The sequence below is a fragment of the Gossypium hirsutum genome, chromosome A12 (assembly GCF_007990345.1).
Source record: "Gossypium hirsutum isolate 1008001.06 chromosome A12, Gossypium_hirsutum_v2.1, whole genome shotgun sequence".
Taxonomy (NCBI): domain Eukaryota; kingdom Viridiplantae; phylum Streptophyta; class Magnoliopsida; order Malvales; family Malvaceae; genus Gossypium; species Gossypium hirsutum.
Window position 1 is genome coordinate 93,175,110 of NC_053435.1, and position 72,089 is coordinate 93,247,198.

A 72,089-nucleotide genomic window follows, 5' to 3' on the forward strand; every position below is an offset into this window, starting at 1 on the left:
GCTAAACCAAAAATTCTGAAAATTTTATGGTAATAAGATAAGTAAGTATATTTTTAGGGAAAATTAGCGGATCTTAATTTCGAGTTCTGTAGCTTAAGATATAAATAATTTAGTGACTATGATGCAAATGGATAGTTTTGAATATACATAAGTAAATAGTAAAATTATTGATAATGTTACTTGTTGCATGTTATATAAATTAAGGATGTGGAATGGAGAGGAGGAAGAGGAAAATATGTATGAATATTCAGCTAGCATCGCTAATTTGTATGTTTTAGGCTCATGGACTAAATTGAATAAAAGTAAAATTTTATGGGCAAATTTGTAAAAAAAATGTTAGAAATGACCAATTTGCATGAAATGGATTATTTTATTATTTAAATTACAAAATTGAATGAAATTATTAATTTAGCTCAAGATCAGGGAAAAACATGTTTTAAGGATTAAATTGAAAATTGTTGAAATTATGGAAAATTCTGACATTTTATAGAATTCATAGGTTGTTATCAATTTGTGTGAGAATAACGGCTGGAAATAAGGATTAAATTGCAATAATTTTATTTTATTTTAACCTAAGGATGAAATCGTCATTAATTAAAAGTTTAGGGGTAAAATGATAATTTTGTTTAGAGCATTAGTTGAATGTATTATAACATGAAATAAATGAAAACGACGATCAAATTTCTTTATAAAGATCCGGATGACTTGAATACGAGACTTGAACGTGGAAAAGAAAAGATATCGGATTAATGAAATATCTGATAAATGAATCGGTAACTCCGGTAATGCTCCGTAACTCTATTCCGGTGACGGATTCAGGTTAGGGGCGTTACATTTTATATATATATATTTTTACCGTTGGAGTTCAAACAGTCAAGTGACCGTTGGAAACAGGATAAAACGCTCCCCTAGGGGCACGTTTTGCTGACACTTTCCCCTGACTTCGCGTTGACGTGGACGCGCTTTCGGGGGAAATAGCCCTTTCAGGTAAATAATAAAAAAATCGGCCCATTTCGGTAAATAATGATATAAAAGGGGATTTTTTTAGTAAATTGCCCCTTAATAATTAAGTGTTAACTTCTTTCCTTAGAGAACCTAGGTTCAAATCTCATTCCTACCATTTCTTTTTCTTTTAATTTTCAGCAACTTAAGATAAAATATAAATTGTTGGGGATAAAATTTAATAAGAAATGAGCAGTAGCCCAATGGTTAAGGCGTTGGTACCCTTCCAAACTTAAGTTCAAGCTACTTCCTTCCCTTTTTATTTCATAAATTCACCAAAAACGCCCCAAAACATATCAATATGATTAAGCGTTAAAATAAATAAGAAATGGGCGATAGCCCAATGGTTACTTGAGTTTGAGCCTCTACTTGCTTTCCTTGTTTCATTTTAATTTCAAATTTCAACAAAATCTTATGAAAATTGCAGGTGACGCCCCTACAAACCCAAAGAATTTAACCAATTCTTTCCTAATTAAAATTCATAACTTGCCCTTCCTCAAAATTCTAATAGAATTATAATTCACCATCTTTTTATCTTCTTTTCTTAATTAGAATTTCAATTTGTCGCTTTTCAAATCCTAGTAGAATTTACCTCCATCTTTCTATTTGTTCTCTTTCTCTTTTATTTACATTGTATTTTCATCCTAATTATTGATAATTATTTTGTTTTCCTAAATCATATCATCCTCTATTCAATTTTTCTTTCTATCGATTTTGTAATGATCGTCAATAACACCCCTAACTTTGCCAAGAATCGATAAGTACACCTAGTTTCCAATGTTTAGATCCCGAATTTTCTTAATATTTCTATCGACCCTAATATTACGTTTGATTAATTAATCTTTTTCAATTCTTCCCGAATCTTTCAATAATCTTGATAAATCTTGACATCAATCGTTAACTTGTGTATAAATGTAACATCCCATTTTCAGTGGTGTCGGAAATAGTGGTTTTGGGGCCACTAAATCCGACGAGTAAGTTCGAAAATATTATTATTTAATATTTACGAATCAAATATGATTTTTTTTAAAAATTTGATTTCATAATTTATGTTATATAAGTGATTTATTAAGTTCAAGTGGTTTTAGAAAATGAGGTATCAGGGCCTTGTTTTTATAAACCGAGCCGTAAATATTTTTATAAATATTTACGGAGTGTCATTAATTAAGGTAGTATTAAAGTTTCGTTAAGAAATTATAATGTTTCGATGGTTAATTAATTAAAAAGGATCAAATAAAAAAAGTGTATTGCTAGGACTTCGTTCCCGTAAATAGACTCAGTTAATTAGGTTTTGGTTAGGTGAATTTGTATAAATTAAGAGTAATTAGGTATAAGGACTAAATTACATATAGGGTGAAAGTTGAATTATAGATTAAAGAAAAACTAAAAGAGACTAAATAAGCAATTATGCCATTATTCTTTAGGTGAGGCCCATAAGTTAAATATATGTGAATTTAATATATATTATATTAAAATAAGTTTACTTTATATTATACTAAAATAAGTTTACTTAATATATAAGTATATATATTATATATTATAATAATAATAAAACAAACAAAATAAAGAAAGAAAGAAATACAAATAGAAAGTTTGAAACGAAACAGAGAAGCAAAACGAAAAAAAGAAAAAAGAAAAAGGAGAAAGAAACAGACGAAGGGTTTTAGGGTTTCAAAAGTTCTAAATTCAATTGGTTAGTCAATTTAATCCTTTTTTTTGTAATTTTTATGTTTTTGGAATTCCGGTGCTAAGTACTACCCGACCCATGTCAAAATTTTAGAAATTAGTGAGTTTTTAAATATTGTTTATGATGAATAATTTGAGTATTAGGAATTAAATTGATAGATTTTCAAGTTAGAAATGAAAAAGGATTGAATTGTAGAATAAATTGTAAATTTTAAATAATAGGGACTAATTTGTGAAAATTTCAAAATTTAGGGAGTTAAATTTAGTTTAAAGTGGAATTTGTATGAAAATATAGGATTAGTTGTAAAGAAATAAAGTTAGTCTCAGTTTAGGGACTAAATTGAAATTTAAGTAAATATTGAGTAAAAATTTAAAATATTAAATATGAGATCGAATTGTGTTGTATTGATGAATTTTAATTGTTTTAATTCCATAATTAACGTTGTACCGGAATCCTCAACTAAAAAGGGAAAAGATAAAGTCGACGAGGAATAGCTCGAAATTTTCAGTTTGTATTTCTATAATCCGAATTTAGTTGTTAATTGTTATAATTCAATTTAATGTATATGGTAAGTGTTGAGGTGAGAATTATTGTGTTTTACAATTGAAATGGATTGATTTAGTATGTGATGAATTTATTAAATTTATATCGATTGAATTGGTATATATATTGATTATTTGAATTGAAGTGAATATTGGTTGTATTTGAAAAGTCAATTGAACTAAATTGGTGTGTTTTGGTTGGATTCGTGTATCCGTCTGAGTCCGAGTCGTGTTAATAGGGGTAAATGAATAATAAAGTTTTATAATTGATATTGAAATGGTATGGTGTGACAAATGGAAGTGAAATAGTGAATTGAAAATAGAATGTGAACTATGTTGCAAATATATGGATTATATGAGTTATATACTCATAAAATGACTATGGAATGGATATTGCAATTGTATAATGAAATGTGAAATAAATTGTGAAAAGCTATTTATATAGCAAGTATGAGAATTGAGATATTTGTGAAACAAACGAAATATGATATGGTTGTTGTAATTGTCGAAACCCTTTTTTTATTTTGAAAGCAATAGGGATCGACTTGTGAAAACAAAAATGTGGAGTCGCCACCAATCTCTCGATTTAGGTGTGATTGGACCACCTACTAAAACGCTTTATTCGTGTAAAATAAAAAAAGTGGGTTCGGGAGTCAGTTACGTATGAGGAAGGGTTAGCACGCTCATTACGCCCAAAAATTGGTACCAAATTGATTTAATGCTATCCTTATATCAAAAGTTTTAAAAGAAAAGATTTTCTCAAAGTACGATTCTTTTTTTTAAATGTTCGAATAGTTTAAATTAGTGGTCAAAAATCCTTCGTTTCAAAGATATGCAGTTTCATACCCAGTACGATTGGATGCGATCCTTATACCTTTAAAACGCGATTGATTTTCGACTTCTTTAAAAAAACATACATTAAAATTATAAAAGGTTATCCAAATATTTGGTTCTCCGGAAAAGTCATACCCAATACGATTGAGCATGATTTTCCGAATTCCCCAAATATTAGATATCGCCTTATTTCAGAATAACGGAAATTTAGAAATTTACTTAAACATGTTTATTGAAAATAATTATGATAAAAAATACAAAGTTCAAATCAAATTATGCATGAAGTATTTAAAACACAAATTCATTCAAAAATTGATAATTCACATGATAACTTTAAATAATGTATTAAATATGTAGGAATGACAATGCATGATATAAAATAATATAATAAATTTATGAAACATGTATATACAAGTAAAATTAAGTATAATTGTTTGTAAAAAAAATGTAAGAAATAAACAAAGTAAATATATAAGGTATATGGGTAACAAAAGTTTCTAAAAAAAACAAGGTTATATACAAAACGTAAAATTATATTTACACGTAAATTTAGTAATATATATATTTTATTAAGATTATATTTATAAAGGGCATTTGGAAACAAATAATATATAATTTTACATGTAAGAAACTGAGTTAAAGTGATGGAACATATAGATAGTACATACATAAGGATAATAAAATAATGTATACAATATATAAATCGTATGATAAAACAAATGGTCTTTAGAAAGAATATATTATACATATAAATGACTTTAAAGGATAATATATACATTGAAAGAAAAAATATTTACATAGATTTATATGAAAGTAATAACATGTACTATGGTAAAAATAATTTAGCATGGGCAATGTACAAAAGAAGAAATTTTAATGATAATTGTATGTCCAAAATAATATTGAATAAAATATGAATTATAAGATTAACTTAATTTTATCATAACTTATATACATAATAATTTTAAAAACACAATTATACAAAAATACATATATATATGTATAAGACTATCTTGGTTTTAATAATGGATGCAAATTAAATATAAGTTCTAAATATATGTTTAATAATAACTTAAATAACACACAAAATATGAAGAAATAATAATACATGGCAAGGTATTACACGCATGATAGATTTTTTACATTTAAAAACTTATGTATAAAATAAACACATGTGAAATTAGAAAATTATGTGCATATCATTTTGCTCAAAAATACTTAAAAGAAATACTAAATAACATACTAGGATAACATAATAAGGAGACATATTTCAAAAATAAAATTTTTATAAATACCAAGATGAATTTTCAAAACAATATTATATGTACATAAAGACATGTAAATTAAACATAAGCTAAGAAATACTTTAAGTAATTTAGGTATATAAATATATTAACAACACTTATTAATAAGATATTAAAACAATGTAATATAAAAAGAATTTTACAACATGCAAAACAATAGTTATTATAAAAAACTAAAAAAAGAATGATTAATATACAAATATATGCGAAATATTTAAAGAAATAAGATACATGATGTAAACAATCTAAAATAATTGTACAAATGTACAAACAAAATTATTAACATGGATTAAAGCATACACATATTGAATGTATTCTAAATTAACCGATTATACAAATATAAGACTCAATTAAAAATGCATCAAGATAAGAAGGACAATTTGTAAATAAAATGACCATAAAATAGATCAATGCATAACATGCATAAATATATAGGGACTAATATTGTAAATCCTCCCAGGCCTGAATCACATCACTGTATCATGGATTAAAATGAAAATGCGCTCAAATTAGCGAGCTAAATTGAAAAAGAAAAAAAAACAAAGCAAAGCAAAAAGGAAGCAGTTGAAGCCCCATGCGAATGCAAAGGACTTAGCGCGCAAATTAACCATTTGAAGCACCAAAGTGTGGATCCAGCTAATGGCACCGTTTTCAATTCTATTCCCTCTTTTATTTGCCGTTTCAACTTCACATAATGCTCTCAATTTGGGAGGTTCCTTTCAACCTTGGAATCTCCTTTGATTTGATTTCAACAAAACAAAGAGAAGAAAGCCATGGCCTCTTCACACGGTAAGTTTTCCTTCTTTTATTTCTTTCTTTCGGTTTTTGAATGTGAAAAATAAACTAAAAAAATAAATCGAAAAGAAAATCAAGAATCTCAAGAACTTTCAATCACTTTTTAATTTCAGTAACTTTTTTTATTTTGGTATGCATGTGTATTTCTGAAAAAAAGAAGAAGATCCCCCATTTACATCGTTTACATTCGGTTTTATAGCCAAAAAATGAGTAAATAAAAATACAAAAAATCCTTGCTGTAATCTGTTATTGTTTGCTGTCATTTGCTGTTGTGGTTTTCGTTTGTTGCAGGTGTGCATGGCGTGGAGGAGTTATTTGCGGAACATGGCACGAGTGGAAGAATCAACTAAAGGCTGCGGTGGCTGAAGCTTCTAAGGTTTCTGCTGAAAATTCCCTTGGGGTATTTATTTTGGGTTATTTAGGCTAGTTGGATTAAGTTTAATAATTTGAACCCATTATTTTGGTTGCTGGACTATGTAAGAAATGGACATTGGACTATTATTTATATATTTTTTAGTTTTATTTTTTTGTTTTGGTTTTGGTGTAAGCCCGGGCACAAATTGGGTCTTAGGGTCTTACAGTAATAATTAAATATTAATATGTTTTTATATTTAAATTGTATATTTGTAATTTCTTATCTTTAAATATTCGGATTATAGAAATACCACTGAGTTTATACTTAACGTACGATTTTATTTTCCGTGCGCAGGTTAGGTACTTAACTTTTGATCGCCAATTCAACATCTAATAACAATCTTGAACTCAAATGTAGTGATGTTTATCCTTTGTGTTTAGCTAATGTGTCTAAATAATAGTTATTTTGTGGTTTGATTGTAAATGAGGTTATAAGTTTAATTTTAGTTGGTTTTATACATATAAATATGTGTTTGTTTTTGAAGCCATATTATGGCATGGTAAATTGAATTAAATCTAGATAGGTGCATGTGAATTTAATTCTATGTTTAAGTGCTCATGAACTAGGCAAATTGATTTAGATTTGGCATGTTTATAATTTGGATTAAAATGATGCTTTGATGACTTGTTTTGATGATATGAAATATTTGAAATTTCTGTCTGTTTGATATGTAAACTCTGGTAATGCTCCGTAACTCGGTTCCGGCGAAGGATACAGGTTGAGAGTGTTACAATAAATGTCATTTGAAGGACCTACTTTAAGTGAATCAAATCAGATTTGATCATGAGGAATGTCAATCGGAATCGTGCCTATGATTAAGGTCACACGATCTGTTACATAGACGTGTGGACAACACGGCCCACCACACAACCATATGCCCTAGAAACCCTAGTGTAGTTAGTGAACCACATGGCCTAGATCCTCTCACATGGCCTTCCACATGACCGTATCTCCCTTATAAGTTAATTTTTGCATTTGTCACACGTCCATAGCCTGGCCACACAGTTGTGTAACCCTTTCACACGGCCTATAGCCTTCCACACAGCCATGTGACCCCTATTTTAAAAATTTTACAATTTTACCAAAAAATTTATTATATGTTCAGTTTAGTCTCTATATATGTTCTGAATTATTTTTAGAGTTTTTATTTGCTCAATTAAGTCCCTGATATTATGATATTCTGGAATTTGTGATTTAATGGTTGAAGTGTTATGACTATATCGTATGTGAAAGGTATATTACATGCTAGTGTTAGTGTGAAATAGATAATCCGTTAGAATTAATTCTGACACCACCCTATTTAATTCCTGTTAATACATGATCACTGCTAGTGTTGATTTATCCTATTACAAAGCATGTCATACTGCATTGCATGGGGTGAGATGATATGTATGGAGGAAGAGTGACAGTTTAATTTGCATAAAATATGGTTTAATCACGAACCAAGTGTTAGTTTGTTTAATCTACAAATATGTTGTGCACCTACAACAAGTAGTAGTAACTGCAAATATGTGGTTTGATTACGAACCAAGTGGCAGTTTGTTTAATTTGAAAATATGTTGTGCACCCACAACAAGTGGTAGTAACTACAAATTTGTTGTAATTTACCATAACCCAAAGTGATAAGGTTGGATGAATTTTGGGGGACTCATAGTGTGGTGTGTAGCGGTAGGGTAGGATCTTTTCTGTTAAGCCGAAACTATATGGCATTCATAAAGCATGTGCATACTGTTGAAATCGGGTTTGGAAGACATTTAATCAAAAGTAACAAACATGTAATGCCGTGATAAATTTATTTCTATATCTATAAATATTTGACACAATTGTGTATCTGCTTCAGTGGCTAAGTGTTCGGGGTGTGTTGAGAGGTCTTGGGTTCAAGTCTCACCTTTAGTAATTTTGGTTATTTTAGATTCAAGCCTTACCCTTGTTGAGTGGGTTTATATAAAATTTTTTATTAATCCATATCAGAATGAGTTTACTGGTTTGAATGGTGGGTGTTATTTTTACTCAGTTTAGTGTTAGTGTTTCAGTGGTGTTGGGATTCTGAGGAATTGAGATTATATGGTTAGTGAGGAGAAATTTGAGGGATTTGAGGTATATTCATTCAATTTTTTCTCTCTATGGAAAACTTTAAAAAATTTTGACGTTCATTTTCTGTGTTCTGGAAAAATTCTTTTGTTTCCTTGCTTTTAAAATTCAATCCCAGTTCTGTCATTTAATTCTGGTTTTCAGTTCTTCGGTGTCTTTGAGCGATTTGGTAAGTGTAAGGGGTGTTTTCGTGCGGGTTAGAGATATCATTTTAACTGTTCAAATCAATGTTATTCTTTTCTTTCCATTGTTAATTTCGAGTTTTAACAGTAGTAATCGGGTACTCTCCTCTCGCTGAATTGTAGTCGAATTCATTCGGGGTGTTGAGGTACTAGAAATTCCCAAAACACACAAATAACGAATTGCCCAACAACATACCTATTCTGAACGAATCCAATAAGGCAAATGGATAGCACCACCACCACAACACGATCGATCAAAGTAAACGAAGACAGGCAGAAAGAGCCAAAAAAGAGGCGAAATCAAAGGAAAAAGTAAAAAGTCAAAAAGAGAGGAAAGAGAAAGGAAAAAAATGTGGAAAAAGAGAATGCCAGAAAGGGGAGGAATTTTTGGGAAAAATAAAAATTAATAAAAATAAAAAAAACCAAAATCCCAACTCCCCACGAACTAACCTATCCCATTAAAATCGACATTAGATTTTCATCCAACAACCTTAGAGTTTCAGTTCTACCGAACCTCTATCACACAACCGAAGCAAAAATTATCATCCACACTCACAAAGGAATTCGAACAAGAGACCTTAGGATAAGCTAACACCTTACCACTTGAACCAACAAGTTCTTTCTAATATGAGTTGGTTGAAAATAAAATATAAGTCCAACCATCAAAGATAACGCTAGGATAAAAAATAGCATATTTCCAAAAGTGGAACTTAAACCCAAGAACTCAAACACACAATCAAAACACTTAGCCACCGAAGTAGATACATATTTGTGATAAAATTCACAAAAACAAAGTTAAACAATTCAGGGCGTTACATCTTCAGAGAATTTTCTCTCTACAACTTTCTTTTGAATTTAAGTGTGTATAAAATAATGACCTAAGGCTTTTTTTATATAGAGAGAGTTTAGAGAGTACAACTATAATTAAACTTAATCACTTTAATATTAAATTAATAAATACTATTAAAATAAGTATTAAATTTAATATTAAAACTATTAAAATAATATTATTTTTGGAACAGTTAATCTAAAATCAAATTATCTGGAAGTCCTAGTAGGAGTGTGTTCCTCCACTGCTCAACCATTGAAAGACCATTCGCCAGCCACCGGAATGTCGTCATCGTCACCAACATCGTTGTGTCTGGTTGTGCCATCACAGGTAGGACACCTTTACGGCACCCCGAGCTAGTTCGATTGTTGCCGATTCAGTCTGGGCCAATGACGGTCCGATCGGTCTAGTCCTTTCACCAGTTGGACCGTCGGCCAGTTTCACATACCAGGCCCGGTTCGACCAGTTTTTGAGTATTGCTCTCAATTTTAGATTCTTGGGTCTAATTTTTTTATCTTAAGTCTAATTTTCAAGTTCAATTACCCACTTGGCCAATTGGCTGACTTGAAAATTAATTTCCAAATATATCATATTAATTTTAATTAATTTGATTAATTTAATTTTACTTGATCAAAATTAATTTTCCCAAAAATCACTTAAAATTTCCAAATTAATTTTTCAAATAAATTCTTTAATCAAATTTTTGTTTTTGTAAAATATAGTAAAATGTGTGTATTTATATACTACTTTTTAAGTGTTTTGCTAATTTGGTGTCACCCTCAACTTGGTCACCATATCGATAAGGAAATTACAAAAATACCATTTTGTAATTAAAATAAGTTATACTATTTGAGGGTATTTTAGTCTTTTTATTTTAACAAAATCCAATTAAAATATTCATATGGTAAGATTTGAACTCACATCAATTAAGCTAATAAAATCTTATATTTACTACTTAACCAAAGCTTCATTTTAACATATTTTATATATTTTTATTTTAATATGCACAAGTTATTATCTTTAGTGGTTACATATTTATACTATTTATTAAGTGTTAATTGAGTTGGTGTTACAAGTCAACTCGACAGTAACTCACAATTGTTGATAAAAACATGATAAGTAATTGTAGTAAGCAATTATATATTTTTATTTCACAAGTGTTAATTGAGTAGTTGGTGTCACATGTGTATCTCATGATGATGTACAAAAACATGATAAATAAGTTATATATTTTTATTTTACATTACAATATTTAATTTTTCCGTCACTATTATATTTACACTAATCGCAAATAAATACATTCTCATGATTGTATTGTGAACTTCACGGAAGGCTCCAATGCTTGGGTTTGATATCCGAGATTTTCAATAAGAGATTTCGTAAATGTAGTATACTTACAACACAAATCCTGGCTTCCAATTTTAATGGGTTAAATATTTATAATAACTTGTATTTGAAAAAAACATGTAAAGAAACTGGGCATATAATATAATATTGAATATAAAGTGAGTGAAAAATGATTGAATGTCTACCATATCATCCGGTTCCATTGTGCTTTCTGTTTGTATAAAATACAATGATGAAGATACGGGATTCTGTTCTAAGATTTTATTCTCTCTTCAATTAGATTATTTAAGTAAAAAGGTGGTTGGTGGCCGGCAAATAAACTGAAAAACTGATCCCTATACAATGTTTTTAACCAAAAACAAAGATTAAGAAATTAGTAATGTGTTGAAACTTTATCCTACATTGTCCCCCCACTGTTGTAATGGTATTTAGGAGGGAGATCGCCCCCATCAAACCAATAATTTGACATGAGTAAATGCTAAAATAGATGGTCATTTTCTTCAAGTTCGGCAACTTGAGAATTTAGTGTTTTGCCTTGCTACTTTTCACATCTTATTGTGTGATGGGTACAATTATTTACTGTTGAATTCAAATGCTCAAGTACATAATCTACATCTTAACATCTTAAATTCAACAAATTAATTAATTTTTCCCCCACCGAATTAATTGTCAATCATTAGGAGTCTCTTTTGCTTAAAATCCAATTATAGTCACGAGACCAAATTAAAATGCGTCACCCATTTTCTTCTCCTTTATCACCGGCTCCACATTCACCCAAAGTCAATATAGTAAGGAATAACAATGAAATTGAGGTTCTTGGTTGGGTGTAACCAAGCCTACTAATCCAGTCGGCAGAGGATTTTATTTTTCAACTTTTAATTCAACCAATTTCTTGTTTATTTTTGAATTTGTTCGTATTCAGTTTATGTTTATTAAATTTTTATTCATGTTCATTTATGTAAAATTATATGTGTTCATCTTTATTTTTAAATTAAACAAATATGTTTGTGAACATTAAATGAACATATTTATGAACATATAATAATAAAAATAAGCACACAAACAGTAAAAGTAATTTTATTAAACGAGTTTGTTCATGAACATAAAAGATCTGAACAAATTTTATTCATATTCAATTTGCTTAATAAACGAACTTCAAAATATTGTTCATATTCATTTATTTAGCTTAAAAAGCAAACATAAATAAATGGAAATCAAATTATTCATCAAACGCTCTATTCATTTACATTCTTAATAAAAATTGACATGTTAGAACTTTTTATATGATAACATTTGATTCTAAATTTGAGTTTGGATGGAGGCTTTTTTTAATACTATCTAAAAATAATTTGATTAGATTTTTATTAAAAAATTAAAAATTTTAGCATGATATTAAATATTTTGGTATAACCGTAAACCCTCAATAAAAGTGAGGCACTTGTGGTTGGTTGAGGTGTACGCAGTAATGATGAATCTTGATTAGCTTGTAAACATGAGGCTCAAATTATAGCTTTAATTGCAGATGTTGCGAAATTTCAAATTTATTGAACTAAAAGTGATTACATAACTCAAAGACGAAAAGGCTAGGCTTACGCATGCTTCTCATTTTAATTCATCAGTTCTGGCCCACTTATTTGTTCTACAAAGCCAATCACCAGCGGTAATCACGCAAACCAGGACTACTTTCTTTTTCTTTGCTAATTACTGTTATCTATTTTATTTTATATAAAATGTAAATATTATTGATTTTTGTTTCACTTAAGAATAAAATTAATTTAATAAATAGTTTACTTCTTGCTATTATTGATGAGAAAGGATAAAAGTAGAAAATAAAAAAATTGATTTTTACAATTTAGTTGTTATAATGAAATGTTATGATAAAAGATAACTACTATAGAGAGTACCAACTGTATTACAACTATAATGTATTGAAATAATTATAATACAAATTAATTATTATATCGTACTAAAATAAAGTTAGCTGGAATCTACACGTCACTCATTATTTGTCGAAGAAAAGCAAATACTTGTGGACATTTTTCATACGTCTCTTAAACTATGTATATATTCACTCAAACTCCTGAATACAAAAATATTATATGTTTCAAACTCACCAACTTGAAATTGTTACAGCAATAAATATAAACACTATTCTTACAAAATATATAAAAGAATTTGTACTTATAATAAAAAACATTTCATTATAGAAAAAATATAACTTTTAACTGTTGGCTCTTAAAGTTAATTGTTCCTTCTTCTTCTTCTTCTTCTTCTTCTTTTTTTTTGTTAAAATCAATAAAAATAAAAAATATATATATTTTAAATTCAGAATAAAAGTTTAGAAATATATAACAAATTATTTTTTTTCATATTTGCATGCAACTGAACCAATTCTCGTCATGAATACTATTTATGCATGCCTGTTTGGTTGGAGTGGGAAAAGTGCAGATGTTTCCACCATGAAACTAAAGCTGAATTGATTAGAGTAAATGAAGCAGGAAAGTTGGCAGTGTTAGACATTTAGACAAAATCATGGGTGTAAAAAAATATGACACAGATGTTTGATTAAAATCATGTTTAATATTCATTCATCATTTGGTCAAATAACCTTAATTCTTAAGTGGTGTTACACGACATGATGATAATGTAAATTTGGAATTATTGACCGAATAATATGAGCTTCAAACTAGAATTTCATGCTACAAAATTCGGTTTTTTCGGCTCTTAATTAATTATTTATTTCACTTATTTGCATTGTAAAAAAAATAGACAAACACCGCACTACACTCCACTACTTTGATCCTGCGTTTATACAATTTTTTTTACATCTAATCCTTCCTCATTGATGATTAAACTTGCTTCATTGTACAATCTTTGTACATGAACAAAATACAAAATATTCCATCCATTAAAATTGTATAGTTAAAAGTTTATTTTAGTATTTTATATATAAGGTATAATAATAAATTTAGCTTTCAACCCTTATATTTTTATTCAATTTAGTTGTTATCTTTTTTTTAAGGCAAATTAACCCTCAATCTTTCATGGTTAAAGTGGCACTATTTTTTCTTTATATATTATCTCAACAAATAAATTAAAAATTATAAAAAATTATTTTTAAAAAATTATAAATTAAAATTAAAAATCCAAAAATTATGGAAAATTATGTTAAAAATAAATAAGTTAAAATTGTTATTATGTCAATAAAAAAGAGACGACCGTTAGTGATTTATTGGAGGAATGTCTAAAATATTAAATTTTCAAAAATATTAATGACTAAAATAAGAAATTTTAAACCTAAATGATCAAAATAAAAATACTCTAATAATTGAGTTGTAACTTAATATTTGAAATTTGTAATCAACTAGTTGAGTTTGAAAAGACAACCCAATAATTTAAGCAGACACTTAAATGCCTCTTAAACTTTCGTTATTCATTCCCTAAACACCCAGTGCACAGCTTTACAATTATTCCTCAACCTTTCTCCCTCGCCTATTTCAATTTGCTAAACCCTTTAGTTTTTTTGCACTTAAAGAAATGGGAAAAATAACATTTTCACCCCAACATTTATCATTTACTCTCTTTCCTACTGAATTGTTAACTTTTTAGATAATATATGCTCATCAATTTCAAATTTAAAATCTTTTTTCTTTTTAAGAATTTACAAATATGTTATGGAGTCTACCTTTCTCATAAAAAGTCTACAAAGTGTTGTTTATCTAGAGGGCTTGACTCAGGGACATATTGACCCATTGAGTAGACCGTTAGTTTCAAACAGACGACATTTTAAAAACTACTCCTCAAAGAGTTGGCCACTTCTCAACACATGCATTCCCTTAGATGTCATATAAGAGGCAAGGGTTAAAATCCTATCGAAAGCTTGACACTCACATTCTCTTGGTAGGTAGTCGTGCATCATGGATGATCTTGTCTGACTAGGCTCTTTCGTTTTGTGAACCCCATCTTCGACACTCAAGCTCTTGACAGAGTTGGGAAACAAAATTCCTGTTCAATTTTGGGATAATACGACCTGTTAAGTGGTCCACCGACTCTAGGTGAATGACAGTTCACAAAATTATTTCAAAAGAATCGATCTCCTCTAAAAAAAGGCACTAGATCAAGTGGTAGCATGTGTGTCTTATATGCCATATAAGGGGCAATAGTTCAAACCCTACCAAACACACGATCTTTACATCTTATTGGTAGGGGACCGTGTGCAATGCATAACTTGATCCAGCGAAGTGTCCTCACTGTATGAACTTTGTCTCCACTTAGGCTCTCAATAGAGTTGAGATAATGAAACTTTAGCTCAATTAAGGGACAATATTGACCCATTTAAGGGTCTACCAGTTTTGAATGGATGACATTTCGAAAAACTTATTTAGGAGGAGTCGACCTTACCTTTACAAAATCTGTTCAAGTCTTAATTTCAAGCTGTAACAACATAATATATGTATATATATACACACATAAGAAATCTACTATAAAAGTATAATAATTTTATAATTTTTTGTGTAATTATCAACGTATTTTATTTTCTAATCATATAAATAATGTAGGTAAAGTTTTAAATATATTAAAAATATCTAATATTTTTTTATTTTAAAAATTTTTAACCATTAAATATATATTAAAAATATATTATTCTCAATCAATAAAATAAAAAAATTGAAAAAATATATATATTTCTTTTGAAAATATGTCTCACAAAGTTGATATGATGTTTGTTCCGAAGTCTGGAGATAAACAAAAGTATAGGGTTAGGCCCTACAAACGAAATAAATGACATTACTACTCAAAACTAAGGGGTGAGTTAGAACTTCATAATCCAAATCACATCATTATTGTTTGTTAATCAATTTGATTGATGACCTAATCCTTTTCTATACATTTTCTTCGCAAGATAATATTGGATTAAGTTCCATCGTACCAACATAACATTTTTATCAGACTGCATGTCCGTTCATCCTTAGCTATTCATGCATGGTTTGAATTGATTACTCACTGAGGTTTTATTTATTTATTTAGGTTAATTTTGGAGTGAATTCCTAAATATATCATCGATTCAAAAGAAACGAGAGAATGGATCGAAATGATTACCCTACTTGTGTTCATGTTATATATATTTTAAAACAATCCCAAACTCCAAATTTACCTTCTTTCCTTTAAAAATTATTGTTCTTCCAATCACAATATTTGTACCTCATTTTACTATTTTCAACTTACTAAAAATTGTTTTAAGTGATGCAAATAGGAGAATATTTATTTTATATTTCATTCAGTAAATAAAAAAAATTGTATAAGATTTATAAACAAATAATACTTCCAAGACCTTAATTAACATCTTAAACCTAAACTCTAGCTATAAGAGTTATAATTATAATTAAAAGAAATAATAACATCTCTTTATAAATCCTCCAAATATGATTCCATACAAACAATAATTAATTAAATTGAAAATTATGAAGCTATTAACCCAATCATGGAGTTGCCGGCCATGTGCAGAAAAGAAACTCATATTCTGGTTAAATGCTTCCGCAGGTTACAGCTTGAAAATCTTTATTTTTAAGTTGAAAACACAGGTTAAATTCCATCCACTTTTATTATAAAATCTAATTGCTTAGTTTGCACTACATTGTGTGCATGAATGTCCTTTCCACCAACAATAATCAATTCATTAATATGCGTCTCTCCATTTATGCATCTTCCTTAGTCATGGAACCAAAATCCATTTCTTTTATAAGCTATGTATGGCTGCACTAATTTTATAAATTTTACTTAATTTAACTGTACATGAATTGAAAGCTATTATTCAAGTTGACATTTTTATGTAAGTAAAGATTTAAGGGTCAAGTATGGCCCTCTTATGACTTATGTCACAACCTAGCTTTTGGAGTTGTTATTTTTTTTTTCTTTTTTTATAAATTAACAAAGCTTTTTAGAGAAAAGAAGAAAAAACATTAATTAGACAGTAGTTCAAACTTATTAATTGCAGCAACATAAATTCAAAGAAAATACTGCATTTTGGTGGAAACTATCATCTTTTTAACTATATAATTTATTTATTCACTATATGATACTAAATTAAAAATATTGAGAAAAGCGGTCACAAAATATTATTTTATATAATTTCAAGTGAATAATTAGATTTGAATATAATTGACCTCCCAATAATAATTAATGGATCTTATTAAATTTAGCATCCAATTAGATTCTTTAATTCTTATAAGTTAGAAATTAGGTGCATTATATGGGTGATTAGATATTACACTGATAAAGCACATCTAAAAAACTAGAATTCTTTATAATTATAAGATTATGAAGTAATTACATTTTTACAATTACTTTATAGTATTCAAACACACAAACATATTTATTGTATGATTCATATTTGGGATTAATGAGTAGCAATATAGTGTTATGCTTGTTTAATCAAGAAATGTAATATTGCTTAAAGATGAAGGCGAGGCATTGCTTATAAAACAGCAAAAACAGACATTTCATAATCCTTGGATCAAGGATATATTATCAAATGCAAGTAGAAGAAGAAGAAGAAATGGAGGTGAACAATTGTGGATTGTGTAGTGTGCATAAACCTGCCATTAATGCTTGAGCACATGGAGGGGTCTTCAATTGCAGCTCCTTCTGAAATATTTAAATGAATGGTCTGCAAGCGGTGTTGGATATTTATTAATATTTAAACCTTTGTCTTTCTTATTTATTTATTTATTTTGGGTTTTAGGGTACCAAATCAATGTTAGATAAACTAATTTTTATACTTTAGACACTGCCTTTTGCAATTTCATTTGTGTCTCAAGAATCCCCATTTTTTTTTCTTTTTTTTTTGTGGCCAATAAAGAATCCCTAATGTTTAGGCCAGTTTTTTTTTTTTAAATAATATTCAGGAACATGTAACACGCATTGGATTTTGTTTCTTCAAATTAAAAAGAAATAACTTCAAAGTAGAAAATGTTACCCATAGTCTTGAATTGAAATTTATAAAAAAAAATTGTAATTACGTAACCATTAAATTTCTTTGTTTAAATTTTATTTGTTATAGCGATGTGGTTTTTATACTTCTATAACAGCATACTGTTATAAAAACATAATCGTTGTAAATTTATAATAAAATTTATATCTTGAATTTTTATCAAATAAAGAAAATGAGAACTATGTTCAAAAAAGAAAGAAAGTGAGAATCAAATCAATAAAATTAAAAGACATATAATAGGTGCATGTATTATTACTTTTGTGCATATTTTATTTTACATTTTTTCACATGATTAGTTAATAAAATTTAACAAGCTCAATATGAGTTATCAAATTAAATTAATTAATTTATTATGAGTTACTAAATTAAAGTCACTTTATAAGTTTATGATGTTCTAAATTCATAATAGAATATTTAATTAGAGAACATAATAATTTTCTGAATTGGTGTCCTTAATTCCACTCATTAAAGATTATTTTCATTTAATAAAATATGATTAATAAATTTCTTCATGTGGAATTTAATCATTTTATTGAAATAATATTTTAATCGAGATAATTTTCATTTAATAAATGGTAATTAATAAGCTTGCTTGTATGAAATAATTATAATTTTACTTGAAAATTTAGATTATATGTTAATATATAGAACTAATTTGATAAAGAACGTATTCATAACTATGGATCTTGTTGTTATAAGTGAAAAACTATTATAGAAAGTTAAAATAAAACATTAAAAAGTCAATTCTTTTAAATAATTGATTGTTAGAGCAAAATACGATTATAGCATGTAGTTATTATAGATAGAGCGGACTTTATATTGCTTTGTGTTGAATTTAAAAATAATGCATTAAATAAGGGAAAGAGGTTTTTTTTTCTTTCTAAAAAATCAATTAAATATTCTTTAGAAACCTAATTAATGGAAGCCTTAAAAATAAAGAAATATTAAGGAGTAGCTACTGAGATTGGTGGATATAAGGTATTAAATGAAAAGAAAAGAACAGAAAATTAATGTGGGTTTATTGTTAAAAAAATTAGATAATTTGCTCTCAACCCATGAAATATAAAATGTAATTGGTTTCACTCCCTTGGAAAGTTTGGACAACAAATTGATCATAATCCTAAATTATTTGTTTTTGAGAATAAGATTTAGTATTTAGGTTGGTATTCTTTATAGTGATTTTATGATTGTTGTTTATAATTTATAAAATAAATATAGCTTTAGGAAAAATATATAAAAAATTTGAGCCCTCAATTTATGTGATGGCAATCTCTTTATAAACCGAATTTTTGTTTATTTTGGATTGATCTGCTTTTCAATCACTCACTAGATGCCACATCTTGTTATCCCATCACAAGCAGGACCACTAATTTCTTTTTGCTCATAATTCATAAATAATAAAGTTACTGTTAGATATGATTTTTAATTAATATTAGATTCTGTGAGAAGAAGAAAAAAAGTATATTTATTAATTAAAAATTAATTAATTTTATATAAAAAATAAAAAAATAAGTACAATTTTTATAATAATATAAATCACTTTGTATATAAAAAAATAATTTAAATTTTTTTTAAATTGAATTACTGCTGAATTGGTTTGTGATATCAAATAAATTAAAATTTAAAATATAATATAAATAAATAGAGAATAAATGGAATTCCTCTAAACTATATTTAATCATATAATTAATTAAAAAAAAGATTGTTTAATAATGAAACCCTAATCAAATATAAATGGAAGACTTAATACACATCCTTTACTGCTAGCTATTGAATCCAAATTAAAAAAGTAGGTTTTGAAAATTGAACTCAAAAAGCTTTTCACAATGCTTCCATTTATTACCTGCCTGAATCACCCAATTTAGCATCTAAATTGATGGATTTATGTTTATTTTTTTGAAAAATCAGTGGAAATTATGTCTTATTTGGGAGAAAGTACACAATTGAACTCTCTTTTTAATCATAAATCACAGCATTTTCAAATTGAAGAGATACCCATTAATAGATAAATCTCATTTCATCACTTTTTTTTCTTTATTTCTTGCTTTCTTTCTTTTTTTAATATTTCACGATTCTTATTACACATAAATTTCTTTAACAAGTATCCGAAAAAATACATATAAAAATATAATCTCTTTAAAATTTATATAAAACATGGATTATATTTACCACGTCCAACACATACTTCACTCATTTTTGAATATAGATAATAGGGTGTATCTTTATACAAGAAAAAGAACTTCATCATGTGATAATATACAGATATGTTCATAATAGAGTGAGCAAAATGAAACTTTCTTTCTGACAAGCACTACTAGCTACAAGGAACACATGAGAGGCAGAGAGTGGTTGAACCCCCCCCCCCTTCTTCCCTTTTCTTTATTTCGGGTTTAATTGTCGTCGAAATTCATTGCAATTGACCGCAACCCGTTATGTTGTCACCACCAGATATACGAGATGATTGGAAAGACGATGAGGCCGGCAGATTAATGGTATTGACCAAGATAGTTAGCTAACATTGAGAAAGGAACTAAACACAACCCTCTTTTGTTTAACTCTGTACAATCATTCTTCCCATAACGAAATTTCAATTTGTTTTCTTCTTCAATCTGTATGTCTGTGGCAGTTTCCTTCCCCTAATAAGAAAAAACCAACAAGTTCAACTCTTTCGGTCAACTATCTAACCAAAACAACCAATCTCATGAACATATGATTCTCAGAATAATTCATGAGTTTACCAGAGAACTATGGGCTTGGTCTTCTCTCTTTCTAGGATTCATATCATTTGGTTTCAACTCATCACTAACCTATAATTAGAAAAAAGAAAAAGAATTGTTGAAGCATCATGTTATTAAGAAACACCTCAGCTATAAAGAAAAGCAGAAATAGGTGAGTTTGTTTGTTCAATGATTTTTACCTTGGGACTGTTGACAGGTGAGCTTGCTGTATCCTCCAAAGAATCATCCTCCTCATAAATCTCTTTAGTTCTTGTTTTCTTGAACCTTAATTTCTTGGGGAAAACATGGTGATGATGGTCAATATTGTGGGGTGATTTCCATGCAGTAGCAGCATCTGAGATCAAGGAAGAATCACAATCAAAACTATAAGAATAACTATCTTTTTGCTGCTGATGATTTGAGAAATCTTCAAAATAAGCAGTCCAGCCACTTTCTTCAACTGAGTCGTCCTTAGAAATAGCAGATTTGTGTATAGATGAATTGATAGAGTAATCTTCCATATCAGTCAAATTAAGCAGAAGAGAAGAGGGACTCTATAGATTGGAAAGAAGAAACTCGTGAAGCTCTTAGCAATGGAGGATTTATAATGGAAAAGATGATGATGATGATGATTAGCTTAAAATAATAGAGACAAGGGAACCCATAATTTAGAATCTTGGTGTGACCCAAGTGTGGGCCAAGGGTAGTTTGAGGAAATTAAAGCAGCAGTTGCAACCAAAAAAAAGAAATAAAAACTAAGGCTGAGAAAGAGAAATAGAGGACGTGCAAAAGGAAAGTTAATTTTATATTCATATGATATAATTAATTAAAGAGGAAGAGGTTGACCTTTTAGGTTTAAATTGGCACTCAACAATGGCAGCCATTTTCTTTGTTAGGACTTACCTTTCAACCAAAAACAATGAATAAGTCGATTGAATTTATCCCAATAACAACATGACTCAATGTCTCAAGCAAGCAGCAAATTCAATGTTAGGATATTAAGCCTAGTCATGTTTCAAGTTGTGCTTTAAGATTAAAAGACATTTCAACAAAAAATTGGTTTAAATAAAAATTAATTCTATTAAAAATTATTTTCAACCTTCACTTTAAAGTTAAAAGCATGTGATAAAAATTTTAATATTGCTAACAATTCTTTGAATTTATGTGATTGTTTTAAGTAAAATAAAATATTATTAATATTGAAATACAAATTTAAGTACAAATTAAAGAATAAAGGTCAAATCTTAAATTTAAACATAAAATTAAAATTAAAATTTAATCATTTTTATATAATTAAAAGTAGAGGGACCAGAATTAAAATTTATCTATTATTGTTAAAAACGTTAAAAAAAAATAGCAGCAATGACAGGTCTCAAAGAAGGCCTTTCTTTTATATATGGTAGTAATATTTTTATACAATTTTATGTACATCCTATAAACAATAAAGGGAAGGGATCCACTTAAGTTGCATTTGGTTTAGTATGATGGAAAGTAATCACTTTTCTAATAATTTAATTAGTTGGAAAGTAATTTCAATATTTGGTATATCAAATTTTATTTACTTTTCATTGAGAGTTATTTTTTCATGAACATGATAATGTGATTTTTATGATAGAGGATGAAAAAAATTGAAAAGTTAAAATAATATTAAGATAAAATTAACCTTATTCTATATTAATTTAGGGTATTAGTCTATTAATAAATGTGGTAAAAGAGGAAGAAGCTATTACCTTCTTCTTTTGCCTTACTAGTTGAATTTTTCTATTATTTCAACGAATTTTTCGCAAGTATTATATATACATAATTTTTTTAATTTATTAAAAAAAATTTATACCTGCATGATTTTGTATGTGCATTATTATAATTTGAAACAATTTTACTTTCAATTAATATTATAAATAAAATTTTTAAAAAATATCAATTAAAATTTATTATTAAATATTTAATTCAAATATTTGTTAAGAATAAAATTTATTATATAAATTAAGCGTATTGGCTTGGGTTAGTTGTGCCTTGCTTTCATTTTGTTTTGTGTTTTTAATGAATATGTTTTTATCTTGACATTATTAAGAAATTACGCTACATTACATAATGGAATTTCTTTTTAGTTTTAACAACTTTTTAATCATTAGATTAAAATTAATTTATGGTTGAGATTAAAAGTTAGATTAGACTTTTCAATCTTTCCTTTTTCTTTTATTTTTGTTAAAGAAGAAAAGATTGTATCTTTCAAGGTAAAACATTAAAACTTTTCATTTTCTTTCTGGCAAAGACAAACTTTCCTTATTTAAAATTTCCCTTTTTCATTCCATTAAAATAGATGAAAGACTGGTACAAAAAGATCAGACATAATTAAGAAGGAATTTACAAGTTCAAATTTATTTGCAAATAAATTCATTCATTGGTTTCATCTAGCTTATTATCCAATTTCTAATAATTTGGTTTGAGAGGTAAAACTTTTAAACAAGTTACAAACTAAAATAATCTTCTCATAAGCAGTTTCTCAATTTATTGCAGATATCAAGAGTAATATACACCAATGCAAGTAATGCCATTTTGACATTAACTTCAAATGCCACACTTTTGCTTTGGAAATGATCTCAGTGGGAAGGTTACAATCCAATTAATACTTGGAAATGACTTTGTTGAAACGTTAAATGTTTTGCAAATGGCAACCAAGAAGTTGGTCATGAGAGATAAAGGGCAACACACTTGAAGAGGGTGTGCCTTGTTTTGCTTTTTCAATATAAATATCAAATAAAAAGGCAATAACAATTTGAGTAAAGCTCTTTCTCATCGTCTGTCAAACAAGAGCTTGTCTTGTTGAGAAACAAATTCAATAGAGAAGGACATTTTAAGAGGCTTGCTGATGGTAGGGAGATACAATTAGGGAGGCTTGTTGATATATATTAGTTTCTATCCTTGAAGGCTTATCTAATCTTTTGTTGTTGATTGTTTTGTACGAGTCAAACCAGAAAAATAAATTAAGGAAAGTTTGTATGTTCCAACAAAAATTTTAATGTTTTAGCTTAATTGAAAATAAGAAAGAAAGGAAAGTGTTTTTAACTTTTTAATCTTAGCCATAAATTGGTAATATAGATTATACAATTTTATGTCCTATAAAGAATAAATATATAACATTGTAAGGGAATAAATATATTTTTATTAAATATACAATTTAAACTTAAAATAGTAGATAGAAAAGACTCCAAATTAATCAAAATATAATTCAAATTTTATACAATTCCACTTTAATTTTTTATAATTTAAAAATAGTGATTCTTCTCATGCATGTGAAGCTACCTCAATTTGTTTTTTAGACATAACCCCTTCTTTAATAACTTGAAGTGCATTCTGTAGGATTGTCCAAATTCACAGAACTGAGGAGAAAAGTTGAGATATATGCACACTTGAAATCTTTTCTCCAACGTGATAAAATCCATTGAGTCCATATTTCACTAATACCATTACAATGGAGAAGTGATAATGCATGTCTGCACAAATGGCCGTTGAAATTGAACATATTACATACGCAATGCACTTTTGTTTCTGCACAGTTATAAAAAACTTCAATTTTGGCTACTTTGTTCATGTCACCCCATGAGTGTGCTTTCACCAAAAAGGTTTTGATTCATCCATTGTTGCACACTTCTCTTGTAATAAAGCATGAAAACATTTCCTCCACTTCTACTTGAAATTCCTTAAAGGTAGCAGCAATATACAATTTGGACATCTCATTCTCATAACAACATTTGTTTTTATCATTGGTTCTACATGCCTGGAATCAAAATCTGCTCTTGCCTCTTTTTGATGCTTATCCTGGAGTGCTAACTTGTGTTGACTAACAAAATCACTCAAAGTTGTCTATCTATGCACATAACCATCAAGAAACCACTCATGCTCTCACTTTTTTGTGCGGTGGACATACCAGCAAAAATACCTTTCAAATATACAGACACCCACTTTTGTCGCAATTCATAAAATGTTTGGAGAACCTGAAGCATTTTCAAATTCATTTATTCTAAAAGAATCATAAATTGTTGGGTGTCAAAACCATTAAAAATAATTCCTATAAAATAACTCTAAATAGTAGTAAAGAGTGGTAGTAGGGTCGAGTCCACAGGGATTAGATGTTATAATCAACTTCCACATTTAAATTTTAAACAGAATGTTTGTCGTGTTGAAAGCCGTGACAAAAGTCGTGCCTACTACTCCAAATGGACCTGCACAAAAATAAACAAATAAATCAGGAGGTTTTGAAAATGTTTAGAAAGAAATAATTGAATCAGTATAAATAAACAATTAATTAATATTAGAAATAAATTTAAATCAGGAAATAAATTCAGATTTTTGTAAACAGAGATAATAAGCCTTAGCCCTAGACTCGGTGGACTCCGGATTTCTGAATCGATCTTTGAAAATTAATTTTCTCCTCCAAACAATAAGCTGGTTATAGCAGTTAAAAATGTAATAACAGCCAATTCTTCCTCTCATAGCTGGTCTCAGTACGACCTGCAAACTAACCCTTACCGATTATCTAACTGAGATACACATGCTCCCGATTCAAGATTCCGGCAGCCTTACGCTCTGAAGAACTCAAGTCAAATTAACAGCCTCAACCGCATGGGTCGTTTAAACCCAATCACTTCTTCCTTGATTTGTTCTCAGAGATCTAAATACAGTACGACCGACTCGTTTCTCCAACTGTCAGCAAACACGAGTCCAACCCAACGTGCACTTTTTGACTTGAAATCGAGTTAACTTTAAGGGATGAGTTGTCAATCCCGATACTTAGAAAAAATGTGAATACCGATTGAAAGGATTTTTAGCACGAATGCGTATCTCACGATTCCTGATCGGAAAGAACATCGGCTTGAAGCTAAGATAGAATTTAGTGAAACATGGATTTATTCATGCTTGTAGGTTATGGAAGGTGATTGGATTTGTATGAAAGATGGTGGAAATTGGGAAAGAAAAGGACTTGGAAGGCAATTAAACAAATTTTGAAAAAAAACAAAAATTGGAAACAAAGCAATAGAATGTTACGCACTAATTCAATTTCAAATTGGAATCAAAATGTGAAATTAAGTGGGTCTTTCCTAAGTACATTAAAGCCCTATTTATACACATGATATTTACTAATTTTGGCTTTAACCACTTCAACATATAATTAAAATTAAATAAAAAATAAAATAAAATAAGATTTTTTTCTATTTTTGGCTTTTACAAAGTCAAAAGAATTTCAATGAGTCATTGTCTTTTTTTCACATTTTTTGATTCGGCCTCATTTCATTGATTATGTTTCAATTCGGTCCTTTTCTGTTCGTTTTTTACTCTTAGCATCCTAATTGCTTCCCTAACAAGATTAAAATATAAAAATACTAATTAAGAAGGGACCAATTCAAAAATTAACCAAATTAAACACAAAAAGTCATGCAAATTAACATGATATCAAATCCCCTTACTTAGCTCATGCTTGTCCTTATTATAAGCCACATCTCATAACTATAAATAACAAATCAATATAAGCCAATACATTTGGCTAATCACAACAATATTCATCATAAAAAAACTAAGTTCCTATACATGCCACTCACCTGAAAACATTTAACATACACATGTCAATACTCCAAGGGTAATGACTTGATAGTGTGATGCTGCCTCCGACTATCTCCAACCCCGAGCTAACCTGACAAAACTAAAAGAAATGGAAAGGAGTGAGTAAGCTTTACGCTTAGCAAGCTCATGTGAAAATAATAAGCAATGTGATAACATGTTATTTTCAAATTCTTTCTATTTATTCAAATTCCAGCTAAGCTATTTTCTTGAGTCACAGTCATTAAATTTTTTATATCTGGAGTTACGAGACTCCAAATCAAAATCCGTTAATTTTCCCAGAAACTAGACTCATATCCCTACCCACCATAAAATTTTTAGAATTTTTGGTCTAGCCAATAAGTACAGTTTATTATTTAAACTCTCCCCTGTTTCGCTGTCTGATAGCTTCGACCTCTATCTACTAAAAATCAAATATCTCATAATATGAAACTCGGATAATGTTCCCGTCTCTTTCTTCTGAAAGTAGGCTCATTAAGGATTTCAGTCATATGATTCCTAACTTTAATTATTTTTGTACAATTTCTAGTGATTTTCCAAAGTTGAGACAGGGGAGTCCGAGATTACTCTGACCATGTTTCACAAAAATTCCAATATCTCATCATATGAGATTCCTTTACTTACACCTTTTCCTTTATCAGAAACTAAACTCGATAAGATTTAATTCCATATTTTATTTAGCTTCTAACTCAATTTCCATTATTTTTAGTGGATTTTCAAATTCAAGCCACTACTATTGTCCTAATCTGTCTTAGTGCAACATAATGATAACCATCACAAGTTTGTCATAGAAATTATTTTCATAAATATCACTCATTCATTTGCACTCTTACCACAAGTCCATTTCATTTCACATGTCAAACACATACTCATGGGTTTCGAGTACGTACCTGTGCTATCTCTTAGTACAACCACTCATTGAAATAGGACAATCATATGCATCATACTAGTATCAACTAAGCATAGATGAGTTTATCATGTCATTTTTCTTTATATCACTATGTACGTCATTACCGCTGAATTATTGAATTTCTGATGAACCTTTCCTTTTCCAGTTGTACACTTGAGGTGTACATTCCTTTCCAAGTGGTACACAAAAAGTATACCTTTCCTTTATATATAGTATGCACAAAGTGTACCTTTCCTTTTCATATGGTATACACAAAGTATACCTTTCCTTTTCATATGGTATACACAAAGTATACATTTCCTTTTCAAGTGTACACACAAAGTGTACATAACCTTTTCAAGTGTACACATATAATGTACCTTTCCTTTTCAAATTGTACCATTTGGGTACACAAATCCTTTTCAAGTATTACCCTTTCGGGTTACATTCTTTTTCATAATGAGATCAAAAGATTATACCTTTCGGAACAACCTTTCCTGCAACATATGCAGGATCTCATATACACGGTAATCATCTGTCCAATCAGAAATCAATATTCAAACGAATTCATGTAATATTTCATCATTTACATGTAAATAACAAATCAAGATTCATTTATTACATGTACATACCAATTAAAAATCATAATACACAATATTCAACAATCAATTCAACACATTTACATGCTTAATTTAGTTATACGAACTTACTCGTTTCTTTTAAAATATCATATTCCATCAAATTTCTATTAACATCAAATTCAATACAATTATAACAAGATATATTTCATGTATAACAATAATAACATGAATAATAGCTTTATTAAATCACGCGAACTTACCTCGGATCCAGAAACGGCAATTTACCATTTTAGTCCATAACCTTGTATTTACCCGATTTAAGCCCGAATCTTGATTTCCTTGATCTATGATATCACATTTAGCCTACTGAGTAGTCACATTATTCATATGGGTCTAAAAATCATACTTTTAGAAATTTTCATTTTGACCCCTAAGCTTTCACATATTTGCACTTTTGCCTCAATGCTTGTAAAATGATTTTTATTCAATTTCCTTACATTTTAAGTCTAGATGAATCATTTTCATAACTATGGAAGCCTAAAATTCCCACTAAATCACCCTTTTATGACCAATTTTACAACTTTTACAAAACAGTCATTTCAGACGCTTTCATCGAAAACTGCTTAGTAAAAGTCGTTTATTTAACACCCAACACTCATTTTATACCATTAGACATCAAAATACAAGCATTTTACTCATGGGTAAATTTTAAAACATAAACCCTAGCTCAAATAAATGGTAGAAATAGGTAAATCGAGTTACCGGGACTTAAAAAATATAAAGAACATTAAAAATGGGGCTCGAGATCACTTACGAATGAGCTTGGAAAGCTTGAACAAAACCCTAGCCATGATGGTCTTCAAAATTTCGGCCATGGCATGAAAATGAAGAAGATGACATCTTTTTTTCATATTATTTTGGCTTTATTAGCCAAATTACTAAAATACCTTTAATGAAAAACAATTTAAAACATACCTAACCATGTCCATTTTTGTCCACAAGTTAATTAATGGTCTAATTACCACATAAGGACTCCCAATTTAAAATTTCATGACAATTGGACGCCTCTAACATGTAGAACTCAACTTTTGCACTCTTTACAATTTAGTCTTTTTTACTAAATTGAGTGCCCAAACGTCAAAATTTTCGAACGAAATTTTCATGAAATCATTCTGTGAAATCGTAGACCATAAAAATATAATAAAAATGAAATTTTATTCATTGGATTTGTGATCCCGAAACCACTGTTCCAACTAGGCCCAAAATCGGGATGTTACAGGTGAAGTCCACTAAACCTGTGGCTGAGTCTAGCAAAGGAAAGGCCATTGAAAATGCTCAAAATCAGTCAAGAGATATAAAGTGCTTTAAGTGTCTAGGAAGAGGTCACATCGCGAGCCAATGCCCAAATCAGAGTGCAATGGTGGTTCGAGCCAATGGCAACATTGAATTGGAGGAGGAGAATGAAAAGGTTGAAAATGAACCCGAAACACCTAGCAACGACGAAGAAGAGTTAGAGTACGCGGTGGAAGGTGAAATGTTTGTGGTGAAAAGAAGCCTAAGCACTGGAAGTGAACCGCAACGCGAAAACCTATTCCATACCCGTTGTCACGTTCAAGGGAAAGTATGTAGTTTGGTTATTGATGAAGGTAGCTGTACAAACGTAGCAAGCACGCTCATGGTGGAGAAGCTTGCCTTGCCAGCTACCAAACACCCGAGCCCTTACAAGCTATAATGGCTCAATGAATGTGTCGAATTAAAGGTTACCAAACAAACTCTTGTTCAGTACTCAATTGGAAAGTATCATGATGAAGTCCTATGTGATGTGGTGCCTATGCATGCGAGACATTTACTACTTGGAAAACCATGGCAGTTTGACTGGAGAGTCAAACACGACGGTTTTATTTAATCAATATACTTTTAAACACCATATCAAAAACATCACATTGACGTCTCTCTCGCCAAAACAAGTTTTTGAGGACCAGCAACATTTGAAACAAACCATGCAGCAAATGAGAGAAAAAGAAGAAAACAAAAATGAAAAAGAAAGGAAAAAAGAAACATTAAGAGAAAAGAAATCGAGTTGTGAGGAAAGCAAACACATTGGAAAAGAAAAAGTAAAAGTAAATAAAAGAAAACTGAGTGAGAACAAGAAAAAGTGTTTTGATTGACCATTGTCTACATGTTTCTTCATCATTTCAGGTTGATTCAAGTCTCCGAGGAGAGAAGATTTGAGTTGATCGAAAAAGGTAAAAACCGATCTTTGTTTTCCTATTCCTACAGGTAAACAATGAATGACTTTGGAAAATCTTAAGACATCTCTGTTTTATTCAAATAATGATGAAGACTCTATTGATGCTTTGGTTTTTGAAAAATATTATAATCCTGATGTGATTGATTGTTCTTCTCTGATTAGTAATGAAATGTTTGTTTTAAACGAAGATTACAAAAATATTACTAATACAAACTGTGATGTTGATCAGCATACAAGTAAGGTTGTAAAAATCGGCCTTGGCACACTTTGAATGTGCAAGATGAAAAACCATATAAACTTTTCTCTTTGACTGATGTGTTGAAAAGATGTGGATGAGGATTGTTAAGTATGATTGTTTGTAAACATACATGATTAATTATCTTTTGAACCAATTGAGTTCACTTGTTTGTAATAATGGCATATCGAAACTGTTTGATAATTTGAGGTATGCATGCTTTGACCAAATTGGACTATGGGTTCATGATCGATTGAATAAATATTCCATGTATTATGGATGCAATTTGAGATGAATTCCTTTGTATTTCCTACTGTCAAATATGGAGAGTCAATTTGAGAAGGAAAAACCTAACCTTCACTTTACATTCGACAAACAACCATCTGCTCATGCTTCCAATAGGATTGGCCCATTCCTAGCTTGTCTTGTCTTTAAACCTTTATTCTTTCATGATGATAAAATTTTTAATAGTCAAACGTTGGTTCTTAATCAAATTTCTGCTAGCTCTTATATCTCTAGCTTTAAAGTGATCCAAACGCTCGACTTGAGGACAAGTCACTTTGAAGAAGGGAGGAATGATGTAAGCACGCTCGAGAGTTCGACGAATTCAAGCCAAGACCCCATCGAGTTTTCTAAAGGCTTAATGACTCGAGCTCAAGCTAGGCAATTTCAAGAAGCTGTTTTAACTTGATTTGCTCAACTTTGGAATAAAACGAGCTCCATGTTAAAGGAGAAGTTCGGGCCAGCTCATTAAAGGCTCCTTGCATTTTAATGCAAGTTTATCTCAGCTTATCACTAGCTCCCCGAGCTCCATCTAGCTCAAATCAGCTCACGTGAGCTTAATTCAGCTCGTTTGAGCTCGATTTAGTTTCTTTCTAGTTCATTTCTTTCATCATTTTAATAAATTAAGTGTTAGTTTCATTTTAATTAAATTGATACAGCTCAAGACCGAATTCCCTAGCTTAATTTAGCTCATTAAATATTTTCACTTGTTTTTGAGCTAGTCAAATTTAATATACTAGCTAGTCCATAATTAAGTGTTCTAATTTTTCCTAGTATGTTATTTAATTTGTCTAGATGATGTTTTGATTATGTTCAGCCGAATCTATCATTGGATTAATGTGTTCATATGCTATGTAGGTTTAGTCGAATGTGAGAGGAGCATTAAATGATGTTCATGCACGGCTTGGTTCAAAGTATGCTAGGATGCATGTATGGTCGAATTCAAGAATGGTGGCTGATTCATTGGCTTCCCCAAGGTGTCCATTCAGCCAAAAGTCACTTACATATTTAATTTCCCAAGTTTGACCAACCACCTCCCCAAAGCACCTTCAAGTCGTTCACATTTGGTGTTCACACCTTAGTGAACAATCGGCTAGTCATGTTCACACACAAGGGACTTCTCAAGCTCCTTGTTCACATATCAAATGGCTGTTGAAGACCCTCATTAAGGCACACACCTTTTCGGCCAAACACCATAACATGAATGCCTTATTAAAGCCCCTAGCTGAACCTAGACATGGCTAATGGTCTCTTGTGCATCCATCTTCACCCAAGTCACTTTCCTTCATCAAGAAGCTGTCTTTTGGTGCTCCATTCAGTCGATTAGATTATTAATGAATATTTTCTAGATTATTCCAGCACATTCATAACTAAATTACTTAGCTTTTAAGCTTGTTCATTTTGTCCGTTCAGCTATCTCTTGTAAGCTATGAATAGTTTGCTCATTTCATGTATTAGGGACTTTTGCCATTTTATTGAATGAACTTTTATTCTTGTGAGGTTTCTTCCTCTCTATTTCACGTGAGTCTTGAGTGACTTATCTAGCGTGCTAGTGGCATCAACCCGAACTCCTTTGTTTGAACTTATCACCAACCTTTTGGTGTGGTGTTCACTTATCCTTCTACCAAACCATCTTTCCACATTAAACAATATAAGAACTGGTTGACACTCTTTATAGCGTTGAATCACTCTTGACGTTTCGCTATCCATTTCCATCATCTAACTTTATCTATATTAATATCTTCAAACCGAGCCCATTCCCAATAACTCTCATCCTTTATTTCTTTATAACTGAACCTATAGTATCCATATCTAGCCTATCTTTGAACCTCCTTGAAAACTTCTACTTAAACTTAACCCAATACACCCATTGCTCAAACCGAACGATACTTTCTCGACGATGATTGGGAAACTAAGATCAACTTGACTCATTCAACTGAGCCGGATCACATCAATATGTGAACAGAATATTTGTCGTGTCGAAAGTCGTGACAAAAGTCGTGCCCACTACTCCAAACAGACCTACACAAAAATAAACAAATAAATCAGGGGGTTTTGAAAATGTTTAGAAAGTAAATAATCGAATCAGTATAAATAAACAATTAATTAATATTGGAAATAAATTTAAATTAGGAACTAAATTCAGATTTTTGTAAACAGAGATAATAAGCCTTAGCCCTAGACTCGGTGGATTCCTGATTTCTGAATCGATCCTTGAAAATCAATTTTCTCCTCCAAATAATAAGCTGGTTATAGTAGTTAAGAATGTCCTAATAGCCAATTATTCCTCTCGTAGCTGGTCCCGGTATGACCTGCAAACCAACCCTTTCTAATTATCTAACTGAGATACACATATCCCTGATTCAAGATTCTGGCAGCCTTGCACTCTGAAGAACCCAACTCGAATTAACGGTCCCAACCGCGTGGATTGTTAAACCCGATCACTTTTTCCTTGATTTGTTCTCGAAGATTTGAATACAATACGGCCCACTTGTTTCTCCAATTTTCAGCAAACACTATTCCAAACCAACGTGCACTTTTTAACTTGAAATCGAGTTAACTTTGATACTTAGGAAAAATGTGAATACCGATTGAAAGGATTTTTAGCACGAATACGTATCTCACGATTCCTGATCAGAATGAACACCGGCTTAAAGCTAAGATGGAATTTAGTGAAACATGGATTTAATCATGCTTGTAGGTTATGGAAAGTGATTGGATTTGTATGAAAGATGGAGGAAATTGGGGAAAAAAAAGGACTTTGAAGGCAATCAAATGAATTTAAAAAAAAAAACAAGAATTAGAAACAAAGAAACAGAATGTTACGCACCAATTCAATTTCAAATTGAAATCAAAATGTGAAATTAAGTGTGTCTTTCCTAAGTACATTAAAGCCCTATTTATACAGATGGTATTTACTAATTTTTCTTTAACCACTTCAACATATAATTAAAATTAAATAAAAATAAAATAAAATAAGATTTTTTTCTATTTTTGGCTTTTACAAAGTCAAAAGAATTTTGATGAGTGCCAAATTTTTTAATTCGGCCTCATTTCATTAGTTGTGTTTCAATTTGGTCCTTTTATGCTCGTTTTTTACTTTTAGCATCCCTGACAAGATTGAAACATAAAAACACTAATTAAGCAGGGATCGGTTCAAAAACTAACCAAATTAAACACAAAAAGTCATGCAAATTAACATGTTATCAGCATCTGATGCCAATTTCATTGACTCATATTGAAGATGTCCGCTCAATTTTTGGGGAAGCTTGTTCTATGATATGATTTAGGAAAAACCTCAATAATTGCATTTTCAATCACTTTGCATTGATCAGTATTGATAACAGAAGGATAAGAACTTGACGTACAATCAAGCCATGTCTTGAACAACCAAATAAATTATTTTTGTTGTTTCATTTACAAGTAGCCCATAACCTAATAATATAGATTGCTTTGCTCTAACAAATAGGGTAAAATGGCAAAAGGCATGTTATATTTATTTGTCAAGTAAGTTGTATAAAAAGTCACCACATCTCCAAAGTATTTGTTGAAATGATAATCAGCATATTATGATGAATAGAACTATATTCAATAATTTGTTAACATCTACTGCTATCTTTTTATATACAAGATAAAAGAAAAAAACCTCCCTAACCTCTTAATTGGTTTCTATTACAAGTTACTAATTAATTCTTTACACTCCCTCTCAAGTTTTTGAGTTATAAATATTTCAAACTCCCAACTTGGATACAAGATATTCATGTTGTTGTACACCCAAACCTTTGGTCATGATATCTACTACTTGCTCTTTTGTTGTAACATGCTTAGTGTAGAGCAACCCACTTTGAGTTTTCTCTCTTATGAAGTGACAATCAATTTCTATATGTTTGGTTCTTTCTTGAAACACCGGGTTTGTGGCTATTTGCAACACTGCTTTACTATCACAATATAATATTGCTGATTCTTGACATTTGACCACTAACTCTTCAAGCAACCATTTAACCATACCAACTCAGCCACTGTTGTTGCCATACTCCAATACTTGGCTTCGATAGATGAACGTGAAATTGTGTTTTGTTTTTTTTCATAAGATTAACAAGTCACCCAATTTGATACAAAAACTAAATATTGATCTCCTCGTCATTGGACAAGATGCTCAATTCGAGTCACAATAAGCATTTAGATGCAAATCACCTTCAGCTGGAAAAAAACAACCCACACCCTGGCTCAGTTTTTATGTATTTCATAACTTGCATGGCTGCTTCATAATGTGAGTACTTGAGATGTTAGATAAATTGACTAAGGTGTTGTCCTACAAATTTGATATCCGGCCTAGTGTGTGTTAAATAGAGTAAATGTTCGATCATCATTTGATACATAGTGACATCTTCAAGGATTCTGTCATCAGCAACAGCTGAAACTTGCTCATCAAGTTCCAATGTTGTATGCTTTCAATTTTGCTCCAAAGGAGTAGCCACACTATTCATCTCACCTAAACCAGTATCAGAAATAAGTTCTAGCACAAATTTTTGCTGATTCAAAACAATTCCTACCTTCGATCTCATCATCTATGCAAAGAAAATATTTTAGATTCCTCAAGTCCTTCATCTTGAAGTTCTAATGTAAAATCATTTTAAGCTCCTCTATTAATACACTATCGTTTCTTGTTATTAGTAAATCATTAACATAAATCATAATTATCACCAACCTATCTTCTTTCCACTTTGTAAACAATGAATAGTCATATTTGCTCTGACTAAATCCATTACTGAGAAGAGTTGTTGTGAGCTTAATATTCCACTACCAAGAAGTTTGCTTTAAAACTTAGAAGGACTTTCTCAATCGACAAACATGATTCTCCCCCTGAATGCGAAATCTTGGTGGAAGAGTCATATGCACCTTCTCATGAACATCCATTTGCAAAAAAGCATTATACGCACCCATTTGGAAGATGGGCCAATCAAACCTAACCGCAAGAGCAATAACAACCAGAACAATAACTTGTTTAACAACCAAAGAAAAAGTCTTATGGTAATCAACTCCCGGCTGCTAAGTAAACCCTTGACCAACCACCCTTGCCTTGAAACGCTCTACTGACCCATTCGAATTAAACTTAACTTTGTATTTCAACTTACAACCAATCAAGATCTTGCTAAGGGGCAATGAAACCACTTCCCATATGGCGTTAACTTCCAATGCTTGAATCTTTTGCTCCATGGCATCCACCCATCGCTTGTCTTGAACAGCCTCCTGGTAACTCTTAGGTTCAATAACATGAGAAAGAGAAGTAGTGGAGTGTTGAGAATGAAAAGGTAGATGAGAATAAGAGAGCTTTGGAAACTAACCATGTATAGATAGAGCAAGTGATGAGGATTGAGAAGTGCAAACAAAGTCTTTCATTCATTGAAGCTATCAAAGAGATTGGAAAGTGCTATGCAAGGGTTGAAGATTAAACTCAGATGAAGGTTCGATGGTCTGAAAGGTAAAAGAAATGGATTGAGAAGGATTGGAACTTTCATAGGAAAAATTAGGGGAAGAAATAGGTTGTATGGGAATATGGGATAATAGGATGGTGGGGTTGAAAAAGGTAAGGAAGAGGAGACATGTGGAAAAGTTTACTCATGTGAAGAAGAATCAAGTGACACATCGGTTTATTAACTAATGGGAGTGGGTAGCTTATCATGTGGATCAATAATGTCGGATAAAAAATCAATGAAAAAAATAGTTTCAATAGTGGGAAACAAATGAGAGGTGCTATGTTTTTTTGTTGAAAAGGAAAAAAATCATGAAATATTACATCTCGATTAACAAAAAATTATTTATTTTCAATATTAAAATGTATGTAACCTTTTTGAACAGTCGAATAGCCATAAAACAAAAGGAATAGAACAAGATTGAAATTTTCCGGTAAGATGAAGATTTTTTGCATAAGCAAGACACCCAAAAATCTGAAAATGATGTAAATCAGGAGGTTGATTGTATAATAGCTCATATGGTGTTTTCCAATTAATAACGATAAAAGGTAAGTGATTTAAAATATAACAAGCAGTGAGAACACATTCCTCCCGAAAATTATTAGGAATATGATATTGAAATTTAAGTGCACGAGCAATTTCTAACAGATGTCGATGCTTGTGTTTAGTCACGCCATTTTGTTAAGGTGTGTGAACAAAAGAAATCTGATGAATGATACCTAAGAATGAAAAAAAAAATACATTCGATAGCAAAAAATTCACTGCCATTGTCACTTCTTAGAATTTTAATATCTTTGGAAAATTATGTTTTGATCATGATAACAAATTGTTTTAAAACAACAATGGCATCACTTTTTAACTTGAGAAGATACACCCAAGTAGAACAAGATTAATCACCAACAATGGTAAGAAAATAATGATGACCCACATGTATAGGAAATTTATAAGCCCCCCAAGATCAATATGAACTAAAGAAAAAGTGCATTCGTACATGTTTGACTTAAAGGAAAAAGTAAACGAGTTTGTTTTGCAAGAGGGACAAACTTGAAAATGAGCAATATATCCATTGTCCAAAGAATTACAATGCAAAGTAAGCAATTTATTCAATTTTGAAAACAAGGTTTGCCCAAAACGAGCATGCCAAAAAAATGTATTATCTCGAGTAAACAATAAAAAAGTAGGTTGAGGAGAAACACAACTATCCTTGCTTGGCAATGGAGAGTGGGTAGGTATTAGGAAATAAAGACCATGATGCTCCTTACCAATCCCCTTCACCGCTCCATTACAAAGGTCCTCCACAAGACAAAAATGAGGATAAAATGATATAGAACAATTATGGTCACGTGTTAACTGAGATATAGAAAGAAGGTTAAAATGAAAGTCTGGTACATAAAAGACATTAAAGAGAGTAAAGTTGGGTGAGAGGGTAATAAAACCAATATAGGCAATAGAAATGGATCTACCATTCGACAATTGAACAATCGATGAACTAGAGTCACAAGGAACCAAAGATTTTGAACAATGGATGTTCGATGTCATATGATTGGTGGCTCCAAAGTCCAAGATCCAACATTTAGTAAACGTGTGTAAGAGATTACCTACCATATGTGCAGCAGCTCCAAGTGGCAGAAATAAGTCCATGCTATTTCCAAGAAGAGTTAAAATTTTCTAGTATTATTCTTGTGTCAAAAATGGAGTTGGTCGAGGAGAAACAGTGGTAAAATTCTCTCGACCCATAGCATTATTTGCAGTAGAGGAGAAAATTGACTTGAGTTTGGTGAATTTAAAGTCCAGTGGATATCCAATTAAGTGATAACAATTCTCTCATTTGTGGCCCTTAACTTTACAATGATCACAAGTGCCTTGAAACTTCTTCTTGCTCGAACCTTGACCATTAAAGGAATATAACGCCATAGGTTCACTTGAGACAAAAATGAAAGAATGCATTTGTTGGCTTTCTTCTTAAAGAAGCATTGTGTATGATTGGTTTAGGGAAAGCAATGGTTGTATGAGTAAAATTTGACTACGGGTTGCTATATAGGACTCGTTTAAACCCATCAAAAATTGAAATAAACGTTGTTGCTGTACATGAACAAGATTCTTGTGTGTGAAATGGCACAATCACAAGTTGAAAATAGAACCAATGCATCATACTCATCCCAAAGAAGTTTTAACTTGCTGAAATAAATCGAGATTGATGCAATACCTTGCGAAAGTTGAAAATAGAACCAAGGTCGGTCTTATTTTTGGCTAATAGAGTAATATGCATCAGCCAACTCCACATTGTAATTTTCAATTTCGATTAGCTGGTGTGAAACCAACAAAGTCCTCGGAGTGTCAAAAGGATGAATAGAAAAAGGATAGTGAAAGTCAACTATCTCAGGAACTGCCATTAAAACCTAAAACCAAAAGCAAATAAAAGAAACAAAACAAGAAAAGAAGCGAACCAAGAACAAAAAACTAAAAATCAAGAAGATGATGAATATCCAAAAATTTGAAACTAAAAACCTGAATCGGATACCATGTTGAAATGATAATCAAAAGATTATGATGGATAGAACTATTGTCAATAATTTTTTAACATTTAATGTTATCTTTTTATATACAAGAGAAAAGAAAAAACACTTCCCTAACCTCCTAACTGATTTCAATTGTAACGCCTCTAACCCACATCCGTCATCAGAATAGGTTTTTTGAGCATTTCCGATCAAACAGACATAATTTCAGTGCATTTCATATCATATAATATTCAAGTCAAAACCAATCAAGCTAATACACATTGTCCCTTATTCGAGCCCTCGAGGCTCAAATTACGTGTTAGAAACAAGTCGGGACAATTCAGAAACTAAGAGAATTTTTCAAAAAATAATAAAAATTTTCAAAGCTGTAGGGTTCACACTCCCATGTGGTTAGGCCGTGTGTCTAACACAGTCCAGTCACACGCATATGTGTCTGGCCTTGTGAACTCAAAATGGACCTTTAACAACAAGTTTACCATTTCCAGCAAGCTTGCACACTAAGCAACTCAAAAACCATTCGTTTAACCAATTCAAAACACAATCGAACATAGCCAAAACATGTCAAAACAATCATCCTAGGTGCTTAACCTATGTACCCTCAATGGTACGACAATTATATCATCAAAACATATCATCAAAGTACTATTCAAATCCAAATTTCAAACATACCAAATTCAATCAAAATTTTCCTAAATTATGAACACTTATGCATTAATTTAACATACCATATTAAGGCTTCAAACACAAGCACATGCTTATAAATATATGCCAACAAACATTAAACTTATAATCTCATTTACATTCAATCCACAAAACGATTAATATTTAGACACCCTAGGTACATCCCGACAAAAAAAAGAAAAACATAACCACGTTTGATTTCGGGACCGTTGTTGGACATTGAATCGACGATCAAAATTTAGTACCTAACCTACGCACAGTAAACAAAATTGTACATTGAGTATAAACTCAGTGGTATTTCTATAATCCGAATATTAAAGGCAAGATAATTTAATATATATTTAATCACAAAATAACATTAATCATTCAATTAATCAATTTATCAATACATCGTTTATAACATATTCAATTCTCATTTCTTGCTGTTTCAAATCTCATACTTGCTATTCAAATAGCTTTTCACATTCAATGTTTTCCAATACCAATCATAGTATCATTTCATTTAGTCACCCCTATTAACACGATTCGGACTATGACGGATACATGGATCCAACCAAAATACACCAGTTTGGTACCTAGTACTTCATCGAATAATTTGAATTAATAATTTGACACCCAGTGTCTCATCGGCTAAACCGAAGTAAATTGGCACCCAGTGCCTCATCGAATTAATCCGAAGTAATAGATTGACACCCAGAATCTCATCAACTCTAAGTCAAAGAAATCCCTGAACTCTTCTAATCCTATGGCATGCCATCTATATCTGACTCAGCCCATACAGTTAATAGGGTTTAATTTCACTTTCCAATAATAATATCCAATATCATATTTGCACAATATTACATTTACACATATATATTCATAATTTCAATTCAATCAATATAAATTCAATAATTTCATCATATACCAAATCAATCTATTTCAATTGCAAAACAAAAATATTTTCACCTCAACACTTACAATATACATTAAATAAAAATTACAACATTTAATAACTAGCTTCGGACTATAAAAATACAAACCAGAAATTCCAAGCTATTTCTCGTCGACTTTATCTTTCCCCTTTTTAGTCGAGAGTTCCGGTATGAAGTTAGCTACAGAATTAAAACAATTAAAATTTATCAATATAATACAATTTAAATTTCATATTGAATATTTCAACTTTTTACTCAACATTTGTCCAAAATCCAATTTAGTCCTTAAACCGAGACTAACTTTTATTCTTCACATTTAATTCTTTATTTTCATGCAAATTCCACTTTAGACTAAATTCAACTCCCTATTTTCACATAAATTCCTAAATTTCAAAATTTTCACAATTTAGTCCTTATTACTCAAAATTTACAATTTATTCTACAATTCAATACTTTTTCATTTCTAACTTAAAAATCTATCAATTTAATCCCTAATACTCAAATTATTCAACATAGTCAACATTTAAAAACTCAATAATTTCTAAAATTTCAAATAGATCGGGTAGTATTTAATATCGGGATTCTAAAAAAACATAAAAATTACAAGAAAAGTGACTAAATTGACTAACCAATTGAACTTGGAACCTTGAAACCCTACTTTCTCCTTTCTTTCTTTCCTTTCTTTTCTCCCTGTTTCGTTTTTTGCTTTGTTCTTTCTATTCTTTTTCTTTTCTTTATTTATTTCATTTACTTATTTATTTTATTATATTTAATTTATTATTAAATATTAAGTAATACATATTTTATTAATATATACATATGTATATTATTTTTACACATGTAATCACTATTACCTTCCACTTGTTGAAATAAGGCTTAATTGCTTATTTAGTCCCTTGACTATTTCTTTAATCTATAATTCAACTTTTATCTTTTATGCAATTTAGTCCTTATACCTAATTACTCTTAATTCATGAAAATTCACCTAACCAAAACCTAATTAACTATACAACTATCTTCATAAATATTTATTAATGAGTCCATTTTATGAAAACAAAGTCCCGAAAATACACTTTTTGACACCCGTGACTATTGGGTCGTTACATCAATAACAAGTCACTAACTAATTCTTTACAGTAATGATAAGAAGCTCTTGACATCGCATCTTCCCAAAAACACATTTCTTAGTTGGCCATCATCATCCAAATCCATCACATAATAAAAGTTTAGATTTTTCAACTGCATCTTAGAGAAGAAATTATATAAAGCTTGTGCATCTCCTCCCTCAAGTTTTAATCGCTTGCACTTTCCAATATGATTCAAACATCTTTTTCATCAAATGTTAAATTCTAATAACCTCTAGCCTCTACAATAATTGAATGGAATGATTTGCTTGGTCTAGTTCCTGCATCACCGATGTAGCTCTAATTTCCTTTTCATCTCATCATTCAATTTTTTGTATGATCTATAAGATCGAGCACTAGATGGAGTTGGGATGTAACACCCCTAACCCCTCTCTATCGTCGGATTAGAGTCACGAGCATTACAACTAATCAAAATATTTAATTACATCATAACCATTTGTGTAAGTTAACAATTAACATTATATTGTATATGGGCAGATCATGCGAATCTAATATTTTCATATTAATGTCTTATATAATCGAATAATATATCATACTATGCAATGCTAAATTTGGTATTCCACTGTCTACACTCTTATCACTATTTATCCCCTTTAAAAAGCTAGAAGTTAGATACATAACAAGGCAATTCCAATAATTAGCATTGGAGTATTGAACCATACTCCAACTACTACTATCTTTGATGATATTAGTAGAATGACCGACTTCACCTAGCTTAGGTTTGCTATTTCATTCTAAATTAGAGTAAAAATGGTCTCACAGTCTTTGATACGAGTCTACGGGACTCCAAAAATAGTCTAAAAACAAACATAGGCTAATTTGAAACAATTCTAAAATTTTAGGGCAAATTTCAAAATACCTAAAATAGAGGTCACACAGCCGTGTGGCCAGGTCGTGTGACTTTCAAAGTTAGGACACATGGCTGTGTCCCAGCCGATGCCTCTGCTAGTGTAACTCACTAACTTGAGTCATACGGTCGTGTCGTAGGCCGTGTTTCAGCATGTGTGGCTCTTAACATGGACGTGTGACTATCCTACACAACCGTGTAATATATCACAAGCCCATGTGTCTGAGCCATGTGCCTCTCGAATTAATCTCACACGACGGTGTCGCAGGTCGTGTGTCAGCCCGTGTAGAAACTACACTTATATTGTTTTTCAACACGTTCAGGGCATACGCTCGTGTGTATTGCTAGTGTGTGGCATAAGACTGTGTGACAAACCGTGTCTCAGGCTGTATGTACCTAAATGTACTTTAAAACTCAAGTTTACCATTTCAAGTTTACTTGGACACTGACCAAGCATTTAACCTATTCAAACACAAATAAACATGTTCAAAATATGTCAAATCAATAATCTAATATACCTAACCAATGTACCCTCACTGGTACCACATTTTATATCTTCAACATATCAACAATGCAATCAACCATCTATTCATACAAAAATTTCCCAAATTGAACTAACTTTCAGCTAATTAGGTTACCAAATTTTAAACTAAACACATACCAACATTGCCTCAAAGATAACCATATATATATACAATTAACCACCATTTCACTAAGAACCCAAAATATCATCACATCAAAAACAACATTAACTAAGGACCCCCTAGTACATGCCATTACAAAATAAAACATCACCACACTTAAGCTCAGGATTGTTGTTGGATGCTAAGTCGATGATAAGTTGAAAGTACCTAACTTGCGCACGAAAAACAAAACCGTACACTGAGTATAACTCAATGGTATTTCTATAATTCGAACAATTTAAACTTGATATGAATAATTAAGATATAGAAATGCAATAAGTATTGTTATAAAACATATGTATCAAATCGATAATGCCAACTTACTTATTTTTTTATTCACATTCAATAGAGTTCACAAATTTTGGTACGTGGCAATAGTATTTCATATGGTATTTGAGAAACCAATTCATTCAGTGACATATTTCATCTCTACTTCCAATTCATGATTTCATTTCTCATAATTCAATCCATATTCACAACAATCTACCATTTCATATTTCATTTCACATCTCATTTCCATTTCTCAACCATGTCATTTCAATATCGAACATATTGATTTTATCATTTATTTTCCCTATTAACATGACTCAGACTGATACACAGACCCAACTAACACAGAACCAACTAACACACCAATTTGGCACCCAGTGCCTCATCGAATAAATTCGAATTAATAACTGCGCCCAACACTATATAAGTTGACACCCAGGTCTCATCGATTAAAGCGAAGCAAATTGGCACCCAGTGCCTTATCAACTCGAGGTCGAAGAAATTCCTGAACTCTTCCTATCTTATGGCATATCATCTATATTCGACTTAGCCCGAAATAGTTAATAGAGTTTCATTTCACTTTTCAATACATCAAATGTCCCAATCTCATATATATATACATTATCACATATATTCAATTCAATATTCACATAAGCAACACATTTTATAATTTACAAAATTTGTCCATTCCAATCAATTATGGATTCAATTTAATTCCAAAGTACAAGAGTACTCACCTCAAATGCTTATCATACATAACAATGCAATATGCAATAGTTTATAACTTAATTCGGATTACAGAAACTCAAACCATATATTTCGAGCTATTCGATGTCGACCTTGTCTTTCCCTTTCTTACTTGAGGATTCTGGAACGACGTTTGCTATGGAATAAAATAATTAAAATAAATTAATAACATACCACTTAATTTACAAGAATTTTAATTTTCCTACTATATTTTGTTATTCTTCAAATTAGTTACTAAAACCGAGACTAATTTTGATCTCCACATTTAACCTCTAATCTTTATACTAATTTCACTCTAAGCTAAATTTAGCTCCCTATTTTTAATTCTACCCCTTAATTTTGAATTTTTCACAATTTAGTCTCTATTGCTCAAAATCAATAATTAGCTTCACTATTTAGTCCTTTTTCACTTCTAACTTTAAAATCTATCAAATTAACCCCTAATACTTAAACTACTCAACAATGACAACATCTAAAATCTTAAACAATACTAAAAGTTATAGCATGGGTCGAGTAATTCTAAGTATCAGGATTCCAAAAACATAAAAATTACAAGAAAAAGAACTAAATTAACTAACCAATTGAAGCTAAAAAGTTAAAACCCTAAGTTTGACGTCGATCTCTTCTTGTTCTTTCTCTCTTTTTCTTTCTTTTAATTTTTTGCATGTCAAACATAAAAGAAAATAGTTTTGGGTCATTTTACCCAAAAAGGCCCTTTAAAAAATATAATTACGAAAATGGGCCGTTTATTGGGTTATTTATCGGATTAGGCCGTTTTTCACGAAAACGCGTCCACATAAGCGCGATTTAGTGTCCACTCAGCAAAACGCTTCCCTAGGGGAGCGCTTTGTCCACGTCAGTAAAAAACGCATCCTTGAGGGCGCGCTTTGCTGACGTGGACAAAACGCTCTTCTAGGGAAGCATTTTGCCCATGTAACGGTAAAAAATTTGATCGTTGGCTTCCAACGGTCCAAAAAAAAACTATAAAAAGGCCTCCCAAGTCATTTTTCACACAAATCTCTCACAATTTCTATAATTCTCTCAAAATTCCTTTCCCTTCATTTATTTTTCACATAATTTTCTTATAATTCTCAACATTCTTTCAATATTCCCTTCAAAAATCTATCAAATTTCATTGAAATTTTCGCAAAATTCTATCAAAATTCTATCAAAATTCTTTGTTTAAATTTTTTTTAATTTAATTTTTTTAAATTAAAAAAATCCGATTGTGTTAGCAATGGCCGGAGAATTAATCCGTCTCGCTAATAAGCACATCTTCGTTGATCAAATGACAATCGTAAGTGATAACTTTAAATTTTTAATACTATTCGATATTTTTTTTAATTTATGCAAAATTTAATTAAATTTGCAATACTATTTGATATTTTATTCATTTATGCAATTATAATTACAATTTCAATACTACTTGATTTTTTTTATTAATTTATGCAATTATATTTTATTAATTTATGCAATTTTAATTAATTTTTGTTTTATAAATTTTTATAATAGCCTGTAGATCGGGTATTGTAATGTTACATCCATAATATGTTTGGTCCTCCATCGCCGTTGATCGAGAATTACTTTCAGGAAACAGGATTTTGGCACGTGGCCACGATAGGCCGGGGGTGCAAGGTGGACTCGAAACTAATCAGTGTATTGATAGAGAGGTGGAGACCCGAGACGCACACTTTTCATATTCTATGCAGAGAGTGTATTATCACTCTAGAACACGTGCATTTGAAATTGGGATTGCCGGTGGATGGGTACGTAGTCACCGAGTCCGCATCATCTACTGATTGGGGAGCCGTATGCTACGAGATTTTGGGCGCTATACTGAATAATATTAACGGAGGTCGGATCGAGATGGGATGGTTACGAGACACATTCTCGGAGTCGGATAATGATTCGACTGAACTCAAAAGAATACGATATGCTCGGGCATACATTCTTGATGTAATGACCTGAAATTCACGGGCACCGGAAAAGTGAGTTATAGGGCCTCCGTCTTAGTGAAATAAGTTCGAAAATAATTATTAAAAATATTTATGAGCCTAGTGGTGTGTCTAATTAGGATCTAATTAAGTGAATTTAGCTTAATTTAGAGTAAGTAATAAAAAGGATTAAATTGAATAAAGGGTAAAAGTTTAATTATAAAGCAATAGAAAATAAAAAGGATTAAAATGGCAATTAAGCCATTGACTACAAATGAGGTGGCATATTGGTGAAATAAAATCAAATATTTTTTTTAGGTTTTATATATTATAATGATTATTATTATGGTTTTATATTAAATTGTTATGATTATTTAATTGATAATATATTATAAATAAATTAAATAGAAGACAATTGTATGGTAATAAAATATACATGTGTAAGAATTGTCTGGGTACATTTGTAATTTAAATATTTAATTACTTATAATTTAAGTATAAAGATATTTTATAATTATTAATTGTATTAATTAAATCATGAGATTTTTATTTAATAAGCAAATTAGATAATGACATTTGTAATAATATAAATATGTACACTTGTTATATAATTATTAATTTACTTAATATTAAAGTAAAAGATATTTTAATATATTATATTAATATTATATTACGTTAATAAAATAATAAGGTATAAAAGAATTAATGGAATAAAGAAACAAAAGGAAATAGAAACAGAATTGAAAACGGGAAGCAGGGGAGAAAAAGAGAAAGAAAAAGGGAAAGAAAAATAAAAGAGAAAACTAAGGATTTGAAGCTTGGAGTTAATTTGGTAAGTCAATTAAGTCCTTTTTAGTTAATTTTGATGTTTTAGGAGCTTTGAAACAAGATTTTGATGAAATTAAGTTGATAGTTCAAGAGTTCATATGTTTCCAAGTAGGGTTCATGTTGGAAAAATTATGTAATTAGGGATTTAATTGAATGAATTCTAAGTTAGAATTGATTAAGGGATTAAATTGTAAACTAGGCTATAAGTTTTATGTTGTAGGGACTAAATTGAAGAAATTTCGAAATTAGGGAAATATGCTGGGAATTTTATAGTTAAATATAAGTTTAGACAAAATTTGAATAGAAAAGGAGAGTGAATTGGATTAAGAAAATAATTAAGTTTAATTACGATTAAATTGGGAATAAGGTATGAGTTGTTTAGAAATTTAATTATTTATTATAATTAGTGCTGTAAATAATAATGTAAATTACTATTATTTTCGTAGCCAACAAAGAACCTGAAGCATCAGCATCGAAAGGAAAGGAGAAAGTCATCGAGGACTAAAACGGGAGAATTACGGTGTGTATTACTATAATTCGAATTTTAATTATTATTGATTGCTGAAATTTTAATTGTTATGTATGGTAAATAAGACTTGAGGTAAGTATGTGAAATTGATATGAATATTGAGTGAAAATGAAAGTTATATAAATTAAATCAAATTGAATTGAATAAGTGAATTATGGAATATGTGATTATTTGAAAAGTGTATTGATTGAAAGTAAATAAATTGTGACAAATGTATGGTGTTGATGGTATACACTTGTGTGAAAATTAATTTGTATATGAATTAAGATAATAGATATTTGAATTGAATGAGTATTGAAATTTTTTGTGTAAATGAAATTGAAATTAGAAAAAGTAAAATAATACCCTATTAACTTGTCGGACTGGATTCGATACAAATGGCATGCCATTGGATTTGTGATGTGATGAAGAGATTGTAGTTCGGCCGAGAGGATGTTTCTGTTATTATATACTTCGGTTTATCCGAATAGGCATTTAATGCCTTATTGGTGTGTTTGGGAGGATATATTATACCGGTGTGTTATGGAGGATTTACAATATTCCGGGTGTGTTTGGGTTGGATATTCTGGTGTGTTTGGATGGAATCCGCATATCTGTCATAGTCCGAGCTTTGTTAATAGGGTAAATAATTGAAATGAAATTTTGAAAATGAGATTATTTGTTTTAGCACTATTGAAAAGTACGAGAAAGAATGTATGAACTAAATTATGAATTGAGTTAGTATGAGAAAAATGAATTATGAATTTAAGATTTATGAAGTAAAATAATTATATATAAAAGTAGTTTAAATAATTATAAAATTTATGGTTGATGTTTGTAATTTATTAATATTAAATAGTCTTGATTTATAGTAATACCACTGAGTATATCCATACTCAGCGTACGGTTGTTTCCGTGCGCAGGTTAGTAGAAGTCAAGTGTTCCGGCTCAGCATCTAGAACAATCTCGACTCCAACACAAATTTGGTGATGTATATTTTTCTTTTGGGTAAAGGTGGCATGTACATAGGTGTTGTTTAGTCACTTGAATATGTATATTACTTTGGGTAGTGAAGGATGAATTATAAAATTTAGATGATTAAATGAAATGGTAAGGAAAGTACATGATATTTTGATACATGAACATTAAGTTGTTAAATGAATGAAGTTTTTAATCAATTTTGAATGATGCTATGATAGTTATTAAGTTAAAATTTTGTTAATGATATAAATATTAGTATATGAATGTGAAATATTGGTGTTGGTTGTTTTGGTTTGAATTTGCAGGAGGGTTTAGGTAAAAATAAGCAGAAATGCTGTCGAAATTTTTAGAAAAAAAAATTGGAATACTCGAACAAGTCCCGTTCTACTTTTAATATGTGTTTGAACTTCGAGAGTTCAAGATAGGGACTTAATTATTATATTATACTATGAAAGTTATATTAATTGCAAATTATTCGTAAGTTGTCTGATATGTCCGGTAATGCCTCATAACCTCGTTCCGGTAACGGCTTGGGGTTAGGGGGTGTTACACTTGAGATAATTGGAGGTTATCTGATGCCGGACTTGTTACGAAACCTCGTACATCTGAGATGGTTGCTGGAACTTGTAGAATTTAGAGCAGTCGGCAAATTGAGTTGGGGGTCGATCGTGTTGACAACATTGTACAAGGAAATGTGCGGGGCGACATGACCGAATAAAGCCAAAATAGGAGGTTGTCTATCACTACTGCAATCATGGACACGGTTTCGCTTTCCATTTTTATGTCCTCGAGTGAACCACCCATATACATTTCCACTCATAACGAGGTAAGTTTTATATTAGATTTTACAATTATTACGTAGATTTAGAATACAATTGTATGCTAAAAATTTATTTAATTAGGTTGAACTATTCGGTGAGTTATGTCGGAATACCTACCTCTCTCGAAGATATACGGCTTCTATTAGACCAACGATCGGAAGCAGAAGTAAGTATTAAATAAAATATATATATAATAAAATAGGCGTTTCGTATTTAGTATTATGTATTATGTATATAAGTAATATTTTTATCATGTTCATATAGTTTTAATGGACACCATACGAGGATCTGGCAATTCGGGCAGTAATTTCGGATGAATTCCTTCAAAATCCAAACATTTGGCATGTGAAGGTCCCATTGGTGAACTATGCTACCGTAGAGATGCACCAGTCAGATAGAGTATTGCGGTAATTTGGATTCCGACAACCGATTCCCGTAGTATCCGAGGTGTTTGATTATGAGTACAAAGTCGACTTACAGAAACTGCATATGGATTGGCCGAGATTCTGGTTACACTATATCGAAATGTGGGAAAATCGGTATGATTATATACCTACTCGGGAACCGATCATCGTTTCAGAGTTAGCGTGCATACTGGAATACATGCCTTGGTTTAGGATCCATGGCAAGCCATATTTATTGTCGGAAGAGGAGAGGCGACGACAAATTCATGCTCAAAGAGAACGACGAGACCCTTTAAATCCAAGAAGAAGGGAAGACGATGCAGGCCCGTCAACAGCACCCACACAATCACGAGGCCCAACAGTTCAACTGACGACACCCACATCACAGCCTTTCCAGATTATGCTAGGTGCGTCACAGACATTGATTTTTTTTAATATATTTGTACAAACTTTTTTATATTGTTTCATTTAATAAAAATAAAATTTCTCTTGAATAAGACAATTGTAATACAACATAATTTCATTTAATAAAATATAAATAATAAAACTTAGTTTTTTACGACAACTATCAACTATTTTGATTTGGACATGATCCACTTGTGTGGCTTGGGTCCTACACCATCCGCACAACTTCTGATAATTGGTTGTTTCTCGGTTATCCATATTGGTATATATTCTAGTGGAGTAAGGTCGACCCTTTGGTTTGAAATGCAATTCTCTATCTGGTAACAACTTAAACGGAGCAAGCGATACAGGTGGCCACTTACGTTCATCTGGGACAGGTGGGAATACGTGTCTCCACACGTTGTATATGATTTCTAGTTTATACACTTCATCGACATAGTTCATGGGATCTAGACGGAGATTCTGACAAGGTGCAATTACATAAGCGCATGGATAACGAAATGCGTCAAACCTCCCACAATCGCAAGTCATATTTCTCAAGTGTACATGATATTGCCCTCCAATAATACCTTCGTGCAGCCTGTTAAACTCCGTCACACGAAACCATAGGTTGTCTCGATCGTGATAGACTGTGTGCATGGTGTTCGCCCCCGCTTCTGCCTTGTTAATTTCTGGCAATTCCTTTGCGCACCATACACGGCCTCGTTGCATTTGGCCATTATAACTCGCTGCTCATTTCAGAAATAGTGCTGCTAAACGAAAATATATCTCTCAAACAACCAATGTTATCGGCAAATAACGTGTTCCTTTAGAACATAATTTATGCATTCAGCCAGGTTTGAGGTTATATAACCATATCGTAGGCCGCCGTCGTATGCTTCTATCCACTATTTGAAAGGTATGTTACAGAGGTAGTCTGCGCCTTCTTTGTTAACTGAACACAAAACTGCCAACATCTCATAAAAACGGTCATTACTTGTCTCATACCCTGCCAACATAAGTTGATAGCAAAAATTACATATCTCTTTTCCATTTAAAATAAATTCAATATTACAAACGAAATTACATTAATAGATATTAAATACCCATGTTGGTCACTTGTCGTTTTTCAATTGTAAATCGAAATTGCCCGTAATAGTTCGACGCAACATCCCTTAGGCAATACCGATGATGTGTGGGATGCCACAAGCTTTCCTGTCGCTCAATTACGGCTAATATCCCGGTGCCCTGATTCGATATGATGCAGATATTAGGTTGGGGGCAGACATGCCTCCTTAATTTAGAAAGAAAAAACTCTCAGTCATCAGTTGACTCCCCCGGTGTTATCGTAAATACAATTAGAAGGATTCTCCTACTGTCATCCTATGTCACAGCTAGTAATAACTGATGGGTATATCTACCATACATAAAGGTACCGTCAATTTGTACCAATGGCTTGCAATATAGAAATGCATCTCGGCATTGCTTAAAGCTCCAGAACAGACGCTTAAATACTTGGCATCCACGAAGCAATCAGTCGTTGTAGTACGCAGGTTCCGTTTCAAGGTCTGTTACGCAATCTGGGACATATCTCTCCAACACCTGACACCACTGCCACACTTTATTATATGAAGCATCCCACCCACTATGAATCTTTTCCAATGCCTTCTGCTTAGCTATCCAAGCCTTGCGGTAAGAGGGCGTGTACCTCAACTGGCTATGAATATTGGCAATTAAGACCGGCAATGAAGTTCTGGGATCGGCCTTCACCGTCAGTAGTATTAAGGTTACTAACATATCTGAATTTATCTTGGGATGATCTTCCGAAACACCATTCAATGAAGTACGTTAAAAAATGAAACGGTACGTGATAACAGTACTATTAAAAAACTCTAAACAGTTAGTGACACTGTACCGGTAACATATGTATGTGGACCTTTGTACTTTTTTATCTCCCACAAGCCTATCTTTTTCCTCAACAAGGCAATGATTTTCCATGAACATGTACCATCTTGCACTGCACACTTGGCCTCAAACTTATTGGATTTGAATTTAACCATATTGTAGTTAACCCCATTCATTATACTATGTTATTTTAATACAGCAAGAAAACTATCTTTATTAGAAAACTCCTTACAAACTTCCAATTCACCTGAATCCAATGAGGAACTTGTACAGTCAAACCTTCTGTGTGGTAGATCTGGAAACTCCAAAGCATCATCTTGAGATAGATTGGCATTATGCATGTGGGCCGAAGGTGAGTACGCCCTGAATCGCAGATCTTCTTCTTCATCATCTGAACCCCCTTCAACATCTTTAGGTATGGTTGGAACAGGCTCTGGTTCAGAAAATAATACAACTTCTGCACCATCGGGATCGGCCTCTCGAGGTGGATCCACATCGGACTCATTATCTGACCCATCATCATGTGCAACGTAGAAAGTCCCCTCACTGGTGGACGTCGTAGGGAGTACATCATCCCTCCTTATGGACGTTTCACAATGTCTCCAATCAGATGTTGATTGCCAACCACTAGAAGGTGATGTCATTCCCCAGTACGTATTTCCAGCATCAAACATCGACCCGCTGAGGTGAATGTCCCATCCACTAACGGAGTGTCGTGCAGGGGTTGGGTATTCTATACTGCTACTGATGCGTGAAATTCATGACAGGTTTTAAAGATTTATGAATGAATCGTTCTTGAGACTAACTTATTATCACAATTAAGGCAAGTGTACCTATCGAACAGTAGTATAGTTCAGCAAGATCGGATTGTCAAACCCAAAAGAACCACGAGTACTAGTATTTATTTTCTTTTTATTATCTAGCCTAAAAATTAATAGGTTTGGTTATCTAAACTAATTACTAAACTAAGAATGCACAGAAAGAAAATTTGGGAAAATACTTTTTGGAAAATTCGATTGATTAAGACAATACCTAAGGAAAAATCCACCTAGACTTCACTCATTATTTGACTCTGAATCAGATGATTTATTCATTTGACTTGATCCGTAGAAATCCCTAAGTTATATTATTATCTCTCTCGAGACTAATAACGTCTAACCCTAGGTTGAATAATTGAAATCTATTTCTAATTAACACCCTAGAATTGCATTAACTCGATCTATGGATTCCCCTATTAGGTTTCACCCTAATCCGGCAAAATCTTGTCACCCTATCTCTAAGCGCGCAATCAACTCCGCTTAATTACAACAAATTTACTCTTAGACAGGGTCTATTCCTCCTCTGAATAAAAGCGTTAACTTGAATCAATGTCCTGGAATATTAAAAAAAGAATTAAGAACACATAATTAAGAACAAATCAAATATTTATCATACAATTCATATAATAATAACAAGATCCGTCTTAGGTTTCATTCCCCTTAGGTATTTAGGGGGTTTAGTTCATACTTATGAAAGAAAACATCTCAAAAGCATAAAGATATCAAAACATAAGAAAACCCAAAACTCCTGAAGGAACTTGAAGGGAGATCTTCAGTCTTGATGATGAATCCGGCTTCTAAGATGTATCAATCAGCTTTCCTTGAGTAATTCATTGCTTCCTCCTCTGCCTCTCTTTTTCTAAGTGCCTCATCAGGTGTTTAAATAGGCTTTGGAATGCCTAAGAGCCTCCAAAATTGGTCTTTTCCGAAAAGGGTTATACTTGGGCTTGGCAGGGACACACCCGTGTACGATTACTCCAGCCCGTGGTCAAGGCTGTTGAACAAGCACGGGCGTGTAGTCTACCCGTGTAAGTTGTGCTTCGATCCTACCAAAGGGACACGGTCATGTGACACGCCCGTGTGAGAAAGTCCAGGCCGTGTTGATTTCCCACGTGGGTCTATTTTCTCCGTTTTCAGCCCGTTCCTCGCTCTTTTTACTCTCCTATGCTCACCTAAGTATAAAACATGAAATTAAATGATTAGGAGCATCAAATTTACCAAATCTAAGGAGAAATCATCTATAAATATGCTAAGCATGGGATAAAAATATGTATAATTTACAGTTTATCAAAAACCCCCACACTTAAGCATTTACTTGTCCTCAAGCAAAATCCTCAACTCACAATCAAAATAATTTTTTCTCAATTTATAATTCTTATCAATAATATCTCAAAATAATCCATAAGTATTCATACATTGAAATTTCAACTAACAGTACATCAGAGTTTCAAACATTTCGAGTTGAGCATTTTATCACGAAAACATAGGTGTCTCTCATTATCTAAGTGATTAGTTTTGATCAAAATATCACAGAGTTTAACATCCTCACTAAAGATTCACTCAAATCACTGAATGTGTTTAAGGACATCAATAAAGGCACTCATTAGTCAATATGAAAAGTTATTACCATAGGCTTGCTTGAAAATCAAATCTTCACCACTATACATTGAGCTGATACATCAATTAAAAAGGTCTTTTTAGAGGGTTGTAACGTGGTATTGGTTAGGGGGTATAGTCACAAGCTAAAAGAAAATGTTAGAATCGAGATTGAATTGAAAAATTACCTAGCTAGAAAAATGACTAGTCATCAGTTAAATACAAGTGAGTTTCGTCTCAGAATATGGAATTGACACTTAAGCTCAAAAACGATGAATTACAACTAATATGTATTGAAGTACACCTTTTTTTAAGAACAAATCAAATACATAGAAGAGCAAAACATAGCTAAGCAATTAGTTCAAAGCAAATCTCAATAAAAATAGGGATCAAATTAAGGGATTTCAACAATAATGAGTTATGGGTTAATATTGAGGGTAAATTAATTAATGGCTTGTTAGGCTCAAAGGGGTTCACTAAGGGTTAATTATAAAGGTAGGCTTTTGTGAAGTGAGTGGTTAAATCTAAGTCTCTTTATCATTTTGACATATCAAATCAAATGGTGTGGTCTTAACATGCATAATCAAGCAAGTTCTAAAATAACAAATCAATACTAACGCACTCATAATAAAAGTGAGCATGAAAAGAGTAAAATATGCTCTAAAGGCTCAAGATCTCACAAAAATTATGGCTTTTTGATGTTCAAACTTGTGAATTTCAACTCAAGATAATACTTAAACTTAGAGAAACAACCTAAAAGTTTTTAATTCTTCAAAAATCAACTTATCATGCTTGATTCCCTAATGACTTAAAGTTTAAATAATCAATGCATAAATGCCTATGTTTTAATTCAAGACATATCAATAAAAATCATAAATTAATTAACATTCTTTCTAATAGTGATATGAGTGATTCACGTGAGAATAAAACATAATTCAGGGATTTCTAATGATGATATAAAAGACCCTTCCACACTTAAGATATACATAGCCCTCAATGTACAAAGATAGATATATTAATAAAAATAATCATAAGATAGGAAGAGAAGTGAAACTTCCTGAATGATGAATGAACTCCTTGAATTGGAGTGATGGAGAGTAATCGGCCAAAGTAATGATGAGAGTGGAGGAGGATACTCCAGTGGTGGTAGAGGTTCATTAATCCATAAATCAGGCGCCAAAACAATATTATATCTGGTGGTAGTTATGGTCGTGGTCGAGCAGGACATGGCAGTCTTAGAGAACCTTTCCCGGTGGAGTTTTTAGGTCCTATGCGATAATGAGCTTTGGAGCTCTTTATAGCTGTGATAGAATCAAGAACTTTTTAGGGAATATAAAGAAACATAATTACTCGTAATTAAATAGACGAAATTAAAAATTGTAAAATAATAATTATAAAACCTAATAAAAATAAGCTTAAGGAAAAATAAAAAGTAGTCTTAAAATAGAATAAAAGTAAAAACATAAAATGATAAATAAAAGTTTTTAAACATCTTCATCGCTAGATGGTTCGCCAGGTGGGGGTAGCGATGAGATGTGAAAGTACTGACAAATCTGGTGAAGTGTAGCATCAATATGATCAAAACGCTGAAAACAGTGCTGCTCAGAGATGTCAGAATATGAAGCCGCCGCATGAACTGGACGATGAGGAGGTGGTGGCTGAGTCGGTGGATTCTCGTGACGTGGAGGGACATCATCAGTAATGTTCTCTGGGTCCTCCTCCTCGGTGGACTAGGTGAGGCGGTACTGAGGAGGGTATGTGCTGCGTCAATTTTTGATCATCCTCATACTTAGCATGCTCGAGATGCCCTGTGGGGACATCTGGCTAATGAGAGCGAGGGAGGATGATTGTGCTGCTCTGTTAAGGAGCCCAAAGTGCTGAGCCAATCGAGTCACATAGGGTCCGATAGAGATAACCCCTCTCCTATGCTGCTCCGTCTAGTGGCAAATGGCGAGGGCAATAAAGTAAGTGAGGTCGATAACGTGCCCATTCACTATACTCCATAAGAAATAGGCGTCGTGGGTGGTGACGACGCCGGTACTCTCTCGTCTTCCTGTCAGAGTGTGAGCCAAGATGGCATGTAGATACCTCAAGGATGGAGGGAGAGCCAATGCCTTGGAGTGGCTAGGATCGTAGGTGGCCGAGGCAGGGACGAGGTCCTTCCAGCATTTTAAGGGGGAGTAGTGGATGTGATAGTGGAGGGTGTTAAGTTTATTGTCGTCCATGAACTACTCTGTGTACAGCCCTAGTGCAATCTCGAATTCGGGTACGCTCAACTGGCGTACTAGACCACCGAGGCAGAACTGGACCGTTCCAGGATCGTCAAAGTTGGTCATGATGGTCTGAAGATAGAACGTCAAGCAGAGTTCCAATGTAAACTCGAGATACGTCGGATCGACGATCTCAAAGAAGAACCCCACGGGTCAGTCGTCAGAAGGGCTCAGATTGCATCAGCCAATTGAATTTGTTCGAGTGCGGCCCATTTAATGAAACGGCCCACACCTAGGGGTCGGGCCCGTAATATCTGATATAATTCCTCCTGAGGTCTGAAGGGAACCTGGAGGAACGGGTGCCTAATCTCCGTGGTAGGACCCAGTAATGACGCTGCTCCTTTCCTCTTCTTCAAGGCGGGAACAGCGGTCTTCTTACCACGTAAGGACGACATTATACCTGCATTGAAAAATCAAAGTTCAACCAATATGTCTCAAGAATAGTATGGAAAATCAAGACTAAATATGAATATTTCATGAGATTTATATACTAGATGATACAAACTAAAACAACTAAATATATCAAGTTATAGGATTATAAGAATAATGAATGAATACACGTGGGTAAGCATAAATTTTATGGAAACAAGGAAAAATGAAAGAGTATAGCATAATGTAGTAACTAAAATGACAAAATTTTTATAAAACAAGCATGAGTATTTTAATATTCTAACTATGAATATTCATTCAAAATAGTTCAATAGAGCAGAGAAATCATGAAATAAGCAACATATTTAAAGAAAATAGAGAGAAAAGGGTAAACAAATGCAAAAGGAAGGAGCTTGAGGCGTGGGGGGTAGGGCGTGTGAAGTTGCAGCGGCTAGGGTTAGGGATTTTTTTTGGGAAGGAAGATGATGAATAGTGAGGGGTTTACATAGATTTTAGGGCACACAGTCGTGAGACATGCCCGTGTGGCCTAATTTTTGCTTTTGTGTTTCGCAAATTTTGAATTTGGGCGCGTCTGACCTCCGGCCCACGCTCGTGTTCTTTGGGCGTGTTGGTGCACACGGTCGTGTCGTACGTTGTGTCTTACTTCGTTCACTTCTCTCACGCCCTTGTATATAGGTCCACGCCCGTGTTTGTTTTGACAGTGTCGACTACGGGTGGATGACACGAGCTTGTCGCACGCCCGTGCTAATTTGACAGGTTCGCCCAGAGCCATATCGCACAGCCTTGGCGACTTATCACTTTCCGTATTGGGGAAAAAAATTTCCTTATTTTCACACAGCTTAATGCACACCCGTGTGCCTGGCCGTGTGGTCTTTAGAAAGCCTGTGTTCCATGATTCGGTTAGTATGTTAGATGTTAAAAGCTAAAACTTAAATAATCATTACTGTTAGTTCTCAGGTTACCTCCCGAGAAGCGCTTATTTATAGTCTTAAGTTGGACTTACCTCTCTTCTGCATGGTCAAGGTGGTGCAAGGAGTTTACACTCCTAATCCCTGCTATCAACTTTATCAACATAAGGTTTATGACGGGTATTGTTTACCTTAAATGTACCGAATTTGGGATGAATTACATCGACTGTACCATATGGGAAAATACTGAGTACCGTAAGAGGAATTTCTTCATTAGGTTCAGGAGTGGCAATGGGAGGGTCTGCTGCATCTAGTAGTACTTTATCTCCAACATTAAGTTGATTTGGTGAGGTATTGAGCTTGTCCTGGCTCGGTTTTGATTTATCAGGTGTTCTCAGTTTCTGTGTCTACTATTCATCTAGCTCCTCGATTTGCAGCCTTCGTTCTTCATAGATAGGTCATTTGTTATTGTGTGAACACGGCTCATATGTTTTCTTCGAAACTGTTTCCTGCATAGAGGGTTTCACCACATGATCAGTACTAGTAGAATAATTTATACAACCACCTTCGATTTTTGATATGTTACTCGAATTACGACCTTGAAGGGTGATTGTTTCGTCTCCTATGCGAAGTGTGAGTTCACCTGTACCAACATCAGTAATGGTTCTAGCAGTTGCTAAAAAGAGTCGTCCTAAAATCAAAGGTGCGTTACTATCCTCTTTCATGTCTAGAACAATAAAGTCTACTGGGTATATAAATTTGTCGATCTTAACAAGAACATCTTCAATGATACCTCTAGGAAATCTAATGGTTTTATCAGCCAATTGAATGCTCATCCTAGTTTGTTTGGGTTTCCTAAGACCTAGCTGTTTAAACATTTTATAAGGCATAACATTAATACTTGCCCCTAAGTCATCCAATGCATTATGAACATCTAAACTACCAATTAAACAAGGAATTGCAAAACTCCCTAGATCTTTCAATTTTTTGGGTAGCTTATTCTGTAGAATAACTGAGCAAACTGCATTCAACTTACATGCGACACCTCATCCAACTTTCATTTATTTGTTAAATGCTCCTTTAAGAATTTGACTTCATTTGGCATCTGCGAAAGAGCTTCAATAAACGGTAAGTTAATATGTAACTTTTTTAATAATTTAAGGAATTTACAGAATTGTTCTTCTGTGCGGTCTTTTCTTGTCGCGTTTGGGTATGGCACACGAGGTTTGTATTCTTTACTTATCGATTTCTGGTCGTTGTGGTCCACCTCACCCTTACCTTTACTTACCACAGTTTCTTGCTTCGGTTCTGGTTCAGGTGTAACTAACCCTTCCGCATCTTGAATGGTAATTACATTGATTTGCTCCATTGGGTTAGATTCAGTGTTACTCGGTAAACTACCTTGTGGTCGTTTAGAAATTAGTTTGGCGATTTAGCCTATCTGAGTTTCAAGCTCTTGGATTGACGCTTGTTGATTCTTAAGGGCTGTCTTGGTATTCTGGAAACAAGTTTCTGACACCGAGATGAATTTTGTTAACATCTCTTCAAGGTTCGACTTCTTTTCTTGCTGGTAAGGTGGTTGTTGAAAACCCGGAAGATGTTGTGGCCTTTTATTTCCTTGAGCGTCCCACGAGAAATTGGGATGGTTCCTCCAACCTGTATTATAATTGTTACTATACGAGTTATTTTGAGATCGAAGATTATTACCAATGTAATTTAACTACTCGTTCTCCATGTTGTAGCCATAGAGTGGGTATTCTGAATTGCTTGATCCACCTCCACTTGCTTCGCACTGCATTACAGGGTGAACTTGTGAAGAACTAAGAAAACCTTCAATTTTTTTATTCAAGAGTTCTACCTGATTAGAGTTCTACCCCAAAGTGTTGGCTTTGTCCTCATGACTTGCCACTGATAGTTATTCAGTGACATTTCCTCTATAAATTCATAGGCATCTTCAGGTGTCTTATTATTAATGGTTCTGCCAGCGGCTACGTCAACCATTTGTCGAGTCGAAGGATTCAGGCCATTATGAAAGGTTTAAACCTGTAGCCAGAGTGGTAACCCATGGTGAGGGCATCTTCTCAAAAGGTCCTTGTATCTCTCTCATGCATCATAGAGTGTTTCTAAATCCATCTGTAAAAAAGAAGAGATGTCATTATGTAATTTAGCCGTTTTAGCCTACGGAAAATATTTTAATAAAAACTTTTCTGCCATTTGTTCCCAAGTACTGATTGACCCCTGTGGTAACGAATTCAATCACTGTTTAGCTTTGTTTCTCAATGAAAAAGGGAATAATCGAAGGCAAATGGCGTCATCAGAAACGCCATTAATTTTAAATGTATTAAATAGTTCCAAAAAGTTTGCCAAGTGAGTGTTGGGATCTTCGTCCTGCAAACTATCAAACTAAACAAATTGCTATATCATTTGATTTGTGTTAGGTTTTAGTTCAAAAGTATTTGTAGCTACAGCAGGTCTAACTATGCTCGATTCAATTCCTGTCAAAAAAAGGTTTAGTATAATCATACATTGTGCGTAGAGCAGGATTCTAATTAATAGCAATCGCAGGAGGTAGCGAATTTTCTTAGTTTTCATCCATCTCCTCGGTTGTGGTTGAAGTATCGTCCGCTTGCTCTTCCTCTGTGTCTCGTAAGCTTCACCTTATTTCTCTTCAGTTTCTGCGAATGTGCGATCGATCTCACTATCAAACAGTAATAGTCCTGACGGGTTTCTTCTGCTTATAAACTAGAAAAACCTGTCAGAAGAAAATAAATGAAGAATTAGAAAATAAAATATAAATTTAAATTGTAATAAAAGTAAAATGGCTAAAGTAATAAAAATCGAGTGTTCTTAATATCCTAGTTCCCCGGCAACGGCGCCAAAAACTTGATGTGTGATATTCATGACAGGTTTTAAAGATTTATGAAGGAATCGTTCTTGAGACTAACTTATTATCATGATTAAGACAAGTGTACCTATCGAACAGTAGTATAGCTCAGCAAGACCGGATTATCAAACCCAAAGGAACCACGAGTACTAGTATTTACTTCCTTTTTATTATCTAACCTAAAAATTAAGAGGTTTGGTTATCTAAACTAATTACTAAACTAATAATGCACAGAAAGAAAATTTGGGAAAATACTTTTGGGAAAATTCGATTGATTAAGACAATACCTAAGGACCACCTAGACTTCACTTGTTATTTGACTCTGAATCAAACGATTTATTCATTTGACTTGATCCGTAGAAATCCCTAAGTTATATTATTATCTCTCTCGAGACTAATAAAGTCTAACCCTAGGTTGAATAATTGAAATCTCTTTCTAATTAACACCCTAGAATTGCTTTAACTTGATCTATGGATTTCCCTATTAGGTTTCACCTTAATCCGGCAAAATCTTGTCACCCTATCTCTAGGCGCGCAATCAACTCCGCTTAATTACGATAAATTTACTCTTAGACAGAGTCTATTCCTCCTCTGAATAAGAGCGTTAACTTGAATCAATATCTTGGAATATTAAAACAAGAATTAAGAATACACAATTAAGAGCAAATCAAATATTTATCATACAATTCAAATAATAATAAAAAGATCTGTCTTAGGTTTCATTCCCCTTAGGTATTTAAGGGGTTTAGTTCATACTTATGAAAGAAAACATCTCAAAAGCATAAAGATATCAGAACATAAGAAAACCCAAAACTCCTAAAGGAACTTGAAGGGAAATCTTTAGTCTTGATGATGAATCCGGCTTCTAAGATGGATCAATCGGCTTTATTTGAGTAATTCCTTGCTTCCTCATCTACCTCCCTTTTCTAAGTGCCTCATCAAGTGTTTAAATAGGCTTTGGAATGCCTAAGAGCCCCCAAAATTGGCCTTTTCCGAATAGGGTTATACTTGGGCTCGGCAAGGACACACCCGTATGACATGCTCGTGTACGATTACTCCAGCCCGTGGTCAAGGCTGTTGAACAGGCACGGGCGTGTAGTCTACCAGTGTAAGTCATGCTTCGATCTTGCCAAACGCCTGTGTGAGAAAGTCCAGGCCGTGTTGATTTCCCACGTGGGTCTATTTTCTCTGTTTTCGGCCTATTTCTCGTTCTTTTTACTCTCCTATGCTCACCTAAGTATAAAACATGAAATTAAAGGTTTAGGAACATCGGATTCACCAAATCTAAGGAGAAATCATCCATAAATGTGCTAAGCATGGGATAAAAATATGTATAATTTACGGTTTATTAGCTACTAAACACGGGCGCTTCCGTGTTTTGCCACCCACTTACGGAGTGTCGAGCAGGGGTCGTGTATTCCTCTCGACCAGCAGTAAATGTTGAAGCTGCAAATGCATCATTTGGAGATGAAAATTGTATATATAACTCAAGATAAGGTGATCCACTAGCGAGATAAGTCTGCACCATTGCCTCCAAGCTACAAGCGCCTTTGATGTCAAATGAGTCATATGTCACACAGGATCAACTAAAGCACCAAATTGATACTTAATAGACAAAACTTTCATTAGCGTTGTTCCGAAGATTTTACGCCTAATTCTTTTACGAAATTCTGTCAAATCTATGTTTTAGTTAAAAACCAGTCTCGCTGTGTTTTTCGATAAAAAAACAACACCGTTCTCGGTGTTACAGACCTCACCATCATAGTAAATAACAACACTAATACGTTCACTCATCTTCAATTTCTTTTCTTCTTAGCCTCTCTAATTTTTTTTTGTAAGTTATGCAACCTGAGAATAAAATTTGGCTCATCTATAGCCTTATTTTTCTACAAACTACTGTAGCAAAAGAGCGTCCACGTGGGAGCTTTTTCCAGAAATTTTGCTGACAGTGCATCCTGCTTGAAGCGTTTTCGACACTATTTGTTCAGAAACGTCTACTTAGAATTATTTTTCTACGAACTACTGTAGTAAAAGAGTGTCAACGTGGGAGCTTTTTCCAGAAATTTTGCTGATAGTGCATCTTGATTGAAGAGTTTTTTGGCACTATTTGTTTAGAAACGTCTACTCAGAATTATTCTTGCAGAAACCCTAAACCTTAAACCCTAAGAGAAAAAAATTATATTGCTTATATGTTTTTTCTAATACCCTAAACACAAATTTATTTTAAAAAACTAAACCCTATTTTAATGAATTAACCCTAATACCGTAAACTCTAATTTAGTATTTAGTATTTAAAATTAATAGTTAATTTAATGAATTAACCTTAAATCCTAATTCAATTAATTTTTTTCTTTAAACCCTAAACTTAGCATAGCGCCAGTATGTATATATGCTGCAATCATATTATCTTTGAGAATTTTTTTCGTGTATGTATATTGGAAATTAATAATTAAAAAAATCATAAATGAGCTTGTTACAAAGCAAAAGAAACTTAGCCGGTGGATCAAAAATAAAATGATCTAAGCCATTGATAAGGGAAAAAAACCTAACCGCTGAAGTAATCGAATTACCAAGTTGTTGTTTACACGTTAAGAGTTATTTAAGGGTTTTTTACTAAAATATTATAAGAAATAAAATATTAAAATAGTATGTTTAAACCATTATGTATCAATTAACCCTAAATTTAATTAATTAACCCTAAACCCTAAATCAATCCCTAATTTAATCAATTAACCCTAATACCTTAAACTCTAATTTAATATTTAGTATTTAAAATTAATAGTTAATTTATACCCCAATTCAATTAATTTTTTTCCTAAAACTCCTAAACCCTTAAACATTTACAACCCTAACTTAAAAAACCCTAATCCTAAATTTTAAAAAACCTTAACCCTAAATCAATTAAATAATAAAAAATCCTAAACCTAAAAAAAGGGCAAAACGCTTCCCTGGGAGAGCATTTTGCTGACACGTACTTTGAAAACGTGCTTACGTGAACGCGTTTCCGTGGAAAACGGCCTAATCCAATAAATAACCCAATAAACGGCCCATTTCCATAGTAAAATGGCCATAGTTTTGACTTTTGTTTTAAAGCATTATCTATTATTATAAGTTATATATATTACGTTAACATAAGTTAACATAATATATAAATGTTTCATAAATGTTTCATTATGACGGTCCATTAAAAAGAAACAATGGTATATTTATTTATTTAGTCCCTTTAATTAATTTTAATCTATAATTTAACTTTCAACATCTATGCGATTTAATCTCTGTAATTATGTATCCAAAATTTAATTTACTAATAAATTATCCTCGTAAATATTTTTATTAAATATTTACAGATTCATTTTATGGAAATAGAGTCCCAAACCTCACTTTCTATCATCTTTAATTATCGGGTCGTTATATGGTTCATGATTGTGATCACTTCCATTACTCTCCATTTTCGGGATTCCACCATTTTTATTTTCAGCATTGTTTGACAATCACTTCTTCTTCCAAGTTTTTCTTGACTAGATTCTTTTATTGTTTTACATCCTCCACGATCTCCTTGGAAGCATTCTTCGTTAAAGACATAAAAACATCCACAAAGCTGAGAGTACTATAATAATTGATTTTGCCCCCATATACTCCATACAACAATAGCTTTAAAGCACCTAAGCAAAGCATGGTTGATATCTTCATCCCCTACCATTTTGTATCTTTTAATTTTTTGCCCTTCATTTATTATTATTTGTATCTTTTAGTCATTAAATTTGTATTTTTTATTAAAGTATTTCAAAATAGATAAAAAAAGTTAACTTTTGTTAAATTTGATGATGTGGCATACACGTGGATTGCTACATAGATAGCACATCAGCATTTAATTAATTTTTTTAAATTTATAAATATTTAAAAAACACTTTATTTTATAATTTTTATATATTTCTAATTTTTAAAATAGTTTCTATAATTAATTTCTGAATTTTTAAATTTTAAAAAATTAATTATATGTTTATGTGTCATCCACGTAGCAGTTCACATTTATGCCGGATCAGCAAAGTTTAAAAAACGTTAACTTTTCCATTCAAAAAGTGAGTTTAAAAACTAAAAAAACAAAAAATAAAATAAAATAATAAAGTAATTTTTTATTTATAAAATTAAAAAATCAAATAAATCATTATATTAATTTTTTGATAACTTGACCGTCTCATCCATATGTTTCTCCTAACAAACATCTTATGTCATAAGTTCTTTTAAAGAGACAAATATTTGAACATTAAATTAAAACTGCATGAATTCAAAATGCAATGATATTTATCCTTATTTCTCCCCATGAAAAGTCTTGAAATTATGCGGTTTTATTCTTTAAAAATTTCAAAATTCAATGAAATTGTTGCAAGTATAATTAAAGAAGTGTGGAATAGGGATCCCTAGAGACAAAATTGAGTTTCCATTTTAAGCAAAAATATGGATAAATTTGCATCTATAATTTATGTTTTTACCTACTAATGCAGTCAATCATCCCTTTAAAAGTTCATGTCACCTAAACTCAAAATCATTGTCCATGCTTATTTTGTAAAATATATGTTGAGATTCATTAATTTTCAAGATAAATGTAGTTAAGGCTATGTTATCTAAACTCGAGATTACTTTAAAGTGTTTAACATAAATATTTATATTATTTTTAAAAAAAACATAGTTTTCGATCATTTATATCCTCACCTTCATTTTCCAAGTAAAACATATATTTTTTTTAGTCTGAAATGTATAATGTTTATTTTAACTTTTTTCAGGTTTATCGAAATTCATTTTATGTATATTTTTCTTCTATTATAATGAATTGACAAGAATTAAAACAAATATAAGTTTTTTCTTGGGAATATTATTACCAAAACTTAAACTCCGATAATATAGAGTTTATGATTTTTATGAATTAAAAATAAAATAAAAATCCATTGAAATCTATGCCTATTCACTTCATAAATGATCAAATTTAGTTTTAGCATAATTAAAAATACACCCCCAACACTTTGGGGTTTTTCGATATCTTTTCTTTCTTTCTAAATGCCACCCGCACTATTGTAATTATTTCAAAAAGTTTGATTTTTTTTTTAAAAAAAAGCAAGCATGGTTGTTAATTAACTGACATGACATGACACTTTTTGATTACTCTGATAACTGGTGTGACACGTCTTTAATGATGTGGCATATTTTGAGTTAAAATTATAAAAAAGAAAAATGGGAGTGCCTAAGGTGATAACCAAAAAGACTTTCCTCTTGGTCACTCAAACTACAACCCACCGAGCATTCCTCATGTCCAATTGTTTTGAGTTTCCATCAACAATAGGTGGGAATAGGGGTGGTATTGGGTTTTCCTTAAAAAGCTAAAGACATGTGAGATGTGATATAAAAGAACTTGTGGGATCTGATAAATTCTTTAGACTATTCCCAATAACTACCGATGGAGATTTGCAAATAAATCTTTAATGTTGAAATTAGTAAGCTTCTTTTCTTCAAAGACGGTAATGGTAGATCATAAATTAAATAGAAATAAAACAAAAATAACATATCTACAAGACTGCCCTTTATCGCCTAATTTCCAAATGAAATGTATTTTTAGAGTCCAAATAAAACACCAAAGTTTTCTTGGCCGCACAGGATTTTGAAGATAAGGGAATTGCCCACATTGAGTAATTATAATATAATCACATTTATTACATTTTGCTTGAATGTTAACTAAATAGCTTCACTTCTTTGCTTGATGTTGGCACAATAATTTGAATAATGATCACCACAGTCATTTTGTAGTTTGACTCTTTTAATCCTATAAATTTATTTTGGTTATTGTCGAAACCATTTTTTTTGAAAAACGGGAATCGACTTTAGTTTTGAAAATGGAAACGAAAATTAAGAGTCGCCACCAATCTTTTTTATTTAGGTGTGATCAGATCACCAAGAAGTTTAGTCGTTTAAGTAAAACATTTTGGTTTACTAAAACAACGATTCTGGTCTACGAAATTTGAGAAAACGGGTTCAGGAGTCGGTTACGTACAAGGAAGGATTAGCACCCTAGTAACGCCCAAAATTGGTACCTAATTGATTAATTAATGTCTTAATGTCAAAAATTGAAAAGATTTTAAAATAAATTTTAAAATACAATCCCTTGATATGAATGTTTGAAAAACTTGAAATGGATAATGAGATTCTCTTGTTTCGAAGAAATACAATATCACGTCCAACACGTAGGACACAATATTCCACCCTTCGATACCAAAATCGTCTCATAATTTCCAAAATTTATGTATTGAAAATTTAAAAAGGATATTCGGCCGTTTGGTCAAACGATAAATCGAAACCCAACACGTAGGGCACAATTTCTCGAAATTTCCCAACACCAAATATTGCCTTGTCTAAAAATCTAAAAAAAATGCAATAGTATGAAACAATTAAGATTCTCTTGTTTCGAAGAAATAAAATATCACATCCAACACGTAGGACAAGATATTTCAAACCTTCGATACCAAAATCATCTCATAATTTTCAAAATCTATGTATTGAAAATTTAAAAGGATATTCAGTCGTTTGGCCAAACAATAAATCGAAACCCAACACGTAGGGCACAATTTCTCGAAATTTCCAAACGTCAAACATTGAAGTCGACCCAAAACACATTAATTTTGACTTGAAAAAAAGGTGGAACCGTTGATTTTGGATTAACAAGTTGAAAACTACAATGCGACAATTACGAATGATGAATAAGCATGGAACAATATACATGGATAAGATACTATACAAATGGGTAACAATAATATGAAAATACAAACGAACAAATTATAATGCACAATGACAATAATCACGTAACATAGGTCACTTAGATACCAACATTAATAATCAAAAGAATGAAATAAACTACACGAAACCTTTTAAAATAGATAATGAGACAATTTTAAATAAATAATACATAAAAACAAGTTTAAATTATGTATTATAAAAAAACAATTTAAAGGGAATGGTATAGTACAATCTAAAATAATTGATACACAAAATGATTTCAAAATGCAACTTAAGATGAATAGTGTCTATAACAATTTGAAAGGATACATAGAATATCTAAAATAAATAATATATAAAAAAACAAATTTAAAGATATAATATATAAGAAGTATGTAAAACAATTTAATATAAGTAATATATATGAAATCTTAAGGTAAATAATGATAAAAGGTTTGCAATAAAGAACTTAAAATCGTTTACATATAAAATAGTATAACAGAATAACATATAAAAACTTAAAATAAATAATATATAAAATGATTCAACATAAATAATGTATAAAATATTTAGAATAAATGATATGAAAAGAGAAATTTGAGATAAAATAACGTATAAAAACCTTTTAAGCAAAAAGTATGCGTATATATATAATAATTTAAAGTACAAAAATACATATAACAATTTCAAAATGAATACTAAGTGAGATGATTTAGAAGAGATAATATATGTAAAATATTTAAAATTGATAATAGTTTAAAACACATGATATGTTCAAAAATAGTGACAATAATAATAGTAGTAATAATGTAGATAAAAAATAAGAAGAAAGAAAAATATATAATATGACAGTATCAATATAAAATTAATAATATGATGATAGCAATAATAGTAATGTGATAATAAAAAGTAGAGAATGATAACAATACATCAATAAGAATAATAATAGTATGTTGATAATAACAATAATGGAAAATAATGATAAAATAATAATAAACTAAATAATAATAATAATGCTAACAATAATATAATGTAAATAATATGACAAAAGAATGAAAGTATTAATGATAATAATAGCAAATAATAAACATAAAAATAAAATGTAATTAAGAACAATGATATTTAATTGGTTAATAAGATAGCAAAAAGAACGAAAATGGACCAATTTGAAATTAAAACAGATATTCGTGGCAAATTTGAAAGAAGAATAAAAGAGAGAATGACCAATATGAAAACGAAAATAATATGGGAGGACCAGATGGGTAATAAACCCGTCCCCCAAACGCGTCGTTTTCATCAGAGGGGCCGAATGAAATAAAAAATAATTTTTAGGGGTAAAATTAGAAATAAAAAAATAGGATAGGACCCTATTGAACTAAGCCTCAAAAGCGGAAGGATTAAGGGTGCAAATATACCGCCAGTCCCAAAAAGCGCGGATCCTAGGCCGTTCATGGATCGGGTCGGGCCATGATGCCTAAACGGCGCCGTTTTGTGACCATTGGTCTAAGCCTTACACGACGTCATTTAACCAATCTATAAAAGCGAGATTTTTTTAAAAAAAATTCATTCCCTCCGTGTTTTAGAAAAAAAGAAGGGAAAGGAGAGGTTTTTCTCTCTGGGTCTCAACTCAGAACCCGGCCATGCACAGGTGCGTGCCCGCCGTGGCTCCGCCACACGCGGCGGCCGGAGGTGCCCAAAATCGGGCTTTTTAATCTCCTTTTATTCCCTTTTCTTTTTCTTTTAAAAGACTCCAAAAAATACTTTTAAAAAACATTTTAGTTGAGAAAATAGGCCAGGAACAGCATGCAAAAGCACGGTGGCCTCCACCGCTTTTTCAACCCTTGACAGAACCCCGTGGGTTCTTAGGTGTTCGAATATCGGCAGCGTTCGGCGCGGAGAGGTGAATCGACAGGTATGGTTTCTAATGTTCTTTATTATTATTATTGTTTTAAAGTGGAACGAAAAGGAAAGAAAAATAGAAAAAAACAAAGAAAAGGAATAACCTTTAGAGTTTGAATCCGATTTCTTTCAAAGTTTTTTGATTTCTTGTATCTGTAAAAAAAAGCATTATTTTTTGGTTTCGTTTTTTATAGCCGAAATATTATACATTGTTTATTACTAGTCTGCTATTCTATCTACTATTATTGTTCTTGTTTTGTCTTTGTTTTTTTGCTATTTTTGCTGGCTTTCTTTCTTCGTTCTTTTTACAGGTCCAGGTGAGGTCAACAGAGGCGGGGTTTTGCCATTTTGGTGCAAAACGACTAAAGGTGCTAGGCCTTGAGACGAGGCATAGGCGGGGCGACCGAGGGCGAGATGGGTGCGGCGCACTAGGGGCGACCTAGGGTTTTCATTTTCCTAAACCTGAGTTTAGGTTTTGGGCTAACGGCCCTAATCTGTAATGGGTTAGTGGTTTAAGTTAATGGGTTTGTAATTGGATTTTGGAAATATGGGTCGATTTAACTTTGTAACTGGACATTTAATGGTCCTGGGACTTGATTTGGTTATTTTTTTGGTTTCTAATGGGCCGGGCAAAATAAGGTTCTTACAGCTGCCCCTCTTTGCTCATTGTCGTGCAATGAGAATAGAGCAAAGACCATAAAAGGGCCAATTTTGCCCGGACCAGCTAAGTCCCGACTTCTCTTGATGCTTCTTTTCTTCGAATATCCTCAATGTGCTCCACTGCAACTCCAAAGATATAAGAATCGTAACTTCAACCTGCCCCACTGCAACTTCAGGGGGATAAGGTTTGTGACTTCAATCTGCTTCGCTGCAACTTTAGGAAGATAAGATTCACCATGGTATACTTGGCCCGACCTGCTCCACTATAACTTCAGGGAAATAAGGTTAGTGGCTTCGATCTACTTCACTGCAACTTCAGGGAGATAGGATTCGCCATAGTAGATTTGATCTGACCTGCTACAACTTCAGAGGTATAGGATTTATAGCTTTAATCTACTCTACTACAACTTCAGAGAGATAAGATCCGCTATTTTAGTATGCTCCACTGCAATTTAAGGGAAATTAAACTTGTAATTTCAACCTACTCCACTGCAACTTCAGGGAGATAAGGTTCTTGGGTTCTTCATCTGTTCCACTGCAACTTCAGAAAGACGAGACTTGTTTCAATCTGCTCTACTGTAACTTCAGAGAGATAAGATCTACAATTTCAACCTGCTCCACTACAACCTCAGGGAGATAAGATTGATGGCTTTAGTCTATTTCACTGCAACTTCAGAAAGATAAGATTTGCCATAATTTGTAGCTTCAATCGATCTTGCTACACTGTCCTCTAAGGGACATGACCTGTAAAATTGATTTCTTGAGCCTATGCTTATGTCGAATGATTAGGATGTCATAAATGAATCAAGTGCTCCTAACTAGATGTGCATGGATGATGTTTGCATGAATGCAAAATGTTATTTTTAAATGTTTAATTTGATATTACTTGTTGTTCATCAAGGTTCTATCAATGACGCATTGTTCAGTCCTTCTCTTCAGTTGGTATCTCTTGAAGAATAATCACAATTTGCGGCTATCCTTTTTCAATGTTTCTTTGAATTTGGGTAATTCAAACTAATTAGTCCCGTTTCAGGTCCTTGTATCATTTAAAATCATTTCAGAGTAATAGGAAAAACTCCTTTTGAATGTCATTAGTCCATTAATCGTTATTTCAATAAAAAGTGCCTGAAAAAGATTATCACAATGGACAAGACGAAATTTATTAAGAAAAATCTCGAAATGAGTAAGATAATCAAAATGGAAAATTCTGCTAAGATACAATAATGAATAAAAATACAAATAGGTGCCCTAGATATCGTAGCATGAGCTTCTCTGCCTAACTTCTTGAGGACCCTTTGAACTTGATATATGTTTAGAAGACCAAAAGTACTTTGTTGATGCCCCAAGATGTAGGATCCCTCCATCTTGTTAAGTCAGAGAAGACCAAATTACTGTATGCCCCATTTTCGATCAAAATTTGAATCGCCCATTCCTGGGTTTTCAACTCAAATCCCCTTTAGTCTCAAAGCGCCCCTTTTTGCGGGTTTTTGCATTAACCTCTCTGTTTTTTTTGGGTAAAGTACCTCTTAACCGAATCTGAATTCACGGGATTAGGTAGGCTTTTTCCATCCTCAGTCAAAATCAGAGCTCCTCCTGAGAAAGCCTTCTTTACCACATAAGGTCCTTCCCAATTTGGCATCCATTTTCCTCTGAAGTCTTTTTGTATGGGGAGAATCTTTTTTAAAACAAGGTCTCCTTCATAAAATTGTCTAGGATAAACCTTCTTGTTATAAGCCCGCATCATTCGCTTTTGGTACATTTGACCATGGCGAATAGCTTTCAGCCTCTTTTCTTCAATTAAATTCAGCTGATCATATCGAGACTGGATCCATTCTACTTCATCTAACTTTAGCTCCGACAACACTCGAAGGGATGGGATCTCAACTTCGATTGGTAAAACCGCTTTGATTTCGTAGACCAAAGAGAAAGGCGTTACCCCGGTAGAGGTTCTAACTGATGTTCAATAGGCGCAAAGGGCGAATAGTAACTTCTCATGCCAATCTTTATAAGTCTCAGTCATTTTTCCTACGATCTTCTTGATGTTCTTATTGGTCGCTTCCATCGCGCCATTCATTTTCGGGCGATATAGTGATGAGTTATGGTGTTTGATCTTGAATTGGCTGCAGACCTCCGCTATCGTGCAGTTATTCATGTTCAACGCATTGTCTAATATGATCCTCTCAGGTATCCCGTATCGACATATAATCTCCTTCTTTAAGAACTTGCTGACTACTGATTTCATGACGATGGCATAAGAAGTGGCTTCTACC

General features: G+C 31.9%; 1 protein-coding gene, 1 long non-coding RNA gene and 1 other non-coding gene across 4 annotated transcripts; 2 read left to right on the forward strand and 1 right to left on the reverse strand.

Moving 5' to 3' along the window:
- Positions 1 to 5,997: 5,997 nt before the first annotated feature.
- LOC107940639 (uncharacterized) lies at positions 5,998 to 7,686 on the forward strand. Of its 2 annotated transcripts, XR_001695485.2 has the most exons (3): positions 6,007 to 6,158; positions 6,456 to 6,540; positions 6,874 to 7,686. It is a non-coding gene; the product is annotated as an uncharacterized lncRNA (long non-coding RNA). The 2 variants fall into 2 exon arrangements; XR_001695484.2 differs by lacking the exon at positions 6,874 to 7,686 and having other exon boundaries at positions 5,998 to 6,158; positions 6,456 to 6,686.
- Positions 7,687 to 20,139: 12,453 nt separating this feature from the next.
- LOC107940637 (vascular-related unknown protein 1) lies at positions 20,140 to 21,450 on the reverse strand. Its single transcript, XM_016874072.2, has 3 exons — positions 20,937 to 21,450; positions 20,758 to 20,826; positions 20,140 to 20,655 (listed from the first exon to the last, which is right to left on the reverse strand). Exons 1-3 carry the CDS (start codon positions 21,255 to 21,257, stop codon positions 20,506 to 20,508), a joined length of 540 nt encoding a protein of 179 aa, XP_016729561.2. The 5' UTR covers positions 21,258 to 21,450; the 3' UTR covers positions 20,140 to 20,505.
- Positions 21,451 to 59,676: 38,226 nt separating this feature from the next.
- Positions 59,677 to 59,782, forward strand: LOC121211631 (small nucleolar RNA R71). The gene has a single exon (XR_005906850.1). It is a non-coding gene; the product is annotated as a small nucleolar RNA R71 (small nucleolar RNA).
- Positions 59,783 to 72,089: the final 12,307 nt, after the last annotated feature.

Bases quoted from the DNA above. Each gene is read 5' to 3' on its own strand.
- LOC107940637 (XM_016874072.2), bottom strand. From the start codon at position 21,257: ATGGAAGATTACTCTATCAATTCATCTATACACAAATCTGCTATTTCT. The intron at 20,827-20,936 runs GTAAAAATCATT...TTCTAATTATAG, and splicing joins CACCTGTCAACAGTCCCAAG to GTTAGTGATGAGTTGAAACC. The intron at 20,656-20,757 runs GTAAACTCATGA...TTTTCTTATTAG, and splicing joins ACCAAGCCCATAGTTCTCTG to GGGAAGGAAACTGCCACAGA.